The 72,089-nt window shown below is 38.0% G+C and overlaps 1 protein-coding gene across 6 annotated transcripts; it reads left to right on the top strand.

Moving 5' to 3' along the window:
- The first annotated feature begins 12,371 nt into the window (after nucleotides 1-12,371).
- Nucleotides 12,372-69,704, top strand: rasa1.L (RAS p21 protein activator (GTPase activating protein) 1 L homeolog). Of its 6 annotated transcripts, XM_041568560.1 has the most exons (26): nucleotides 12,374-13,222; nucleotides 20,995-21,147; nucleotides 22,433-22,568; nucleotides 25,161-25,231; nucleotides 29,840-29,957; nucleotides 30,656-30,687; nucleotides 34,193-34,245; nucleotides 34,704-34,854; nucleotides 36,404-36,482; nucleotides 36,586-36,706; nucleotides 37,730-37,886; nucleotides 39,406-39,493; nucleotides 41,583-41,660; nucleotides 41,945-42,102; nucleotides 43,435-43,511; nucleotides 44,490-44,662; nucleotides 44,858-45,017; nucleotides 46,997-47,139; nucleotides 47,992-48,107; nucleotides 51,119-51,205; nucleotides 53,127-53,194; nucleotides 54,280-54,368; nucleotides 62,013-62,069; nucleotides 64,150-64,227; nucleotides 67,187-67,321; nucleotides 68,936-69,704. In XM_041568560.1, exons 1-26 carry the CDS (start codon nucleotides 12,993-12,995, stop codon nucleotides 69,017-69,019), a joined length of 2,892 nt encoding a protein of 963 aa, XP_041424494.1. In that variant the 5' UTR covers nucleotides 12,374-12,992; the 3' UTR covers nucleotides 69,020-69,704. The 6 variants fall into 6 exon arrangements, with proteins under 6 accessions (XP_041424499.1, XP_041424490.1, XP_041424494.1 ...); XM_041568556.1 differs by lacking the exon at nucleotides 68,936-69,704 and having other exon boundaries at nucleotides 12,373-13,222; nucleotides 67,187-68,026; XM_018264760.2 differs by lacking the exon at nucleotides 62,013-62,069 and having other exon boundaries at nucleotides 12,375-13,222.
- The last annotated feature ends 2,385 nt before the right edge of the window (nucleotides 69,705-72,089 follow it).

Here is a 72,089-nt window from a genome sequence, read left to right as displayed (position 1 = left end):
CTCTGATTGATTCCCTGGTTTGACCCTTGCCTGTCTGATTACGTTTGTTCTCTGCCTGCCTCGACCCGGCCTGTTCTGACTACTCCTTTGCCTAACGCTTTGTACTGCGATCTTCTGTCCAAAGACTTTGTTTACTACAGTCGTGCCCCTTTGCTTGCCAGAACTCCTCGCCTTGCTCCTCTCGAAAAGTCCAGGTGGCATCTGAGTACGCTGAGGGCTCCTCCCGAAGCCAAAGGCGGTCACACTACTGGTGAAGCCGAGCCGAGAACAGGGAGCTTGGCATTAGTTCTGGTTTAGGGTGCCGACCGTGACAAAGATCCAGCAAGAAGATAATTGTGTAGTATGCTTTGTAGGTTATTGCGACTTAGCAAATGCCAGCTTTTACCATAGGGTGAGCAATTAGCTTCATATGGATCACCTTAGAAGTGCTTATAGATGGGTACTCACAAGCGTTTAACTTTAATGTGTGCTTATTTGTAGAGTAGAGTTGTAATTTTTACGGCTGTCTTGTGCTAGTGGAGAAGTAGAGTGCAGAGAAATAGTATAATACCCTTTTATTACTATTAAAATCAATTAGACAATTACACTCACATTTGTCTAGTAAAAATATGGGCACATCAGATTCCCTATCCTTTGTTTTTGTATTTTCGACGATTCTTTTGCGGTTGGGCTCCGGCCAGCGTTGCCTCCGCTTTTGATGTAACACTTCTGGGTCGCATAGGGATGACGTCCACTGCTGCTTGCCTAATAAGCACTTCTAAGGTGATCCATATGAAGCTAATTGCACACCCTATGGTAATAGCGGGCATTTCCTAAGTCGCAATAGCCTACAAAGCATACTACACTCAAATTATCTTCTTGCTGCATCTTATTCCCTAAACTTTCATTAGCGCTGACTCATACGGAACATTAATAAAGGAACTTCTACCCAAGGAGAAACAGGTTTTCGAGTCGGAAAAAAGGGGAAGTATACCAGACACTGTGGTTACCTGCATTAAGCCCAATTAAAGAAAAGTTTTGGCCATGCCCATTTTGTGACCACACCCCCTAAATACCATGTCTATGGTAGGGCCATGTATTATGTGTTAATACAGTTTTATGATGAAGGTGAATTACCCTTTAGGGTAAGGCCACACAAGGAGATTCGGGGAGACTTTGTCGCCTGGCGACTAATCAGCTCATCTTTTGAGTGACTATCTCCCCGAACTGCCTCAGAGTTTTCCCCCATAGGCTGCAATGAAAAGTCGCCTGTGCTAATGCACATGCGGCGATGCGTTTTCTATAGTCGCCCGAAGTTGCCTCACTGAGACCGAATCTCCTCGTGTGGACTAGCCCTTAAGCTGCAAGTCTCATTTCTCCCAAAAGACATCTTAAATAGTTACAATTGTATCTAAGTGCAGATGTGCTGAGTATTCTAGGCTCAAACAAGTCTCTTATTTAATTACGTCTTAGAAACTTTGTATCTTTTTCTGGTGTTAGTGCAGGAGATCAAAGACAAACTTAGGACATTTCAGTAACAATCTGGGACAGCAGGCTGAGCTGTCAAAATTAGGACAGTCCGCCAAAAACGGGACAGTTGGGAGGTATGTGCTAATAATAATACAGTATAATCATCGATAACATGTCTACTGGACAACAATTAAAATGAAATATATACAGGCCATTTTGGCATGGGGCGCTGAATTTTCATGCCACACTGTTCAATTCCCACAGATTTAAGGGTGAAATAAGCAGTGTGGTACAACCAGATGGGGGTTAATATGGATCAGTTCCAGAGCTGAACATAATTCCCAGTGGGTAGTCATCATTGATTTCTTACAGTGAAGAATGAGATGTTGCTGTATTTGAATAGCAAATGTTCAGCGTGCCACAAATGCAATTTTGAAAATAATTAAAACTGTCATAGTCCTGAAAACCGAAGCGTAAAAATACTACGGTTCAGCAACTTGTACATAACATAATCAGTGCCTGGGAATGTTTATTGCATTAAGCAAGGTTTAATACACCTTATAATGGAAAACAGTGGTAAACGGCTGAGTTATGACCACAAGTTCAATTGCAGCATGGTTCCAAAACCATCATAAATAATAGCTTTCCATGATGTATCATTTTCAGGAAATAATTGCATTTCACTCCAGAGCATTGGAAATGTGCATAGAAATACTATGCATATCCGCTAACTCACCTATAATTACACATTTGAGCAAATCTACTAATAAATATATTTTATGGCTGGGCAAACAGCTCATGTAGCAGAAGCACAAAAATAAGATAATTTATAATCTATTAAAATGTATAAATCTCACAGAACATTAAGGGGTCAAACTTGGATTCCCTGTAGATATGAGATTCGTCTTTTCAATCTTATTTCTAGAAGGCCGCTATGAGGTGTAAAACATTTAGTATATTCTGTATTGTTTTCATAAAGTATCATAAACAAAAATGTTTAGCTCAATCTCAACTTTCCCTTTGGCTATTAGTTTATAAAGGAGCAGTGGCTATCTTCTTGTTGTAGTTCCCAGCTTCTGTCAGGTGGTCCCCCTGGTGTCTTATAATAAGGGCAAACATTTGTGAGCTGTAACTCTGGAAAAGCAAGTTGCTGGTGAAACTGTTCCAATAAACTTTATAAAGAAATATTAGAATTTATAATTAATCAGATGTAAGTGAGTAAATGATTGGCCAGAAACATTTTTTTTTTTTAAAACTTCCATTTTTATTCAATTAAGAGCATATCAAGTTAAGTTATTTCAGTGTTAAACATTTGGGGGCAAATGTACTAAAGGGTGAAGTGACTAACGCGGGCGAAAATTCGCCAGCGTGACGTAATTTCGGTACTTTGCTGAATTACTAGCGGTCGCCGGCGTAACTTCGCTAGCGAAGGAGATGGTCTCTAGTGGTACTTCGGTCCCTAATACCTGGTGAATTTGCGCTCTGGCGAATGGACGTAACTGCGCAAATTCACTAAAATGCGCATTTTACTGAACTTTACCTCTTGCGCCAGACTTGTAAACTATACACTGGGCTCATGTGTAGGGCAATATAACAACGTTATTTTATTTTATTAAGGTTTCCCGGGCTTGTGTAGTGTAATATTTTTGCTGCAACATATATGTCCATTTAACTTTAACTTCCCGCCATATGCAAATTAGGCAAACGCTAGCTCAACTTCGCTTCGCTTGGCACAGTAACGCTAGTGCAACTTCGCCAGCGTTGGCCACCCTGGACACAACTTCGGATTTTAGTGAATTAGCGTTGTCCTGGCGAATCTTTGCTGGTAAAGTGTTGCGCTGTGAGCAAAGCCGTCGCTGGCAAATTTTCGGAGGTTAGTGAATTTGCCCCTTGGATTGACTGTGGTAGCGATCCATAGTGTGATCTCGTTCTGCTGTGATTGGTTCCATGGCTTCTCTGTTTTTAAGCTGTGTTATATGTTCCTAAATCGTTCGTTTGGAAGCTGTTTTCCAGTACTTAGCTATTAGTGTGATGATTGTGTTGAACATGTGAAATAAAAGTTTCTCAGTGGCTTTGGTGAATTGGATGGTGTAGATTTATAGTTTTCTGGTTGCATGGGTAGGTCCTGTTGTATTAGCTGTGTGATCTTGTGGAAGACTTGGTACCACAGGGGTGCTATTATTGGCCATTGCCACCACATGTGAAGAGATCCTTGGTTGGTGCAACCCCGCCAGCATAGTGTGTGGTACGTGGGATTTATTTTGGCAATGCATTGTGATGTCACAGGATGGGACATCCCACCACCCTCCAAAGAACAACGACACGCACAACTCCTCACTATCCGCACAACTCCTCACTATCCTCAACCCATAAATTCAGCTAGGCATGGCAAACACTGGGCAAAGATTAAAGTTACAGAGAAAACTGCCTGTTCAATGGTAAACTAAATAATATGCAAATACCTCACAAGGACCCTGAGGTCATGGTAAATCAATATTTACTACTACCACCCCGCTGACTCCACCGGATTCACAATTGTGGTCCCTCATTTAGATACCACATAATACCAGTAAATGTTCACTAATAATCACTCTGATGTTTTAAACCAACTTACCAGAAACAGTGTTGAAACAGGAACAGTTTGCAAAAAGAATATACAGTAAATGCAATTCTAATTAGCTTTCTAATCAATGTCGGACTGGACCCGTGCGTTACCGGGACAAAACCTGGTGGGCCCCACCGACCCAGGTCCGCTTCATCTTCTGGCTCCTGCCTGCTTGCTATAATTATGAATTCCCAGACTGAAGGAAACAAGATTCAAATAATTTATACAGTGTAATTTAAGTTTATTTTACTTGAATAATGTGATAAAATAGGATTTTGAACAATTTTTTTGGGTGATGGCTTTAAGTAACTGACTGCAACAAACCAGCAAGTAACATTTACGTGCATGTTGTTATGGGTAACTAGAACTGGAATATTAGAAGTTAAAAATCAAGCAAGTCAACCCCAAAACAACGGTTTGCCCAATAAAAGAAAAAGTAATCCTAAATATCTCTACAATATACATTTATCTCAAAATTTTTAATGCTTTTAAAGTTATTTGTAAAAACAATTGCTATTGAAAGCAGCATTTGCCTCCTGGGGGCAAATTCACTAAAGGGCAAATTTTCACCTGCAAAGGCTTCGCCACACTCCACTCCACTTTGCCAGACGCAAATTCGCTACCATTAAGCTAATTCACTAACATGACAAAGTTTTGCTAGCAATAATTTGTCAGCGTTAGCATTTTATAGCAACCTTTCAAAAACGTTCGTTTCTGCCTAGTGAAACTTTGTAAGTATTCTTATGCTTAGGTCAATTTGATTAGCGCAGGTACATATAGGTCTTATATACTGTATGTCTTATATATGTTGGTGCAAATGCTTGAAGTGGCCGCTTATTTGTGAATGAATGTTCAAGGAAGCAAAATAAAGGCAAAAGAATGCCCTAGACATAAGCCCACCCTAAAACAAATGTGGCATGCCCCTCAAATGGTAAAAAAAAGTTACAACAAAAATTTGTAATAGTTACTACTTTTAAAGACAATCCCGCTTTAAAATATATAAAAAAACAGTGTTTTTTTAAAATTCGTATGACTTTTCGGTATACATGATATGTTGTCACTGACATAAGATTGAGGAGGATGTAGCTTCATCTTATCAGTTAGAATGGTCTAAGCTGGCGAAGGAAACTCTGAGAAAGAAGTAACGTTCTGTACAATTCGCACTTTAGTAAATTTGCGGAGTAACGATCGTTCACTTGAGTGAAAATTCCCCTGGTGATAGGGAAAGAAACTGTGCTAGCAATAGTCTCTTTTGCTGGCGAATTGACCGCTACGCCTGTTAGTAAATTGGCGATGTCCCTGCGGATGGAATTTCTGACTAATTATCGCTAGCGACGGCCATTTCTCCCTTTAGTAAATCCAGCCACTGGTTGTTACTTTTTAAACAATGTTGCAAAAGTCTTAAGCTAGCCATGTAGGCAAAGATAGTCCTATAAAACAAAGGTTCTACAATTTTCGGACCGTGTGGAGTCAGAATAATCACCCCGACAGTTTTCTCACCGTGGCAATCGGTTAAGTTGATCAGACAGGTTAGAAGATTCCTGTTGGCTAAGGATAATATCTTTGCATTTATTCCCAATCTGATGATATCAGTGGAAGATTGTCACTACTATTTCAGGGACTTTCGTATGATTGTTGTCTGTCAATTAATGGCCAGAACATTGTCTGATTTGTTATTTTTCCTATTTCATTTAATCTGAATGGTTGGTTGTAGATCGTTACATTGAAACTAATGATTGTACAAAGAATAAAATCTACAAGTCTTTGGCTAGCTTTAGTTCCCCTAGACAGTCAGGTCTGTTAATCAGCTGCCTTGTCTTACATTGCATCGACAGTCTGTGCCACCAGGGCAAAGAATAGAACGGGAAAATGTTTTTTTTTTGGGAATTTTGGGTGGTTGACATTGCCTTTAGATAACCTTACCTAAATCATGCAGCTAATGTCACACTGTTGTGATGAAACTCAGCCAGCTTAAAAAACACAGGCCAAGAATCAGCTCCTGTGCTGGAATCAGCCCTTACCTTGTCTACTCCTGGATCCATTGCCTTGGCCCAGGCACACATGGCAGATTTTGGTGCCAAATACAAACTAACATTTTGACACCAAAATACACCACACCTGCCTACAGTTGATCTGGTTTCAAGTGAGGGGTTGATTCCAATGCAGGGGCTGATTCTTGGCCTGTGGTTTTCAGCAGGTTGAGTTTCAGCCCTGTGTGACATTAGCCTTAGCTGTAAGTAGGCCCCGAAAACTAGACATCTCCTCACTGTGAAATGCTGACTTGTAAGACAGCAGGTCATGTTTTGGGGTTTTTGGATGCAGTATAATTGTATTAGTTTTAACCCTGACTTAACTTACTATTTCTTTACTCTATTTCTTCATATAATGCTTAATTTTCTTATCTAAGCTGGATACTGATGGTATTATTACATTCTTTTAACAATTAAGCAGTTCTTTACATTACTGTATATCTAATAAGGCCTATGGGATGTGCTTGCCACCAAAGTAAGACCTGGTATCCAGGCCCGGACTGGCAATCTGTATGTTCGGGCAAATTCCCGAGGGGCTGCTTTATTTTTAGCTCAAGTGGGCCGCTCGCAAGATTTTTAAGAAGTAGAACATACCCAAGAGCGCGACTGCTCCTTTAAATGCGCAAAGCAGGGCAGAGTGGGCGGTGATTCTTCAGTCATGAAACCGGAAGCAGAAGCAGTGGCAGCGCCGGACTGCTCCTCAGTCCCCCGCACGGCAGACTCCTGAGCTGCCTGTCTGCTTATTTATTGCCTTCTGCAGACAGCGGTGGGGAGAAGCAGCAGACGCAGCACAGAACTGTGCTCCTACTTTGTTATGCTTTCAGTAGATTGACTTCAACTACTGGGGGAGGTGCACCTTTCATCTTAAACTGTATACTGAATTAAGCAAGTGAGTGGTTACTGTAATCTAATTTTTTTTTATCGTGATCCTCATCAACTGTGAGCTGATTGTAATATTTAGCAGCTTTTATCACTAGATTATAGGTGAAACTATTCTATTCTATGTATTGGCTCTGGACAAGAAATAAATGTTTTGAATGATATAACCCTATCCAAGTTGTGACAAAATAAACGACAGGAAACATAAGTTAACCCCTCACTTCCTTCACCTTCTAAGCTTTCATGTCTTCTTTTTCTTCTACAAAAAGAAAAGTACCATCTAAAAATAAAAGGTCCCAGTAACAAATAAAAAAATAAATTGACAAAGCAACAGTAACAGCCCCAGCTGGAAAGTGACTTACTTACTTATACTACCCATTATAGGCTCATTATAACATCTATAACTAAGCAGCAACTAAAACTGATGTTGATGTATGACCTTAAAAATATACACATATTTAAAGTGATAAACATATTACTAAAAATATAATCATTCAAGTACTCTCTACCAAGAGTTAGTTTGTGTGTTGAGATCTCCCAATTAAAACAGCAAACAGCAAGTATTCCTACGAGTTACATTATTTTCAATGCCCACGCACTATGTGAGCAATGATGCCCTGTGTGACATAGGTTGGACTGATGTAAATGACAAATAACCTGGGTGCCCCTGCCCTACTGTAAATGATAAGGATATTAGAAGTCACTGAGGGGTTTTTCTGTGACCATATAAAGGCACAAGGCTGCAGGCTGAATTATACAGGGAACTCTGAGCATCACTCATGTATTATAAGGGATAATGTACCCCCTACTGTAAATGATAAGGATATTAGAAGTCACTGAGGGGTTGTTCTGTGACCATGTAAAGGCACAAGGCTGCAGGCTGAGTTATACAGGGAACTCTGAGCATCACTCGTGTATTATAAGGGATAATGTACCCCCTACTGTAAATGATAAGGATATTAGAAGTCACTGAGGGGTTGTTCTGTGACCATATAAAGGCACAAGGCTGCAGAATCTTTCACATATTTTACATTAATTACACTTAAGTGAGAAAAGCAGCTCTTTATGCACATACTTTTTTGCAGTTTTACCCCAATATATGAGTGGATGAGTTACATGTGGGCTGCTTTGATCTTTTTGCCCGGGCTGCTTTTTACTCCCAGTCCGGCCCTGCTGGTATCCACTGAGAATATGGATGAGAACAGTTGTAGTAGTTGACAGAAAAGCAAAGAAAAAGAGGTACCGCACAGACAAAAAATATTTTAGTTATATATTTCTGTGGACCCCAATGGCTGCTGGACTGCTCAAGAGCTCCATTTACATCTATGACTGACATTTTCATTTTATTATAATCTGGCCCTTGAATGTGCAGCATGGTGAATAATTGGTCAATTATATGGAAACAATTGGGCACCACTGCAGGATAGCATTCAAACACTATTCTTTGAGTTGATGCACATTCATTGAAGTCACTGTCACAAGGATCAGTCCTGAATGTAGCCTTTTCAACGGCCTTCTACTTGTGAAAGATGAACTTACTTGTAGAAGAAAACAATCAATATAAAAGCATACTCTTGAGGCTGCTTAGTTATAGTTATTGACTGCAATGATACAGGGCTCGGAGATGGCATCGCTGAGCTATGCGGAGAGAAGGCAATGTGTTGGAAATGAGCAGTGCTGACATATGATAAAGCTGAGCTAGCAATGACACAAATTACATTAGACTGGCTAAGCTGAGCTGCAGTTGCTATAAATGACTTGTGAATTACATGTATCAAGGACCAGAAAGCAGTGACTCAGAAACTTAGCATAAAAATTCCAACAGAACAAGCTAGTCAGTTGCATTTACTGTTCACACATGCATTGTGCTAGGGTGAAAAAAGGATATATTTTGAGCCTTCTCCACTCGTCATGCAGTTCAGCAAAGCAGATGTCACTGTATCCAATGTATTTTAATGACATATTCTCAGTATTCCCAGGTATTCAGGACAGCATGTGGCATTACACACTTAAATACCCACTTGATATGCACCTAAATGTTACTGCAGGAGAATATTTTGGTGGCTTAGTTTTATTGTATCTGTCAGAACAAGCTAGTAGTAAACTCACATCAAAGTCATTAAATGGGCTGTTCACCTATAAATTAACTTTTCGGGGGATATTCATGAAAGGTCGAGGTTTGTGAGCTTTTTTAAACCTCGAATGAACTCACAACTCAAATGGTTTCTAATTGTCAGGTACTACCTCCGGTGTGAGGATGACAGGTTAGAGCCATTGTGCTGTAAAACCCAGGTAGTGCATGTGTCACGATCGCCGCCCGGAGCAGGACCAGGAGCTCCGGGCGGCGCAGCTATTCCTTCCGACGCCGCTCCCAAAATGGCGGCGCCCATGGCCGCCACGTGGGTAGCGGCGCCGGCGCAGAGACGCCTGCGCGCAAGTGCGCAGGCGCGAAAACGTCACAACGACGCGACGGACGCAGGCGCAGCGCGTCGGTCGCAGACGTGCTGACGCCGACGCAAGGGCGCCAAAAAACCCCTTTAAAAGGACGCCTGAGGCGCCAAGATGGCGCCCGAAAATAGGATCTTGTTCCTGATTAGATTCCTGGGTTCCCTGTTGCTGTTATCCCTGAGTATTCTATTGATTGATCTCTTGTTGTTGACCCCCTGCCTGGACTTTGGACTCTGTTTATATTCTGCCTGCCTTTTGACCTGTTGCCTGAACTTTATTACCCCTTCTGCTGAATCCCTGGATACCACGATCCTGATCCCTCCTGAGGGGCTTCCTCCTATATCCGGACAACTCCCCAGAGGGAACTCCCGGTTCCCTGACAGCATGTAATTGAAATGACGAAAGGCAGCAGTCATGTTGCAATGAAGAAAAGAAGATGGACGAGGATACAACAGAGTCTGAGCAAGCATAAAGAGATAATGAGTCCTAATACCAGTCCAGTGGTCAAAGGCAGGCAGCAAGCAATGGCAGATCCGTAAAACAGGCAGAGGGTCTTGACAGGTGGCCGATGAACAGGCCGAGGTCTGGGGCAGGCTGAAGAAAGAAGCAAAGTTCAATAACAGGCCGATGTCAATACCAGGAAATCATACCAGAATCAGGCAGGGAACTGAAGCAGGGAACAAGGGCACAAAGTGGAGAACCAGGCAGGACACGAGCAGGAACAGAGAACATGTAAGGAGTCAGGAAACAGAGGCAGAAATCAGGAAACTCAGGAACCGCAGACGAGATCAGGCTTGGGAGTTTTGATGATCAAGCACTCACTGTTGTGTGAGACAATCTAATATAGCCCTTTGATTGTGAAATTACATACACATGGGCTTAATGAGGCAGGAGGTGATGAGAGAGAAAATAAAAAAAATGGAGACTTAATATTATGTGAAAAGCTGGGTCCCAAATCTATGAATTCGAGGTGAGAAACCCAAAAACTCAAATTGATCAAGTTTTCGCCGGAAAAAAAACTCGAATCACTCGAATTGATTGAGTTTTTGAGCAAAACCCAGAGAAACCTAATGAAGGCTACAATCATCTTCAAATGGTTCAAGAGACCACTGCCATTGACTTCTACATGACCTCGACAGGTTTCAGATGTTAGTATTTCCAGATTTGGAATATAATAAATCTCGAAAAGTTCTATTTTTTTAAAAAAAATCTCAAAAAATTCTAGTTTTTTTTACCCAAAAATTTACTTTTGACTGAAAAATACCCTTGAAAAACTAGACCTTTGATAAATAACCCCCTTAATATGATGTATAGCGTGGTGTTTGGAGACAATTCACAATTGGTTTTCATTTTTTATTTGTGGTTTTTGAGTTATTTAGCTTTTTATTCAGCAGATCTTCAGTTTGCAGTTTCAGCAATCCAGTTGCTAGGGTTCAAATTACCCTAGCAACCATGCACTGATTTGAATAGAGTGGAATATCAAATGGAGAGGGCCTGAATAGAAAGTTGAGCAATAAAAACTAGAATTAACAATGAATTTGTAGCCCAACAAAGCATTTGTTTCTTTAGATAGGATCAGTGAGCCCCATAAATCTGGAAAGAGTCAGAAAAAGAAGGCAAATAATTCAAAAAGTATAAAAAAATTAAAAAAATAAAGACCAATTGAAAAGTTGCTTGGAACTAGACATTCTATAACATACTAAAGGGCAGATTGATCAAAATGTGAGTTAGATAAAACTCACCCTGTATTCATTCCTATTGGGATTTTTAAAAAAGTAGTTATCAAAAGGTGCATTCTTGCTTTCACCCATTAATAAATACAATTCTAAAAATCACATAGGAATGAATGACATGTGGGTGAGTTTTTATTTATTAAGCTCTAAAAAATACATTTTGGTAAATCTGCCCCTTAAAGTTGAACTACCCCTTTAAACCTTGGTAACTTCCTGGAAAGACAAAGGCCTAAAACATACAGTACATGAAACTATTATTCTGGAAATCTCTTTCAACAAAATTCTTTTTACCTGAAAGAGACAGATTAGCTTAGATATTATCACAAAACAATACCAAAAGCCAAATGATTATGCTTAAAGGAGAAGGAAAGGCATCGTACACTTGGGGGTACCAAATGTTAGGCACCCCCAAGTGACTATATTGACTTACCTGAAACCTTGGGCTGGTGCTCCTATCAGCAGAAAACTGCACCGGCCTGGGTTATAACAGTGAGCACCACAGAGCGATCTTCTTCCATCTTCCTCTGTCTTTGTGAGGCTGCGCATGCGCAGTAGAACAAAAAGCCGAACTTTAACTAAAAAGTCGGCTATTTTGTTCAACTGCGCATGCATTTGCCATGGGAAATTTGAAGAAAGAAGATGCCGGAAGAGGATCTGTGGTGCTCACTGGTATAACCCCGGTGCAGTTCTCTGCTGATAGGAGCATGAGCCCGGGGTTTCAGGTAAGTCAATATAGTCACTTGGGGGTGCCTAACATTTGGCTGGTTTTGAAAATTACACCTGGCAACCCTGGTTAGTAAGATTTTGAGGTGTAGCTCACTGGGCAGGGTTTTCTCTCATGCGCCTTCCTCCCAGGTCCACCATATTTTATGAAATTTATCAGAGCAATTCCATCTCACGTATGTTCATTTATTTTGTCATTTATTATTTGTGGTCTTTGTGTTATTCAGCAGCTCTCCAGTTTGCAATTTCAGCAATGGGGTTGCTAGGGTCCAAATTACCCTAACAACCATGCACTGAACATTTGAACAAGAGACTAGATAGAAATAGGAGTAATAAAATGTAGCAATAACAATACTTTTGCAGCCTTACAGAGAATTTGTTTGTTTTTTTTGGTTTTGTGGATGGGGTCTGGGACCTTCCATTTAAAAGCTGGAAAGAGTCAGAAGAAAAAAACGAAGGCCAGTTGAAAAGTTGCTTAGAACTGGCCATTCTATAACACACTAAAAGTTAACATAAAGGTTTAATCCTTGAATCCAGTGTCGTCCTGCGTTTTCAATGTACAGAGTTGATGACAGTATTGACCGTCCATGAGCTGTAATGTATCTCAGTGGAAATCTATGGAGGCCATTGGCAAGTTCAGAGGACCCACAATTCTGCGTAACTCCAGAGAGAACGTACGTTAACGTGCTCTAGAAGCGTTATGACAGTACCACACCCAGCGTCCCTCAGCTGCCAGGGGTCTGGAGGCCTCGGAGGGCCGGCTGCACATCCCCGCAGTATGATCACATTCATCCGCGTCCCACGCAGACAGGGAGAGCCGAGCGCGCGCTCGTTCTCTGGGAGCCAACCAGCTTGAGCGCGAGCTCTCGCGGAAGCGTCACGTGAGGGGCTGGATGCCTCGCTTGAGCCCACTCCACCCCCCGCCGGAGGCAACTCGGTGGTCTGAGCCCAGTTTAGGTGACAACAGTCGCAAAGCGGTGGGGAAGGTGCCATTAATCTGTGCGCTGGCGGGTGTATAGGCTACCGGGCGGAAGTGGCCCCGCTGCGTTCACTGGATCCCGGGGAAGGCGCACACTAACCTATCGCCTTGCACTTCCGCCAGCAACCCAGTGTGAGCGCGGAGGTATGTCTGCAGCTCCAAGTTCCCTCGGCCCAGTGACAGGAGGCGGCGAGGCGACACTGGCAGCCTGTAGTCCACCCCTGTTGTCCAGAGTGTCTGAGCTGTTCCCCTCTTTGTCGCCGCTCCCTCTCATGTCCGGGATACTGGGCCCAGTAGATGAGGCAGATTCCGTGGACGGACCGGAGTATGAAGAGGAGGAGGTGGAGATCCCACTCAGTGCGCCACCGACCAACCAGTGGGTACCCCAATATTCAGCACTACAATGTGGTGCCTCCTTAAATCGTCTTCTGTGCACTACCTTTCCTCTGCTTGCCCACTCACTTTTCTGTGTAACTTCTCTCCCAGACACCCCTATGAGATAATGCTCCCATATTTCTCTTTCCTTTCTGATGCCCTCTTTTCAAATTTTCCCACTTTATGTTTATCCAGCTACTCCTGCCCACATCCCCATGTACCAATGCCTCACTTTACCCCTCTCTCTCTCCTGTAACACTCTCACTCTCCTGTAATACTCTCTCTCTCCTATAATACTCTCTCTCTCTCTCCTGTAACACTCTCTCTCTCTCCTGTAATACTCTCTCTCTCTCCTGTAATACTCTCTCTCTCTCTCCTGTAATACTCTCTCTCTCTCTCCTGTAATACTCTCTCTCTCTCTCCTGTAATACTCTCTCTCTCTCTCCTGTAATACTCTCTCTCTCTCTCCTGTTATACTCTCTCTCTCTCTCTCTCTCTCCTATAATACTCTCTCCTATAATACTCTCTCCTATAATACTCTCTCCTATAATACTTTCTCCTATAATACTTTCATTCTCCTGTAATACTCTCTCCTATAATACTCTCTCCTATAATACTCTCTCCTATAATACTTTCATTCTCCTGTAATACTCTCTCCTGTAATACTCTCTCCTGTCATACTCTCTCCTGTCATACTCTCTCCTGTCATACTCTCTCCTGTCATACTCTCTCCTGTCATACTCTCACTCTCCTGTCATACTCTCACTCTCCTGTCATACTCTCACTCTCCTGTCATACTCTCACTCTCCTGTCATACTCTCACTCTCCTGTCATACTCTCACTCTCCTGTCATACTCTCACTCTCCTGTCATACTCTCTCTCTCTCCTGTCATACTCTCTCTCTCTCCTGTAATACTCTCTCTCTCTCCTGTAATACTCTCTCTCTCTCTCTCCTGTAATACTCTCTCTCCTGTAATACTCTCTCTCTCCTGTAATACTCTCACTCTCCTGTAATACTCTCACTCTCCTGTAATACTCTCACTCTCCTGTAATACTCTCACTCTCCTGTAATACTCTCTCTCTCCTGTAATACTCTTACTCTCCTGTAATACTCTCTCTCTCCTGTAATACTCTCTCTCTCTCTCCTGTAATACTCTCTCTCTCTCCTGTAATACTCTCTCTCTCTCCTGTAATACTCTCTCTCTCTCTCTCTCTCTCTCTCTCTCTCCTGTAATACTCTCTCTCTCTCCTGTAATACCCTCACTCTCCTGTAATACTCTCTCCTATAATACTCTCTCCTATAATACTCTCTCCTATAATACTCTCTCCTATAATACTCTCTCCTATAATACTTTCATTCTCCTGTAATACTCTCTCCTATAATACTCTCTCCTATAATACTCTCTCCTATAATACTCTCTCCTATAATACTTTCATTCTCCTGTAATACTCTCTCCTGTAATACTTTCACTCTCCTGTAATACTCTCTCCTGTCATACTCTCTCCTGTCATACTCTCTCCTGTCATACTCTCTCCTGTCATACTCTCTCCTGTCATACTCTCACTCTCCTGTAATACTCTCACTCTCCTGTAATACTCTCACTCTCCTGTAATACACTTACTCTCCTGTAATACTCTTACTCTCCTGTAATACTCTTACTCTCCTGTAATACTCTTACTCTCCTGTAATACTCTTACTCTCCTGTAATACTCTTACTCTCCTGTAATACTCTCACTCTCCTGTAATACTCTCACTCTCCTGTAATACTCTCACTCTCCTGTAATACTCTCTCTCTCCTGTAATACTCTCTCTCTCCTGTAATACTCTCTCTCTCCTGTAATACTCTCTCTCTCCTGTAATACTCTCTCTCTCCTGTAATACTCTCTCTCTCCTGTAATACTCTCTCTCTCCTGTAATACTCTCTCTCTCCTGTAATACTCTCTCTCTCCTGTAATACTCTCTCTCTCCTGTAATACTCTCTCTCTCCTGTAATACTCTCTCTCTCCTGTAATACTCTCTCTCTCCTGTAATACTCTCTCTCTCTCTCTCTTGTAATACTCTCACTCTCTTGTAATACTCTCACTCTCTTGTAATACTCTCACTCTCTTGTAATACTCTCACTCGCCTCTAATACTCTCACTCGCCTCTAATACTCTCACTCGCCTCTAATACTCTCACTCGCCTGTAATACTCTCACTCGCCTGTAATACTCTCACTCTCTTGTAAACTCACTCTTCCGGTAACACCACTCTCTCCCTTAAACAGCCTCCCTCCTGTAACACTCTCTCTCTCCTGTAACACTCTCTCTCTCCTGTAACACTCTCTCTCTCCTGTAACACACTCTCTCTCCTGTAACACACACTCTCACCTGTAACACACTCTCTCTCCTGTAACACTCTCTCTCTCCTGTAACACTCTCTCTCTCCTGTAACACTCTCTCTCTCCTGTAACACTCTCTCTCTCCTGTAACACACTCTCTCTCCTGTAACACTCTCTCTCTCCTGTAACACACTCTCTCTCCTGTAACACTCTCTCTTCCTGTACACTCTCTCTCTCCTGTAACACCCTCTCTCTCCTGTAACACTCTCTCTCTCCTGTAACACTCTCTCCTCCTGTAACACTCTCTCGTTAACACTCTCTCTCTCCTGTAACACTCTCTCTCTCCTGTAACACTCTCTCTCTCTCCTGTAACACTCTCTCTCTCTCCTGTAACACTCTCTCTCTCTCTCCTGTAACACTCTCTCTCTCTCTCTCTCTCTCCTGTAACACTCTCTCTCTCTCTCTCTCTCCTGTAACACTCTCTCTCTCTCCTGTAACCATCTCTCTCTCCTGTAACACTCTCTCTCTCTCCTGTAACACTCTCTCTCTCTCCTGTAACACACTCTCACTCTCCTGTTACACTCTCTCTCTCTCCTGTTACACTCTCTCTCTCTCCTGTTACACTCTCTCTCTCTCTCCTGTTACACTCTCTCTCTCTCCTGTTACACTCTCTCTCTCCTGTAACACTCTCTCTCCTATAATATTTCCCTCTCGCTCTCCAGTGATGCTTCCCTCTCGCTCTCCATGATGCTCTCCTCTCACTCTGATGCCTCCCTCTCACTCTCCTATGATGTTCTCGTATGATGCTTCCCTCTCACTCTGATGCCTTGCTCTCACTCTCCTATGATGCTTCCCTCTCACTCTCCTATGATGCTCTCGTTCTCCTATGATGCTTCCCTCTCACTCTGATGCTTCCCTCTCACTCTGATGCTTCCCTCTCACTCTGATGCTTCCCTCTCACTCTGATGCTTCCCTCTCACTCTCCTATGATGCTCTCACTCTCCTATGATGCTCTCACTCTCCTATGATTCTTCCCTCTCACTCTGATGCCTTGCTCTCACTCTCCTATGGTGCTTCCCTCTCACTCTCCTATGTTGCTCTCACTCTCCTATGGTGCTTCCCTCTCACTCTGATGCCTTGCTCTCACTCTCCTATGATGCTTCCCTCTCACTCTCCTATGTTGCTCTCACTCTCCTATGGTGCTTCCCTCTCACTCTCCTATGTTGCTCTCACTCTCCTATGGTGCTTCCCTCTCACTCTACTATGATGCTTTGGCCGCGGATGGGCCAAACAGAGGCTAAAGTTCAGCCTGAACCCGCCCGTGGCCTGAAGACGTCATGCAGAAGCTGGGCCAAACCCGCCTTCCCAGTGGCAAAAACTGCCGGCTTCGGGTCAGCCCGCACATCACTACCAGGCACCTTTTGCCCCGGGCAGTGGCGTTCTTCTGATGCAGAGGGTGGTGCTTCAAGGTGTCCCTTGTGGCACTATGGCTTTCCAAAATGACTATACGCTGAGCATGTGCCCAACCCACACTGGAGGCACCTGTTGTTGCAATCTAATTACAAATGTGTCTCAAGCTTTTCAAGCATCCTTTGCCTAATCTAAACAACCTTTATCATATTTGCCCATAACATTTTTCAAAATCACTCCCAGGCAGTGTACAAGTGTGTTACCAAAACACTTAAAGGAATAGTTCAGTGTGAAAATAAAAACTGGGTAAATAGACAGGCTGTGCAAAATATAAAATGTTTCTAATATAGTTAAGTTATCCAAAAATATAATATATAAAGGCTCTATAACTGAAGGGGGCCACATGGTACATATCTGTTCAGTGAGTTTGTAATTGATCCTCAGCATTCAGCTCAGATTCAAAAGCAACAGGTATGACCCATGTGGCCCCCCCTCAAGTCTCTGATTGGTTACTGCCTGGAAACCAAGAGAGCTTAAAAGTAGTGTTCTGACTGACATGTTATACATCAAATCACTCCAGCCTTTATACATTACATTTTTGACTAACTAACTATATTAGAAACATTTTTTATTTTGCACAGCCTATCTATTTACCCAGTTTTTAAATTTACACTGAACAATTCCTTTAAAACTTTTGCTGCTGGTAAAATGCAGAACATAAGTGCGTACACGTGCGTGTGTGGGTGGCTAAATGCTTATGCAATTCATTTCTCTCATGTTTACAGGCCAAAGTGAAAACGTATTATTCAGAGTACAGCATTTGAACGTGACTGGTCTGCCTTTATTTTAAATGACTCTTGGTTCTTGTAAACACCCACATTCAACTGCCATAATTCTCTTGTCACTCTACATCAGGCACTGAAACACTCTGGACCCTGAAGCACTGTGTCTGGGAAATTGACTGACTCCTGCACATCCATGCAGTAGTCACTCCCAATTTCAACATTGTAGCATATATAGCATTTGGCAAACTGTCTTATAGGCATTACTTCAAGTGTGATGCACATCAGTGGGACACCAACTCAATTGGATTGCAGTTTCGAAGAAGCAGTTTTCTCAACTTGGTCCATCCAAGGTGATCCAAGAGTCGCTGCCTTTCATTCATGGGAAATCACTTCACTTCAGCACACACAGCACTTCTTGAAAAAAGGGTTGTTCATCTTGGTTGAGTTGGCGTCAGATAGTTTACCAGAGATAAAGACCTTTCTTACTTTAGTTGTCATTTTTTTTTTTAAACTTTTTTCCATTTTTAAAGTTTAAAGTCCCTGTCTCTGGTGTTTCAGTCTGGCAGGTCAGTAATTCAGGTGCAGGCTCTAAACTGTTACAATTTAGTATTTGATATTAGCCACTATTGTATCAATTCTGACAGCCGCCTTTAAAGGAAAAGTAACACTAAAAAATGAAAGTGTTTTAAAAGAATGACAATATATTGTACCGGTGCCCTGCACTGGTAAAATGGGTGTGTTTTGCTTCAGGAAGACTACTATACTTTATATAAACAAGCTGCTGTGTAGCCATGGGGCAGCCATTCAAACCTGGAAAAGGAGAAAAGTCACAGGATACACAGAAGATAACAGATACTCTGTATTATACATGGGATTCGTCAGAACTTATCCTAAGTATGCAAATACAATTGCTGCCGTTAGGCAAAATAGTTTGGGCATACAATGGATTTTTGTTAATACAAACACAGAAAATAAGATGGCACACATTGGTAGATAATGTTTTTGTGTGGCTTTTAGAATTACTGAAAGGATGTGGTTTCTACCGCATGTTGCTATTGGGAGACTATGGGGCAGATTTACTAAAGAGTGATGTGAGTAGCGCTGGCGACGATTCGCCAGTGTTAGGTTTTTTAGGCACTTCGCAGATTTACTATTAGGCTAATTTTCGCTCTGGCAAATGGATGTTACTCTTAGATGCACATTTTACTGAAAGTCACCTCTTTCGCCAGACTTGCCTTTGGCAGCTTAGGCCAGACAAGTGCAATGTAGTACCACATACAGTACCACATTTCTCACCCACTTAATTCAATCTTGCCCACTCCCACACCTTGTGTATTACTCCCTTCCCTTTAGAGTGTATGCCTATGCATAGGGCCTTCCTCACCTTTTTGTACTGGTATTGATTGTGATGTATGTAACTCCATATATTCTATGTATATAATTCATGTGATTAAGTTGTATAATCACATTTACTTTATAGTGCTACGTAGGCGCTTTATAAATACAAGTTAATAATAATAATAATAATAATAATAGCAAATAAATCTCCTTTATTAATTCTCCTGTTACTTACATCATATTTTTTAGTGGAAAAAACGCTGGCCTCTTTTCCTTTTTTCAGAGTGATAGCCTGCAAAAGTCTTTAAAAAATGTTTTGGGTAACATATGGAACATAAACTATACAGTGGGCTCATGTGTAGGGCATTATAACAACTCTATTTTCTTTATCAAAGTTCCCTGGACTTGTGTAATGAAATGTATTCGCTGCAACATATACGTCCATTCAGCGTCATCCCGCCGTATGCAAATTAGTCTGAGCGAAGACCTCTAGTGAAGTTGTGCTATGCATAATTGAACGCTATCGCATCTTCGCTTTGATTGCCAAAGTAACGATAGTGAAAATTCGCGAGAGTTCTGCGCCCTGTACTCAATTCCGTATTTTAGTAAATTGTTTTTGTCTGAGCAAATTTTTGCCTGGTTAAGTGTATGATGGGTGCGAAACTGTCGCTGGCGAATTTTCGATGCTTAGTAAATTTACCCCTATATGTGTTTATCCCCCCTATGTTTTAAAGCCGCAAAACCTTCCCCAGTACTACCTGGCAACACAAACCAAAACTTTTTTGCACTTCATTCATTATGACTTTAATCTTTGTACAGCATCCTTCAAGCTTCATGTTTCTTAATGCTGCTTTTCAGCAACGTTCCCATGTACCACAAATACATTTAGCAATGTCATATATATATATATAGATAGATATATAGATATATAGATATATATATATATATATATATATATATATAGTATAAAAAAACACAGAATAACCAGGGGTTTGCATAACCGTTATATAACCAATTTTTTTACAACTCATTATGGGACAGAAAATAGGATCTATTTATTTATGTGGCTGTCACAAGCGATAAAAGATATCACATCAGACGTGAAGATTATCTTTCATTCAATACTAGTAGAAATAAAAAGATAAACAATGTATGTCTTAGAAGCAATCGATTTGGTTATGTTCCATTTAGTCTCTCCATTGGTTCATTCTTGACAATTTAGTACTGGTATGGGGCCTGTTCTCCAGAATGCTCTGGACCTGGGGTTTTCCGGATAAATGGTAATTTGGATCTTTATACCTGAAGTCTACTGGAAAACCATGTAAACCTTAAGTAAACCCAATAGGCTGGTTTTGCTTCCAACAAGGATTAATTATATCTTAGTTTGGATCAAGTACAATGTAGGAAATCATTTTTAGAAATTTGGATTTTTTGGATAACATTGAGTCTATGGGAGATGGCCTTTAAGTCGAAGTTTTTGGATAACAGATCCCATAGCTGTATTTACATTTGCCAATTGATTTTTTTTTTTTTGTTTGCTTTGTGAAGTCGGTGTGATTCTGTTTTGATATTGGATATTAAACACTTATTGGTGATTGGCTGCCTCCTGGACTGGTATTAAAGGAAAGGGAAAGTTTATCAAAATATAACCTGTTAAAAAGTAGCTTGTGAAATATGCATTTTTTTATATGCATTATATTTCAGTGATCATGAATATGAACTTAAAGGGATACTGTCATGGGAAAACATTTTTTTTCAAAATGAATTGGTTAAGCTGGGAAATTGACAATATGTCTAGCCCCATGTCAGATTTCAAAATTGAATATAAAAAAATCTGTTTGTTCTTTTGAGAAATGGATTTCAGTGCAGAAATGTTTGTCTTATATGAAGTAATTGCGTTTTCGACATTATTATTTTCAGGTGGTACCATGGAAAACTGGATAGAACTATTGCAGAGGATCGCCTTTATCAAGCTGGCAGGACTGGAAGCTATCTGATTAGAGAAAGTGATCGAAGACCAGGCTCATTTGTACTTTCCTTTCTTAGTAAAACAAACGTTGTTACACACTTTAGGTAAGTAAGAGGAAGAAGGCATGCCTTGAATTAAGAGTTTGTTTGTGAATGTTATGCTAAGCTATTGCTTTGCTGCTCTTTGTTCTTTCTGTTTTTTAAAATGCTAATAAAAACACTTGAAAAGAAAGAAAGAGTTTGTTTGTGGACAAGTTTGACTTACCTGCTTCTGCTGAGAGCCCTCATAGTTTTATATCAATACATTATGATTTTAAGGCTGTAATGCACTGGGCTCTAAGTGCCCTGACACTCCTCATACAGGTAGCTTCGGCTTTCTGAAGTTGCCTTGCAAGGAAACATTTGGAGTATTTGGAAAGCTAAAGCTGTTTGTATGGATGATTCAACCAGGGATAGGAAGGAGCACCCAAACTGCAGACTCTGCTGCAAAAAACTTTATTTTGTCACAACATGTTTTGGATCACCTGAATCTGAAACAGGTGCTCCTTCTTATCCCTGGTTGTTTTACACATTGATAATGGTCTGCTTGTGTGACCTTTACAAAAAGAGAGCACATTAACAGGAGAAACTTGCTGAACAATATTGAATTTATTCAGTTTGTATGGGTGATTCACTTTATTGCTAGTGGGAAAACATTCAGAGGTGTTTAGTTGTCCATGCTAGAGGAGATTAATTGTGGGGTGACTAAGCTCATCTGTCTGTGACATAAAAACTTTTTGTGTATAAATAGCCTGTAGCCAACTGCAGTATTAAGTTGTTTCAAAACATAATGGTTAATGGAGAGCCTACTGCCAAATGCTTTAAAAACCACAGCAAATGTGTGCAAAATCTAACTGTATGGCTTTCTTCATCTAACATTTATGTTTATGGTGAGCGTCTGCCTGTTTATCTATTTATATACTTTTGTGATCAAATCACTGCACATAAGATCAAAAGCTCCATCTATTTTTTTCTGACTAGATGTTTCCCCTTCATCCAGATTTCAGGCAATAATGTATGCCATTATGCTAAAAATCAGTATTTATTCAATCACAGATCTCATATGCAAATACAAAGCTTTGCAGTAAATATTCTGTGCCATTTGATTTCTTGTATATTGTTGCTCATTATTAGATTACAGGATCTGCCTTTTAGCATAATGTGTCACTCCATCCTTTGTTATATGTCCAGCCTAAAACAGTTGTTTACTCTGGTTACTTCATGGATGTAACTGACTTGAAATAGTCTGCCATTTGAAATTAACCTTTCCTATAGAATAATAAAAACATGAATATATGTGTCATTATATTTTAATTTTATATGAATTAAATATTAAATTTTTTTTTTGCAGGATAATTGCTATGTGTGGTGACTTCTATATTGGTGGAAGAAGATTTTCATCACTATCAGACCTTATCGGATACTATAGTCATGTATCATGTTTGCTGAAAGAAGAAAAGTTACTGTTTCCTGTTGCCCCACCAGAAGTTAGTAGTTCAGAATGTTTTTAAATGTTAAGAGCCTCTGAGACATGTTCTGTAAATTATACACATATATATATATATATATATATATATATATATATATATATATATATATATATATATATATATATATATATATATATATATATATATGGATTGGAAAAACCGCACACACAGGACTTGTATGAATGAAAGAAAAACAAAATTTTATTGCGACGTTTCGGCTCTGATACTAGAGCCTTCCTGAGGAAGGCTCTAGTATCAGAGCCGAAACGTCGCAATAAAATTTTGTTTTTCTTTCATTCATACAAGTCCTGTGTGTGCGGTTTTTCCAATCCTTATACACATTTTTCTTAAACCTGCACCCAGGCAGTTGGCCTCTGTTTGTATGAGTGCTCCAGTCCGAGGACGAATATATATATATATATATATATATATATATTTATATACACACACGAGCCATGAATATCATGTAAATTATATACTTATAATACACAAAAGCCATGAATATCTTGTAAATTATATCCTTATAAACGGTGAGTTCTGATGTCATTTCGGTCACATGACTCACTGAAATTTGTGTATTATAATAAAGTACCCCCAGTTGTAAAATATGAGGATATTAGTAGTTACCTCGGCGTTCCATGACCTGTATAAAAACACTCGGCCTTTGGCCTCGTGTTTTTATATGGTCATGAAACTACTTGGTAACTTATAATATCCTTATATTTTACAAGAGGGGGTACTTTATTCACTATATAATCTGAGCTTAGTGATGGTCATTTCTGTCACATGACTCACTGAAACTTGTGTATTAGAATAAATAAAATGCCCCCATTGCAAAATATGAGAATATTAGAAGTCACCTCGGAGTTCAATAACCTGTATAAAAACACTCGGACTTCGGCCTTGTGCTCTTACATTGTCATGGGACGCCTCGGTAATTTATAATATCCTTGTATTTTACAAGAAGGGTACGTTATTCACTACACTATATAAATCCACTTCTAAAAATCCCAGTGGGTGTTTTTTTTTTCAGTGGTAAATTCTCACATTTTGATACGTATTCCCCTAAGAGTAAAACTATCTGTGTCCTGTAGCTCCACAAAACAAAAGGTGCATCTCAGACATAAGTGGTGTGAGGATGAATCAGTTGCACTGTAAAATTTGAACAAACTTTGAAATTTTAAAAATGTAAGTTCAATAAGTGCTATGCCTGTAGCAGGAGAATAGAATGTAGCTTGAGAGGATATATATTAACCACGTTATCAGACACATACTTCATTAAGTCTTTTCTATATGTAGAGGTGCAGTTCTAGCATCCAATGTACTTGTAGCATTTACTGGACGGCTGTTTGAATGTCTATTGTGTTAATTGCTTCTCGGTTTCTAGACTTTGAACAAATATTTCACTTATTAAGAGATTATCCACACCTCTTAGTTCTATTTATTGTTTTGCCTTCATAGTTAACAGGAGATGCCTCTGCTTTACCTGGAGAATGGGCTAAATAATACTTATGTCCATGCACTTAAACTAAGGTGCAGATATAAGTTTGACTTGCCAGAACAATTTTTAACTAGTTCCACATTAGCTATATCTAAAAACTGTGTTATGTGTCATTGGGATATCAGATTATAATTTTATTTCAGATTATAATTATATTGATTAATCTGAAACACTGCCAAAATAAACCTCTTACTAGTTGATTAGGACATTTTTATTCCTGTTTTGCCCATTTAAAGCCCTAGGCTACAAAGGCTGCTTGGAGTAGAATGGACAACATACAGTTAATAAATAATACTATTCTTATGGGTTGTATTTGTGATCAGCAGGGTCTTTTCAGAATTGTCGTTATCAAAAGGATCTTTCCTGCTTGCAGGCATTTACACATTGTTTTGGTGAATAGGAAGTAGGGATGCACCGAATCCAGGATTCGGTTCGGGATTTGGCCAGGATTCGGCCTTTTTCAGCAGGATTTGGATTCGGCCGAATCCTTCTGCCAGGCCGAACAGAATCCGAACCCTAATTTGCATATGCAAATTAGGGGCGGGGAGAGAAATTGCTTGACTTTTTGTCAGAAAACAAGGAAGTAAAAAATGTTTTCCCCTTCCCACCCCTAATTTGCATATGCAAATTAGGGTTCGGATTCGGTTCGGTATTCGGCCGAATCTTTCGCAAAGGATTCGGGGGTTCGGCCGAATCCAAAATAGTGGATTCGGTGCATCCCTAATAGGAAGCTTGCTGTTAATCAAGCATTATTTTTTATTAAAATGTATTTATAAAGCATTAGATATTTTGCACTGTACAATAGATAGAACAATGTATACACTGGTTGATACAGTGGGTAGATGACCCAGCACAGTAGAGCTTACAAAAAAAACCCCACTGACAACAATACTTATTGGACAAAACCAGTGCGCAACAGAAATTTTAATTTTCATAACGGAGTGTGGCTGTTAAGAGCCTTTCAATTCCATTCTTGAAAGACCATATTGATCAAAATATATTGTGTATTTTGAACACTAACTTTCTACATCTTTACTAACAATGTACATGTTACGCTTCCTGTAAAAGTTTATTTCTTTTTTTTGTAGCCTGTTGAAGACAGGCGGAGAGTACGAGCAATCCTTCCTTACACTAAAGTGCCAGATACAGATGAAATCAGGTAATCTTTGCATAGTTTTGGTTAATTTTAAACAACAGTCTGTGTTTAAAATTCAAATATATTTTCTGAGGGAAAAAAGTAAAAAGACTTATCCACCTTCCATGCTTAACACATCAAAAACTTCCAGACAGCCATTTGGTTGCTTGTGCAATCTCTATATATATATATATATATATATATATATTATATATAATAGCAGAAAGCACTTATGGCAAACAAGCTTGTACAACAGCGTGGCAAAAGGTTTATTCCTCCATTTTCACATCTACACCTTTCGGTCCACAGAGGACCGTCATCAGGTTAGTGTGGAGAAGTGAATCACACCCATTTATATCCCCCATTACCAATCAGTGCAATGAATTAATTATTACATCATAGCCCTCTATTCTAATATTAACCCAGTCACTACCATTAAAGTGCCTATGTGCCATAATAAAAAATATATTCTTGTGACAGATAAAGTTCATATCATAGATTTGCCCTTCAGTTCCAATATAAACCAGCTTGATCCACATTGCTTGATCATCATCAGCAAGAAACGGCAGATACATATTCAGCCATTACATATAGCTTCAGCTAAACCATTATTGTACTAAAAAGGATTGGAATAAATACCATAGGACATCTCCATAAATTACTAACCTAACTCCTTAATATCAACTTATTACCTCATAAAGACTATCGTGCTGCTATTTCTTAATGCTGATGACATGGGTCAAACCCCAAATTAATCTATCTGAATCCATTCACCTAAAAAAACTCATTCATATTATACATCTACATTTCACAAAAATCAAAACCCCAAGTGAATCCAAAGTACAACCCTCTCAATACATATTAATCCCATATCACCTGAGCAGCTAAAAGTAATATCTCATTGGTGAATTAAAGTGTGATATCATAGCTCAAGACAAACTCACAATCCTTGTAAAATCTAATATAATCAACCCCTGTCAGACCAATAGCATAAAGACATATTCAATATGAAAACAATCAGTTTATGTACCCATAAATAGAGAACATAAATACCTTGTATCAGCCCCCAAAATTATTCTGCAACCAATCTTTGAGCAGACACAAAAAGGTCCACTTTTACAGCATATATGTCATTTTCAAAACCATCTAAACAATTGTCCAGGATCATAGAAAACAAGAGAGGGAGCACATCTCATTGAGCCTTATAATGGATATTGTATCCAAAGACCAAATCCATTTGGCTTGTTTTTTTGTAGCAAAATTTTAGCTCTATCCCCACCCCTCGATAGTGGGGGGATTTGATCAATCAAAATCGCTTGCAAAGAAGGGAGAAAATATCTGTGTCAAAAAGTGTCTAGCAAGCGGGATCTCGGATTTCCCAGAGGCCAATGCTAAACAAATTACAGATCTACGGTTATTTATACGGATCCAAAAAGAAGTTACACATTTACCCACGTAATATAGGCCACATGGGCACAAAATGCAGTAAATCACGTGATCTGAAATGCAAGTCAATCTGTAATGGATTTGGATTCTCTTACCTTTGTGAGGGTGAGGAAAAGTTCCACCAATTAATAGGCATCCAAAGGTTTTAAAACTCCCACAATGGAAACATCCTGGTTTGTCCCTTGACAACCAACTTTTGTCATTACCTCTCTTTAGATCATATATATATATATATATTGTAGATGCCCCTGCACATTGCATTCAGCTTTATACTTGTGCTGAACACTCCCTTCTCTATTTCATAGTAGAAGCAGAAAGGATATTTAAGGTAAAAATCAGAAATTTTACTTAAAACTTTGCTTTTGTTTCCATGTGCCTGTACATTTACTACTTGCTTCTCTGTGTGTCTGTGTAACAATGAGCTGTTAAATGAGTTGTGCAAAGTTGGACAGTACAGAATCCGCATCTCCGGAACTAAATGTGATCTTGATAACGAAAACCCAATTAAACAGTAAAAAACATTACACTTACTTATTGAGGAAAATTATCCAAAGCATTGTTTTGTCTACTTTTTTAGTAGGGTTCTCATTCTCTAAAATGAAAGACAGATCACATATTCAATTTTAAGCACCTCTGTACTTCTGAAAAACACGTTAGTTTGCAGAGTGCAGTTCTGATATTTAAAGAAGTAGGAGAATGGAAAGGCAAAATATATGGTTGGGAAATGATAATGGGATTGCTAGTGAAGGGAGAGCACATAGGGGTAATAGGGAAGTAATATTTAGTAGAGCATAAAATAATAATAGGGTAGGAATATTTAATAGAGCATAAAAGGTAAATAAAATATTAAGACATTATCAAAGGAGGGAAATGGACAGTAGAATGGGTAAGTGGGAAAAAGATGAGACACCTGGAAGGGAGAGTGGAAAGGAAAATATAAAAGAGGTAAAAAAAAATATGAATAGGAAAGTACAGTGGAAAGTGAAAGGAGGTGACAAAGCTTGAGACATATGCATGATAAAAGCATAACATGCTTTAAAATGAGGACAGAATGGGGAAAGCCAAGCTGGGACCAGGGTATAAAAGAGAGATCATAATACAGAAACAGAATTAGGAGGGAAGGACCATTTCCACTTGCATCTGCACTCAGGACCATAAGACACACATCTTTTACTGTGTCATTGGTTACTGCATTCTTTTTTTCCCTTATATTCAGAAACATACAGTACATTGGTGTAATGTAATAGATCTGGAGCGTAACTATAGAGGAAGCAGATCCTGCGAAGTATAGGGTCCCCATGATACCCTAATTTATATACAATTTCAGTGAATGTTGGTAAAACAGGTCAACCTCTAGACTTTTTGGTGGTCTGAAAAATAATTTGCTGTGAGGCCCAGTAATGTCTAGTTACACCACTGAAACATAAATTATTAAGTATATTTCCCAATTAAACTAGTGCATGTATTTGGTTTAAAGAGGTTTTTTATCTTCCACAGTTTTCAATTGCAAAAAAAATAATTTCAATTGCTTTCCATTTTTTATTTTTTTACTATTATTCCAAAGTTAAAGGGGTTGTTCACCTTCCAAACACTTTTTTCAGTTCAGTTGTTTTCAGATTGTTCCCCAGAAATAAACTTTTTTCTATTGCTTTCCGTTATTTGTTTTACAGTTTTATCAAAATCTGAGTTTAAAGTTGAATGTTCCTGTCTCTGGTGTTTGAGTCTGGCAGCTCAGTAATTCAGGCGCAGACTAAACGGTTACAATTTTTAGTTGATACATTTCTTAACAGTATCTCTGGCATATTAGCAACTATTGTATCAATTCTAACAGCTGCCTGTAATGAAACTCGGAGAGTCTGCTCAGCAGGGACAAAGATAAGAAATGTATCAACTAAGGGGCACATTTACTAAGCTCAAATGAAGGATTCAAAGTAAAAAAAACTTCGAATTTCTAAGTTTTTTTTGGGGTATTTCGACCATCGAATAGGCTACTACGACTTCGATTCGAATGATTCAAACTAAAAATCGTTGAACTATTCAACCATTCGATAGTCGGAGTACTGTCTCTTTAAAAAAAACTTCACCACTTTAAACCTACCGAGCTTCAATGTTAGCCTATGGGGACCTTCTTACCTTTTTTTAAAAGAAGGGAAATCCTTCGATCTCTGGATTAAAATCCTTCGAATTGTTTGATCGTCGATTTTTCGTTCGATCAAAGTATTTGCGGTAAATCCTTGGACTTCGATATTCGAAGTCGAAGGATTTTACTTCGAGGGTTAATTAATTGCAAATTGCAAAGTCTTTATTTCTGGTGATCTATCTGAAACCAACTAGTTGTTTGAAGGCGAACCACCCCTTTAAAGTTAAATGTTCCTGCCTCTGGTGTTTTAGTCTGGCAGCTCAGCAATCCAGGTGCAGATTCTGAACTGTTACAATTTGCTACATTAGTTGATACATTTCTCAGCAGCATCTGTAACATTAGCAACTATTGTAGCAATTATATCAGCCGCCTTCAATGAGGCCAAAGATAAGAAATGCATCAAGTCACATGTCATTTAGAAGTTTACAGAGTCTAAGACACCCCCCCCAACCAGAACTGCTCCAGAAAGGCATATGAAGATGAAAAGTTAAACTTTAATTATTAGAAAAACAGTCACAAATAGAAGATAGAAAGTAATTTTAAAAAAAAGTTGAAATGATAAAAAAGCTAAAGATGCTACAGTAGATTACTGAAATATCTATTTTAAAGATACTTTTTTCAGTCTTGAAAATATTGATAAACTAGACAAGAACTTTTAAGCTTTTTATGTGGAAACATGCTTACTTTGTGTATTGCTGGTTTATGCTATTGTGTATCTATGGTCAGGTTCTCTGCAATGTCCTGCCCTCCTTTTTTGGAATTGTGTTTTTTGCTGCTCTGCCTGTTTTACTGTTATTCATGAAGGTGTGTATGTATTCGGATATATTAGTGTTATATATCAAACATTTTATTCCTCTTACTGAAGGGAATGAAATGTAAAGCAAGTTTTTTATTTTTATGTTTACAAGCATTCAGTTGTATGTCACGAATGACTAAAGTTCTCCACTGCAAACGCTAAAATGTTCATGTTATGTTTGTTTGTTTTTTTTCAACAGGACATGCTAAATACACAGACGCTAATTTTTTTTTAATTTTCTCTTCTCCAGTTTCTTAAAAGGAGACATGTTTATAGTCCATAATGAATTAGAAGATGGATGGTTGTGGGTTACTAATCTACGGACTAATGAGCAGGGACTTATAGTTGAAGACTTGGTGAAAGAAGTGGTCAGTTTGCACTTTACTTTCATAACATAACATATATAATTTCAAATCATACATCTATTATTGTGCACCCACTATCCGTACAGTATGAACTGCATTAATTCTTGTAATCAGTGGTAACTTGTTAATTGTCTAATTTGTTCATCCAACTTTTAGATGTGCAGCTTGAGGTCTAGGTGTATATATATATATATATTAGACAGTAGTTGAAAAAATAATGTGGCAGTTTTTGCATGTAGTTAGTAAATCAACCAATTACATTGTAAATATTTTTATAAACATAATCAAACCCCTCTTTTGTACAGGTTTTTTTCCATGTTTAAAATTGAGCCTAGAAATTTAGCTAAACAAGTAAGCCATATTGTGCGAGAAATCTGTTTTCTTGAATGTTAACTGAGAAATGTAGATATAATTTCTCAATTCATTGTTCCAATTTACACTCAAGTAAAACCTATTGATAGGAATGTTATTAAAATAAGGCAATGCTTATAACTCTCATTTACCTTTCTGAATTATAATATATTGTACGTGTTATAAATAGAAATGATTGCTATAAGCTTGAATAATAAGCACTAGAATTCACAGTTTTACTAAAGAATGTAAATAAAATTTAAAGCAGTAATTATTTGTCCTATAACAGTCTGCAAACTGATTGTAATTATTACTGACTGTAAATATCTTTCCTTTGGTTTCAATTTTAGGGGAGGGAAGAAGATCCGCATGAAGGCAAAATGTAAGTTTTAATAACTTAGTTATTTTTTTTTTCTCTCTAACAGGGGCTAGACCAGTAACATCAAATTTTTTAAAAAAAATAAAATTAGTTAGTATACTACGAAAAAAAGACCAACACATATCAAACTTTAAAATGCAAAGTCTTTATTAAGAAATAACTTCCTGAAACTCCTCTTGTGTTCCTCTTTAGAAAAGGCGACAGGGCGACGATCCATCGTACGGCGCTCAATTTGTCCTCCCTGGCTATCTCCTATAAGGATGGCAGGGAGGAGAAATCGAGCGCTGCACGATGGGTCACCCGATCGCCTTTTCTATACCAACGATTTTTTGTAACTTTTTTTTGATATTACTGGTCCTTTAACTTGTGTTCCAAATGCTGTTAAGAAGAAAGAAAGACTCAAATAATAGTACTCTGGCCATTCAAATTTAAAGCTAAATGTTAAAATTAGGGATGCACCGAATCCAGGATTCGGTTCGGGATTCGGCCAGGATTCAGGTTCGGCCGAATCCTGCTGCCCAGCCATTTTGAATCCTAATGTGCATATGCAAATTGGGGCCAGTGAAGGAAAATTGTGTGACTTTTTGTCACAAAACAAGGAAGTAAAAAATGCTTTCCACTTCCCACCCCTAATTTGCATATACAAATGAGGGTTCGGTATTAGGCCTAATCTTTAGCGAAGGATTCTGGGGTTCGGCCAAATCCAAAATAGTGGATTTGGTGCATCCCTAGTTACAGTTCCACAGTTCCACAGTTTTATTGGATTCCATACAGAAAATTTTTGGTCTTTGAAATAATATCCCAAGTTCACTAAAAGGCTAGAGTTAAATGACAATTCCAAACATTGGCCATGCTGCTCATTTAATGATAGCAGAGTAGTGCTTCCCGTATCTCTCGAGTCAGGCCCAGACTGGCAATCTGTGGGTTCTGGCGAATGCCAGAGGGGCTGCTATAAGTTGCCATAGACAATTACCATTTATTGGGCTGGTTGGGCCTCTGTGTAACTGAACTGCCAAGGCCTGTTTTGATTCTCAGTCTGGAATATTGTTTAATAAACGGCAGCCCCTGCGGTTGCCAATATATATATCATCATCATCATTGTCTATATGGGGAAAATGGAAGTAGATTGGGCAGGGGGACCATATGACATGGAGAAAAAAAAAGTATCTTCTCCATATGGTCACACCATTGAACAGCTCCAATCAGTAAGCATGTAATTAATTCTAAACATTAAATGAAATACTGAAATACCTCTCATCCTCTGCCGCTTGCCCCTGACTCTACTCTCATCTCAGCAAACTGCACTGTTTAAAGGAGAAGGAAAGCTACAGAGGCATTTTATTGGCAATAGATTAGCTGCAATAGTGCAAGCTAGAATGCTATATTTATTCTGTAGAATGTTTTACCATACCTGAGTAAAAAGCTCTAGAAACTCTGTTTGTTTAGGATAGGAGCTGCAGTATTAACATGGTGTGACATCACTTCCTGCCTGAGTCTCTCCCTGCTCTGGGATCTGATTACAGCAGAGAAGGGGGGGGAGGGGAAGAGGAGCAAACTGAGCATGCTCTTGCCCAGGGCAATGAGGTTTAAGCTGAAAACAGGAAGTCTGATACAGAAGCCCATGTGTACACAATAGAAGGAAAGAAATGCTGTGTTTCTTTTTGACAGGGGACTCAGAGCTGCACTACTTTGGGGGTTTACTGGTATATTTAGATGGACCTTTCTGATAAGGTTTACTTAGTTTTAACCTTTCCCCCAGCCTTGAAAATAGACCACCTGTTGTATCCAGTATTAGTAATAACTTTATTCCAACTAGGGATGCACCGAATCCCCCATGAAAGATTCGGCCGAATATTGAACCGAATCCGAACCCTAATTTGCATATGCAAATCAGGGGTGGGAAGGGGAAAACATTTTTTACTTCATTGTTTTCTGACAAAAAGTCACGTGATTTCTCTCATTGCCACTAATTTGCACATGCAAATTAGGGTTCGGGTTCGGCCGGGCAGAAGAATTAGGCCGAATCCTGCTGAAAAAGGCAGAATCGTGGATTCGGTGCATCCCTAATTCGAACAGAAAATAGTAATGCTTATAAGGTTTAACTTATGTCCCTAAAAAAAAAGGTAAAGAAACTTTAACTAGATGGTGGGATTATTTTTTTAAAACATTTTTCTATATCTTTTAGAGCCATTAGCATTAAAAATTTAAAGCACTTTACATGCATTAAAATATACCTTCACTGGTAAAAGCAATATGCATTTTCTGCAGAAACTCTAATACAGTTGCTTCCTTAGACCTGCTATTGATGTCAAGAGTTCTTGGTAATTTTTATATCTCCCTTAGGTTTAGATGTTCGCAAACATCTTACATCAAGATTGTAGCATAAGCCTGACCCACTGTAGCACCACTCCCAGTACGGCTCAAATGGAATCATTCATCAAAATAGTCATTTTGCAACTCACATACTACGCTATAGGCTAAACTACTTAAGTAATATAGTAGAAAGGTGCAGTGTATTAAAGTAGAAGGAAAGGTTAAAACTAAGTAAGCTTTATCAGAAAGGTCTATATGAATACACTAGTAACCCTCAAAGTAATGATGCTCAGCGTACTCTGTCAAAAGAAACACAGCATTTCATTCATTTTATTGTGTACTACACATGGGCTTCTGTATCACACCTCCAGGGCTTGGGCTTGGGCATGCTCAGTTTGCTCCTCTCCTCCTCCCTGCTGTAATCTGAGCTCAAAACTATGAGCACAGACAGAGACTCAGGCAGGAAGTGATGTCACAGCAAGCTAATATGGCAGTTGCTATCCTAAACAAACATATACAGTGTCTACAGCTGTTTGCCATATGGAAAAGCATTCTAAAGAATAAAAATGGTGTTCTAGCTTGCACTATTGTGGCTAATCTATTGGCAGTATACTGCCTTGGTAGTTTTCCTTCTCATTTAAATAAAGTAATTGTTAAGAAGTACAAGGGGCAAGAAAAAGCCTGATAACCGTTTCATGTGGGGCTCACAATTTGGCTTAGAAGATAAATTATTTTATTTTAAGCCTATATTTCACAAAAAAACGCACTTTGAAACATTTTGATTTTGCATAAGCAGCAACCTGTATTAATATTATGTCAGGAATGATTGGCACTTCTGCAGGCAAAACCCACACAGCTTAGCACATCACAATGGTGAATATATTGCCCCCCCCCCTTTGGATTAAACCAAATATATGTGTATATACAGGTAAGAAATCTTTAAAGTGGTTGAGAAAGCTAATATCAAGCTACAAATATACTGCTACTGTATGTTTTCTTTATTTTTTACTCTCAGCACTTAAACTTGAATGTGATTATATTTAGTATTTACCTTTTATTATTGTATTGACCCCTGTTTGCACTATTAAAGTATTACTCTGCTGTGCACAAGTAGTGATTTAAATATAGAAATGCATAGAGGAGTTCTGAAATTTCCTTTTTTTTTTTTTAATTTCTTTTTGTTGCATGTGAAAAGATGGTTCCATGGAAAAATCACCAAGCAAGAGGGTTATAATCTTCTTATGACAGGTAAAATACATGCAAATGGTAACTAAACATCACAGTGTTTCATGGATTATAGAATGGCATTACATAGGTCAGTTGCAAGGCTTTTTTTACTTTTAGGAAAAAACTTGTCTTCCTAGATCTGTAATTTGTAATGAGCTATGGGGGGGCCTGACCACAATTTGGATCTGAAAGGGATGTGGGCCTAAAACGAAGAAGCTTGAATTAGAGCTTTAACACATCTGTGACTTTCACGTATTTCACCCACTGCTTTTTAAAGTACAGAGCCAGATCGTTGTTATTGGATGAGATTTTTTTGGGTCTTTTAAATATTAAAAAAAATTTGCCCAAATCAACCAGCGTTTCATTGCCCTTAAACATATAGTATGGTAATTATCACTTTCTGTGAATGGCTTTATACATGTCAGTGATCTGTTTAAGCAAGCTAGTTCAACAGTATTTGATTATTTATATATTTTTAGTTGGCGGAATAAGCAGCTTTCTAGTGAGGCCATCGGACAACACACCTGGTGATTACTCACTGTATTTCCGTACCAATGAAAATATACAGAGGTTTAAAATATGTCCAACAGCAAACAATCAGTTCATGATGGGAGGTCGGTACTATAACAGGTAATATGGAATTGTTCTTTATAATGCAAACGGTATTACTAATGACTAATATTATTTAGCTGATTAACACATTTTGCGATATAACTACTGTAAAAGTTTTTGTGAAGCAAAAATAATTGCCCATTATTACTCAAGCCTTTAATTTATACCATCGATATTCAGTAGTAAATGAAGGTTTGTTGACAGAGCAGTAAATCGATTTATTTTCTTGTGTTGCACTTTCTTAAGAAAAAAGTTAATACTGATAAATGGTTTTGTTGTAATTATGTAGTACAGTGCTGTCCAACTGTTTACTTGCAACCCCCCTTGTGTGCCCCCCCACATGAAAGTCTGTCTACTGTTACTGCTTACCTTGTGTAAGATTTAAAAGGCATCGTACTGAGATTAACTGGCCCCTGCATTGTTTACACCTCAAATTTAGAGTGTACACTCTTGCATTGTTAACACCTGTAACCCCCCCTACATTGTTCACACCTGTGGCACCTCTATTATTCACACTCTATAAACCCTATACTCCCTGTGTGTGTCATACTCTGCCTGCCCTATGCTCCCTGTGCTTGCCATACTCTGCCTGCCCTATTTTCTCTGTATGTGTGCTCTGCCTGCCCTATGCTCCCTGTGTGTGCAATACTCTGCCTGCCCTATGCTCCCTGTGTGTGCAATACTCTGCCTGCCCTATGCTCCCTGTGTGTGCACAATACTCTGCCTGCCCTATGCTCCCTGTGTGTGCCCTACTCTGCTTGCCCTATGCTCTCTGTGTGTGCCCTACTCTGCCTATGTGTGCCATACTCTGCCTGCCCTATGCTCCCTGTGTGTGCGCCATACTCTGCCTGCCCTATGCTCCCTGTGTGTGTCATACTCTGCCTGGCATATGCGTTTGGACCGCACTGATGTAGTAATTACATTACTACTTTTACTTCATTACTTTTTATAGTTCAGCAAAATCAGAATTTATCATATTAAGCTAAGGAAGAATATATACAGGAAGGGGGTGCCTGTACAGGTATGGGACCTGTTATCCAGAATGCTAGTGACCTGGGGTTGTCCAGATAATGGATCTTTCCTAAATTTGATCTTCATACCTTAAGTCTACTAGAAAATCATGTAAACATTAAATAAACCCAATAGGTTGGTTTTGCTTTGTTCAAGTACACAGTACTGTTTTGTTGTTACAGAGAAAAAGGAAATACTTTTAAAAAAATTTGCATTATTTGGATAAAATGGAGTCTTTGGGAGACAGCCTTTCTGTAATTTGGAGCTTTTTGGATAACGGGTTTCCGGATAACGGATCCTATACCTGTATTATTTTTGTTTTGTAACCCTTTTCATTGCTACAACTTTGCAAGTACTGTTCTGAAATTTCAGATCTTCACTGAAGGGATTTGTTCTAAAATCCTGATTTCCATTCTAAGTATAATTGGTTTTACTAGTAAGTAATCTGTCTAATTGAAACGGGCTGTCCTGTTGATTTGTTTGTATGTTTATTTTTACAGCAGAAAGTTATTGCAACATAAGGGAATTAAATTGCATGTTTCTTGTTTCTGAACAGCATTGATGACATTATAGATCATTATCGAAAAGAACAAATTGTTGAAGGTTATTATCTTAAGCAGCCTGTTCCAGTGCAGGTAAGATATATTTTTAGGTATGGCATGTAAAGGGAATGCTACTGAAATTAAATGCTAAAACAATATTAACATGAGCTACCTTTTTTTTTTTTATTGCTGTTAGCATCAAGAACAAGTGTTGAATGATTTTCTGGATGGCAAAGAAATCTACAATACAATCAAACGAAGAACAAAGGATGCATTTTATAAAAATATAGTCAAAAAAGGCTATCTACTAAAGAAGAGTGAGTATTTTCACTGTGACTAAGTAGTTATCCATAATAGCCTTTTTAAAGGAACAGTAATACCAAAAAATGAAAGTGTTTTAAAGTAATGTAAATATCACGTAGTGTTGCCCTGCACTGGTAAAAGTGATGTGTTTGCTTCAGAAACACTACTATAGTTCATGTAAACAAGCTGCTGTGTAGCAGTGGCGGAAATTGAAAAAAGTCTGTATGGCACAGGTTAAATAATGGATAACAGATAACACCATTATGTGCTACAGAGCTTATCTGCTTTTCTCCTTTGAATGGCTGCCCCCATTGCTACACAGCAGCTTATTTATATAAACAATAGTAGTGTTTCTGAAGCAAACACAGCAGTTTTACCAGTGCAGGGCAACACTGCATTATAGTTGTATTACTTTAAAACACTTTTATTGTTTGATGTTATTTTTAGTATGTTATAGAATGACTAATTTGAATCAATATTTCAATTGGACCTCACTTTTTCATTTTTATAGTTTTTTAATTATTTGCTATTTTCTTCTGACTCTTTCCGATTGGGGGGTCACTGGCCCCATCTAAAAAACAAATGCTCTGTAAAGCTGCAAATGTGTTGTTCCTACTTTTATTACTTATTTTCTATTCAGACCCTCTTCTATTCATATTCCAGTCTCTTATCGATATCAGTGCATGGTTGCTAGGGTAATTTGGACCCTAGCAACCAAGCAAATTTACTAAAAAGCTAAATTACTCAAAAAACAGAAATAAAAAATGAAAACCAGTTGAAAATTGTCACATATCACTTCCTACATTATATAAAAGTTAATTTGAATTTGAACAACCCCTTTAATTCAGTGATAAATGATCCCATGATGGAGAGAAGTGCTAGAGGGAATATGAAATGTACTTCTAAATGCTGTGAAACGTCACCCACACAATTTCATCTCTGCATGAAATGTGCTATGCACAAATTATAAAATCTTTGCTTGGGAAAAAATATCCATCTGTCATATTCTGTTTCAATTATGCATCTTTTTTTTGCAGGCAAAGGAAAAAGATGGAAAAACTTGTATTTTATCCTAGAGGGCAATGATGCTCAGCTTATTTTTTTTGAAAGTGAAAAGCGTGCCACAAAGCCCAAAGGATTGTTTGATTTGAGTGTCTGTTCTGTCTATATAGTTCACGACAGCCTGTTTGGCAGGTAAGAGGATTTGTTTGGACTCTCACTTAAGTCTGTTCCCATGAAATGTCCTGAATGTTGTGAAGTTAAAATATATTAATCTAACTTTAAGAGGCAGATTTATCAAGGGTCAAGTCAAAAATCAAATTTTTGAGTTTTTTATGCCCAAAACAGTCAAATTTGACTAGAAAATTGTTAAAATTCGATTACAGTTTTTTGTTTTTTTTTAATAAAACAAGTTTTTCAAAATGTATCATACACTGGCCCTTTAAGGTCAAAAAATCTTTGTCGGTCCCAGTGCAATCTATCTATGTTTGCAGGGCCAAGCAGGCAGCTCCCCTTTGTTTTCCTGGTAAATTGGTCTTTTTAGTTGATGGTCAATTCGTACTATCGTTCTGAGAAGATCGTGGTCTCACGATCAGGATCTGATCTTTTAAAAATCTCAACATCTATGGCCAGCTTTAGGCATAGAGGAGGGGCAGACAGTATTTGATTTACAGCTGAGATTTTTTAATGAGCTTATAACAGCTATGAATGCTTTAATAAAAAATAGAAATTGGATTTCATGTTTAATTTAATATACAGATTTTTGTGTTTGGGTGACAGGTCCACTTTAAAATAACTCCCATGAACTTGAAATTCGACCCTTGATAAATCTGCCCCTAAATGTCTGTCTTAATCAGAACATTAATCTTGCATATAAATTAGCATCACTTTGTGCTTATTAGGGATGCACCGAATCCAGGATTCGGTTCGGAAATTCGGCCAGGATTCTGCCTTTTTCATCAGGATTCGGATTCGTCCGAATCCTTCTGCCCGGCTGAAGCGGATCCTAATTTGCATATGCAAATTAGGGACGGGAAGGGAAATTTAGTTACTTTTTATCACAAAACAAGGAAGTAAAAGATGTTTTCCCCTTCCCACCCCTAATTTGCATATACAAATTAGGATTCGGTTCGGTATTCGGCCGAATCGTTCACTAAGGATTCGGGGGTTTGGCCGAATCCAAAATAGTGGATTCGGTGCATCCCTAGTGCTCATCACAAATTATCAGCTATGCCCATGTTACATAATCAAAGGCCAACAGATGTATGATGTAATAATTACATATAAAATGCCCCAAAAATACTAAAAGCCGCTATACACTAGTATTTAAACAGCTGTCAGATGAGTTTATGCTTCTTAGGGTTTTGCCACTTAAAATTACGTTTACCCACAAAGTAAAGTGAAATCACCATTGGAAGACAGAAATAACCATAAGGGGTCACATTTTTCTAACTGGCATCCTGGAAACTAAAGGTTAAGCCACGTAAGCAGGAGTAGCTAAAAAATATCTTCCCCATCTGTGTATTTAAATTATTTATATGCATATTAAAAATGAATTAGCATTTTCTCTGTCATGTTTTCTGTTATTTTTTTTAAATGCATGACTGCAAAGGGCATAACCAGCTTCCACCATAAAATTCAGGAAAATTCAATGTTTCATTGCTAAGTGGAAAATTGTTAAAATACATAACTTTTTTTTTTCTCTCATTTAAAGGCCAAACTGTTTTCAGATTGTTGTTAAGCACTTTAGTGAAGAGCATTACATATTTTATTTTGCTTGCGAGACTCCAGAACAAGCTGAAGTAAGTACAAATTCGCTTTTTTACTGCAGGGACTATTAGTTATAAATAGGGATGCAGCGAATGCAGGATTCGGTTCAGGATTCAGCGTTTTTCTCCATGATTCTGATTCGAACGAACCAAATCCGAATCCTAATTTGCATATGGAAGTAAGGGTCAGGGAGGGACTTTTTGTCACAAAACAAGGAAGTAAAAAATGTTTTTCCCTTCCACCCCTAATTTGCATATGCAACTTTGGATTCGGTTTGGTATTCGGCTGAATCATTCGTGAAGGATTCAGGGGTCTGGCTGAATCCAAAATAGTGGATTCTGTGCATCCCTTGTTCATGCTACCTTTCTGTTAAACAATAACTTTTTATCAGCTTTTTTGTTTATGTGCACTGTAATCAGTTTGTGTATCAGTTTGTATAATGATGGATACACACAGGTATGGGATCCGTTATATAGAAACCTGTTATCTAAAAACTCTGAATTAAGGAAAGGTTGTCTCCCACAGACTCCATTTTATCCAAATAATTCACATTTTTAAAATTGGTTTCCTTTGTAATAATAAAACAGTACCTTGTACTTGACTAAGATATAGTTAAATCTTATTGGAGGCAAACCCAGCCTATTTGGTTTGTTTAATGTTTACATGATTTTCTAGTAGCCGTAAAGAGATAAAGACACTAGAAATGCAATTTTTTCTTACATCTACATCTTACCTCCATGTTGCTCTATGAGGGAGCTGCCATATTTGTGCAGCAGGAGTCTGTTAGCATTAGATACTGTAACTGACAGGCTGAGAAGGGACTGTCAGGTTGGCAAAACAGTCAGGTTTAGGATCTTCAAGTAGCAAATACTTGCAAAAGCAAGTCCATTAGTGAAAAACGATCAACATGATCTATAGGCAACTTTTAATGTTCATTAAGAGCAGTTTTTAGTGTCTGCATCACTTTAAGTTATAAAGATCCATATTATAGAATGATCTGTTATCCAGAAAACCCCAGGTCCCCAACATTCTGGATAACCAGTCCCATACCTGTATATAATGATGCCCATGATGTGGTAGATGTTGGGGCTCATCTGCTGGTAATTTTGGTGCATTAACATCTACATGCAGCTGCCATAACACTGACTTAACAGATGCATCATAACTGAATACTATTACAAATGTGCAGCCAGTCTGGCAGAGGCAGCGGTAATATAAGTGAGCCAATTTGGAACACTATTCCAATGGTTTATTTAAAAATGGATGTAAAAAGATAAATACCTCTTGATAAATTGTTTATATTCGTAAGCAGACTGCATAGAAATTTATTTTTTTTAAAAGGTGAACCAATCCTTTAACATGACTCTATGGGGCAAATTCACTAAAGTGCGAAGCGCCTAACGCAAGCGCGACGTCATTTCATTACTTTGCCGATTTACTAACGGGTGCTGGCGTAAATTCGCTAGCGAAGTGGACGAAGGGACGTAACTACGTTAATTCACTAACTTGCGCATTTTACTGAACATTACCTCTTGCGTCAGACTTGCCTTCGCCACCTCAGACCAGGCGAAGTGCAATAGAGTAGATAGGGATTGATTCAAAAAAATTTACATTTTTTCTAAGTCCCAAAAAACGCTGGCGTCTTTTCCTTTTTTAAGGGTGATAGGCTGAAAAAGATCGTACATTTTTTGGGGGGTACCCTTCTTCCCCCCTACTTTTCCTAAGATATGTGACCTAAACTATACATTGGCCACATGTGTAGGGCAATATAACATCTCTATTTTATTTTTTTAAGCTTTCGCAGGCTTGTGTAGTGTAATGTATTTGCTGCTACATATATGTCCATTGTACTTTAACTTGGTGCCGTATGCAAATTAGACATCGCTAGCGTAACTGCGCTTTCCTTGACGAATTAATGCTAGCTCAAGTTCGCTACCTTTCGCTTCCATTTTGCCTTATCTTCTTAAAAACTTTTTTATGGTGTGCAAATATTATTGACTTTTAATGCAGTTTATTGTACCCAGGTTATACTGTACTATATAATGTATAATTCATTTAAAAATAAATTCAAATTTAGTCTTCTGTGAGGAATATAATAGTTGTTTCTATAATTTGTAATAGGACTGGATGAGAAGTCTTCAGGCATTCTGCTGTTTACGGAAAATAACGCAGTCCCCATCAAATAAGCGTCTGCGCCAGGTTATTATGAGCTGTTTGGTAGACATTCATTGTATGTTTTTATATTTTACATCATTTTTGCCGTAGTCAGGTGTAAATGAAACAATGTTTATTGTAGCTGCAGTATATGCCATGCTAATAGAATTCTGTATTAACTGCATTGATGACATTACGCTACAGTTGGTTGGTTAAGCCCTCAAATAGTCCATTTACAAAATCTGTTTCTTGTATATTCTGTTTTTTTTTTTTAATGATTTTTTAGATATCAAAATATGTCTTTTTTTTTTTTTTTTTTCCCCCCTCAGGTCAGCAGCCTTAATTTGCATGTTGAAGAAGCTCATAAGCTCCCAATGAAACATTTTACTAGTCCCTATTGTAATATCCACCTTAACAGTGTGCAGGTAGCAAAAACACATGCCCGGGAAGGTCAAAATCCTGTTTGGTCGGAAGAGTTTTTCTTTGAGTAAGTTTTTTTTAGTTCTTAGTTTTTTTTTTTCCTTATTTTTGTTGGGTAATTGTGTAAACCGTGTAATGCTCTAATTTTTAGAGTTTGATCAATGTTTTTAACTTTTAGTATGTTTTAGTCAATATCTTAGCAACTTGGTCTGTTTTTTTAAAGTTTTGTAATTAGAGGTCACCTTCTGCCTCTTTCCAGCATTCAGATGGGACCCCCTACTCCATCAGCCAAAAACAAAAACAAAAAAACCTTGCTGTAAGGATACAGTTTTGTTTATTTTATTACTTGTCTTTCTATTTAGACCCTCTCTTCCAGTCTCTCACTCAAACCACTGCCTGGTTGCTGGGATAAATTGGACCCTAGCAACCAAGTAGCAGCAGAAATTAATAACTGGAGAGACGCTGAACAAAAAACAAATAGTTATTTAAAAAAAAAAAGCACACAAAATATAAAGACTAATGATGGGGAAATATTGCAATCTGCATCATGTTAAAAGTTATGTAAAGGTGAATAACCCCTTTAAAGCAAAAATTGCGCATATGTTTTCCTGTAAAATGTGACATGTGGTATGCATGGAATGGTTAAACTTAAAATAACCAAATGTTACCCTAGAAATCATGTGACTGTAGGTGACTGCTGGCAGATTTTTTTTTCAAATGATTCAGCATTTTTTGTTAATTTGCAAATTCTGCTCTCGTTGGTTCAGTAGTTGACCAGATCATCAGTGAGACATTTGGTTTTCAAGCATTATGGATAGCACTTTATTTCCTAAGAAATATTGCATTTGGTTGGTTTGCTCCAATTCATATTTTGGGCTTTAGATTCCATTTAATATGCATTGTGTGGATTCGGCCAGTAAGGGCAAATGAATGCAGTCAACCCTAAGGTATCTGACTTTGAGTTGAGTTAAAAGTCTGGTATTAGAAGCCTGATATCTCAGATGCACCGTGATTATGTTTACATTAATTAGGTTTAAGTCTTTTCACTTCTTACTTGCCCTTTAGAAACAAACCCAAGTAATAAAAAAATAGACTAGATGGATTTTAGCTAGTGCCTGTGATTTAGTCCCTTTTGGTGTGTTTGGACAAGCTGTAAAAGTGGCTGGAAGCTGACCCTTACAGCAGTCCGGACAATTTTTTTTCAACATAACTTAAATTCAGCAAATTTGTCTGCAAATACAGTATTGGTTTATCACAACATGTACCCATTTTAAATGCTGTGTTAAGTACAGTATGCAAAGTTAATTTTTCCTTAAAATAATGTATACACATTTAAATGTAAAACTTTTGGCTCACCCATTTGTAGTTAGAAAACGGTTTGTACGTTTTTTTTTTCTAGTGACCTGTCACCAGATATCAACAGATTTGAGATCATTTTAAGCAACAAGACAAAGAAAAGCAAAGACCCTGACATATGTAAGTTTCCCGTCTTCCAATTTTTTATAGGCTTTATAAAACAGAGCCTAAAGACATGTGCATCTTAAAAATAACATACCTGTTGTGGCAGATTGTGGAAAATGTTGCATTTCTTCTGATTTATTGGTAAATGACTGATACATCCCTTAAATGAATGGATTGCTAAAACCGTTTATCCAGTTTGGAGCAGTGGCTCCCAAAATGTGGGGTTGGACACCTTGGGGGGGCATGGAGTTATGGAATTTTAATTTTAATGTCTGTAATAATAAAACCGCACCTTGTACTTGATCCTAACTAAGCTGCTTGAATCTTTATTGGTGGCAAAACAATCCTATTGTGTTTGTTTTACATTTAAATGATTTTTGTAAACTTACGAAAAGATACATAATCTGGGAAACCCCCGGTCCTAAGCATTCTGGATAATTGATCCTATACCTGTACAATAAATCATTATTACCAATACCTGTACTAACATGATTCCTGTCCTTGATAAGAGGTCAGTTTAACATGAAGGGGCAAATTTCTTATGGGTGGAATTGAAAATGTGAATTTTAAAATTTCTTTATGGTCAAAACTGTCAAATTCGACTAGGGAATTATCCAAACTCGATTTCAAGTTTTTTTTTTTTAAATTTGAATTTGATTTTTAAGATTTATCCAGCTCGGGCCCTTTTAAGAATAAGAATTTGACTATTCACCACCTAAAACCTGCCACATTCATGTATAAGTCAATGGGAGCGGTCCAGTGACCAATTAGAAGATATTTGTAGCCTTCCTGACATTCAAAAAGGTGTAATTCAAACCGAATTCAATTTGAGTTTTCCTGACGGTACAATTTGTCCGAGTTTTTTTTCTTAAATAACCCCCCGTCGAATTTCGAGTATATTCGAATTTAAGGGAGTTTAAAAAACTCATCTTTAATAAAGGTATCTCACTTTAGATATTGCAGATCAATAACATTGTTTTCATTTGTATATAGTGTTTATGCGCTGTCAGCTAAGTCGTTTGCAGAAAGGACACACAACAGATGAATGGTTCCAGCTTAGTTCCCATATACCTCTAAAAGGTATAGAGCCAGGATCCCTGCGTGTCCGGGTACGGTACTCAATGGAGAAAATTATGCCCGAGGAAGAGTACAGTGAGTTTAAAGAGGTATTTACATACTTTTAAAATGTGTATATAATATATATATATATATAATATCAAAACAGGGGGGTTGTGGGAGCACTCTAAAGGCTTTATATATATATAGCCCCTTGACTGAAAAAATGTCCTTTTGCTAATGTTTTGAATTTGAATCCTCTTAAAATGATCTGTTGCTAGTAAAAATACCTAATTCTCTTTCAGTTAATTTTACAAAAAGAATTACATGTCGTCAACGCATTATCACACGTGTGTGGACAGGACCGAACACTATTGGCCAGCATTTTATTACGGATTTTTTTGCATGAAAAAATGGAATCCTTACTTTTGCGAACACTAAATGACAGAGAGATTGGTATGGAAGGTATGTAAGACTGAACAGTTACGCAATCTTTTAAAATAATCGTTAATAAACACTAGTTGCCAAGTACTGGAATGCTTGCCCACAAATACATTTTTTAACATTAAGGTTTCATAATATAGGTATAGGATTCGTTATCCGGAAACCCATTATCCAGAAAGCTCCAAATTACAGAAAGGCCATCTCCTATAGACTCCATTTTGTCCAGATAATCCAATTCCAAAATGATTTCTTTTTTATCTGTAATAATAAAACAGTAGCTTGTACTTGATCCAAACTAAGATATAATTAATCCTTATTGGAAGCAAAACCAGCCTGTTGAGTTTATTTAATGTTTACATGATTTTCTAGTAGACTTAAGGTATGAAGATCCAAATTACTGAAAGAACCATTATCCGGAAAACCCCAGGTCCCGAGCATTCTAGCCAACAGGTCCCATACCTGTATTTCATTGGATTCTAATTACTGGGTTCTTATGACTTTTTTTATTGAAATAAAATAAATAAATGCTTCTTTTCTTAAGAGAGTCTGCTATTTTAAGAGATGTTATTTTAGTTCAAACACTGGCTTATTATTGACAACATTTGACAGAAATAAGTATGGTTTATTGTCCTGGGGTTAAATGTGGCCACTAGAAAAAACTTGGCGTTGTTATAACATACTCAGGGACATCTTATTAGTTAGGAACTGGAGTAAAAGTATGCAGTAAGCAGCTAAAAGATAGTATTTATAGATAAGACTAAGGGGCAGATTTATTAAGGGTCAAATAGCAAATTCGAATTCAAATTTTTGAAATGTTTTTGGTGTCAAAATTCACACATTCAAATTTACATCCCCCAATTCGAATGAAAAAATATAGAATTTTCGTGTTGTTTTCATTCGATCGGATTCAGACGAATTGTGAGTGCATTCGAGTTTATGTTGAATATAGAGTAAAAAAATTCACATACATTCAAAATTCGACCTTTGATAAATCTGCCCATAAAAGAACTGTAGTTAGGTAAGAAAAGAGGAATTAAGTAATAATTGTATGAAGGGAAGTCAGAGGGACTGTAATACCTAAGGACATATTGGGAGCAAGGGGTCATAAAATGGGCCTGTGGAGGTTAGGAATGCAATATGTATTTAATGTATTTCACTTTAAAGAAATTTGAGACTTCCAAGCTGCTGCTTTTAAATAGCCAGAACACAGCACTGGCCAGAACTTGACATTAAAAACTTGATCTATTCCCTTGGCACAGATGGACAGGATTACTAGGCTAAGTTCTTCATAGTGGAAAGGAGGCTGGCACAAACAGGACCACTCTCCGTTAGTTGATGCAGTTAAAAAAAAAAGTATCGAAAAAAATAAACAAAAAATCAGTGATTAGGAATCACTGATTTTTTTGGATTGGCTGTCTGGAGCATGTCTGTGATTGGTCCTTTTTCATTTAAATATGACTGTTTGTTAAAATGATTGTTAGCCTATGACTAAGTGCCCGCAAGGCATGAAACGCATAAGGCTCTCTTGAGATTTGTTTTTGCTAAAATAAAAACTAATGGAGTGTTGTCCTGTTTGTGCTAGCCTATCACTACATATTAGCATATTGTTTACCTCCAAGAGCTGAAGGTCTGGGGCTTGAGCACCCCATCATTTTTGGTAAGTTAACCCCTAAATCTTACCATAATCAACACTGAATGTTTCTTCAGAGAAGTATTTGTTATTGTTGGCTTAACTGTATAAGCAGAGCCTGACCCACACGAGCATTGGGGGGGGGGGGTTCTCCGGTATCTGCTCCAACAGGCTCACTGTACAATGAATGCCACCCTTCGTTTGGTTCTCTAACAACATTATAGACAATGGTTAATTCTATGTGGTTTTGTAAATATCTCTGCATTTCTTATGTATCCATATACTCTAGGATATAAGAATCGGTGTATAAATGTTTTCTAGGATAATGGCTAGCATGCCTTATGTTTGGTAACATAGTGTTTCATTTCAGATGAGGCTACCACACTCTTCCGCGCAACAACATTGGCAAGCACACTTATGGAACAATATATGAAAGCCACCGCTACGCCATTTGTTCATCATGCCCTAAAAGACCCAATTTTAAAGATTCTGGAGAGCAAGCAGTCGTGTGAGGTGAGCATATTGAACCAATTTATAATTACTAATTCATAGAGTAATGTAATAAAAGGCGCAAAGTTTGCCCAGGTCTGGTAACCAATAGTAGCCAATTATGTGTGTGTTCTTAAACAGCTCACCAATAAATGCTACTTGCTGATTTATTTTTGTAGGTTGCTAGACTTAAAGTAACATTCCTAATGTGCCTGACTCTCTCAATCACTCATTTCATCAACTTTCCTACGTGTTTGCATACATTTTTATTAATTAACACAGTTAATGGAATTTTTCATATCAATATTTTGCTGTTTTAAATGAGAAGGAAAGGTTAAAACTAAGTAAGCTTTATCAGAAAGGTCTATATAAACACACCAGTAAACCGTCAAAGTAATGCTGCTCTGAGTCCTCTGTCAAAAACCACATTTCTTTCCTTTTATTGTGTACACATGGGCTTCTGTATCAGACTTCCTGTTTTCAGTGTAAACATCCAGGGCAGGGCTTGATCATGCTCAGTTTGCTCCTCTCCCCCTCCCTCCTCCTATTCCTGCTGTAATCTGAGTTTAGAGCTATGAGTGAGCAGGGAGAGACTCAGGCAGGAAGTGGTTTCACACCAAGCTTATATGGCAGTTGCTATCTTAACAAACAGAGACAGCATCTAGAGCTGTTTACTCAGGTATGGTAAAGCATTCTGCAGAATAAATATAGCATCCTAGCTTTCACTATTGTGGCTAATCTATTGGCAATAAACTGTCTTGGCGCTTTCCTTTTCCTTTAAGAGTGAAGAATACATGTATTTATATTTTGTGTTACGATGCAGTTTAATGATGTGTGTCATTTTGTTTTTGTGCTGTGTTTATTCTATATTTAAAGTTAAACCCCTCAAAGTTGGAAAAAAATGAAGATGTAAACGCTAATTTGCAACACCTATTGAACCTTCTTTCCGAGCTAGTAGAGAAAATCTTTATGGCAGCGGAAATACTCCCTCCGTAAGTAAGAATTTTAACAAGTCCCAAGTACCATAATTCTTTGAACATTTTCATTCTAAAGAGGATATTTAAACTTTGTTATAGTTTGAAAAGTTATTTTCCCACTTTAAAAACTTGGTCTTCGGATGTAAGAGCAGAAAATCCTGTTCTTCCAAGTTAACCACACCCATTACCTTGCCCATGATGCAATGCAGGAAGTGTAAGTTTGTCTGTTCCAAGTGTAAAAGGAGGAACACCGAGTACTAAGCGATCAGCAACATACTATGCAGAATTGACAGACCACCGGCTACCAAAAAAAGGACTATTCTTGGTAGTGGCCAATACCACTGGTCCAAAAATCTATTAAAATTACTGCAACCAAGACTGCAATAAAAAATTAACCCATGAGGGGTTCATAAAGAAGCAACTTTGTTTACTTGCAGTCAGTCTACCAACAACCTTATTCATAACTCGGCATAAGGATTATCTACCTATAAAATATTTCAATTTAAGATAGCACTTTCATCAAAGATTTAACCGGAAAATGTTTTTCCACCTTGCTCTCTCCTGGCAAATCACTATACCCCTCAAACAATGTAGGTCTCTCTAAAAAGATATTACATAAAACAGCTCATATGTAAAACCTTCTTCATGTAAATAAACCATTTTAATAATAATATAATTTTTTAGTAGTATGTGCCATTGGGTAATCATAAATAGAAAATTGCCATTTTAAATTATAAGGGCCGCCCCCTGTGATCGTAGTATTCACAGTGCACACAAACATACCAAACACACCATACATGTTAGGTCACATGAGCCAATTAACAGACAGAGTTGTGTCTTTTGCTTCCACACTTCTTCCTGTTACATTTAGAGTTGTAGTATTTTTGGCAGCACACAGACCATCACAAAATGGTGGATCAAGGCAAGAGATGTAAAAGGGCAATATTTACTTAAATATTAGGGCATAGTTTTCCTTTAAGTAAATAATCAGTGAGGGAGAATCACTCTACAGGCAGTTACAGAGCTTGCAAACTGTCCCCGCAAATTGCAGACTTGGCTGCAAGCAACTTATTATTATTATTATTTTCACAACATGTTTCAGATCACATGGACCCTTTTACAAGGGAAACATATCATGAAAATGTAATGAAAATAATAATAAATAAACACTTTTATTGTGTTTGGTTTATTCCTGTAGCTCTTTTCTTTATATTTTTTATTGTAAACCTGGCTGCACAGGGGAGAGTATATTGACTGCAGACTTTACACTTGATAGCTTATTAGTCAATGTATGGGGACAGAATTATAAACTTCCTAATTTATTACTAATTGAGGCTTGGTCACTTAGGGGCAAGATTCATCAAGGGTCGAATTTCAAGGTGATCAACTTGAAATTTGAATAAAAAAAGACCACCCGAAATGAATTAAAATAAAATCAATTTTTTTAACTTCGAGTGAATAAGCTGTAACATAGTAAGTAAGGTTGAAAAAAGACACATGTCCATCAAGTTCAACCTTTTAGTTTTTTTTTAATCTGTCAGTTGATCCAGAGGAAGGCAAAAAACCCATCTGAAGCCTCTCCAATTCGCCTTAGAGAGGGAAAAAATTCCTTTCTGACTCCAAAATGGCAATCGGACTAGTCCCTGGATCAACTTGTACTATAAGCTATCTCCCATAACCCTGTATTCCTTCACTTGCTAAAAAGCCATCCAACCTCTTCTTAAAGCTATCTAATGTATCAGCCTGTACAACTGATTCAGGGAGAGAATTCCACATCTTCACAGCTCTCACTGTAAAAAAAACCCCTTCCAAATATTTAGGCGGAACCTCTTTTCTTCTAATCGGAATGGGTGACCTTGTGTCAGCTGGAAAGACCTACTGGTAAATAAAGCATTGGAGAGATTATTATATGATCCCCTTATATATTTATACATAGTTATCATATCACCCCTTAAGCGCCTCTTCTCCAGCGTGAACATCCCCAATTTGGCCAGTCTTTCCTCTTAGATCAGATTTTCAATACCTTTTACCAGCTTAGTTTCCCTTCTCTGTACCCTCTCTAATACAATAATGTCCTGTTTGAGTGATGGAGACCAAAACTGTACGGCATATTCTAGATGGGGCCTTACCAATGCTCTATAAAGTGGAAGAATGACCCCCTCCTCCCGTGACTCTATGCCCCTTTTAATTCAGCTCAAGACCTTATTTGCCCTTGATGCTGCTGACTGGCATTGCTTGCTACACCCAAGTTTATTATCTATAAGGACTCCAAGATCCTTTTCCATAATGGATTTGCCTAGTGCAGTCCCATTAAGGGTATAAGTGGCTTGGATATTCTTACATCCCAGGCTGTATTCGATCTTTCGAATCAAATTCAAATCGTATTCGATTGAATTATATTCAAAGTATTTTTTTTTTTTTTTTTTAAAAATGACTCCAAATAGGTCATAGGAGGTCCCCCATAGGCTAATACAGCAGTTCGGCAGGTTTTAGATGACGAATAGTCAAGGTTGAAGTTTTTTAATAGAAAGTACACAATAAATTTAAAACTTTCTATTTTTTTTTTTTTTCAAATCCAATTTGGACTATTCCCTAGTCGAAATACACTAAAATTAGCTCGAAATTTGAATTCATAAATTAGATTTTTCAATTCGACCCTTAATAAATCTGCCCCTTAGTGATGGGTATACATGGTTCCCCCATGTGATATGTTTAACCCAATGGTCAGATTATAATATCTGTACAGTTTGCGCCACTACTTCAGTGACCAATGCAGACAAAGATCTGTTCTTTGGCTACTTCACCCAGGAGGAAATCCTGTGTGTTGCCATCTTAAGAGTGAGTAATACATTTGAAGACAATCACTTCAAAATAACTTGTTAAATCATAAACACAAACAAGCAACTTTCTTTTTACAAATGGCTGCCACACACCAGATCTTGCTAGGCTGAGTGGAGATTGTTACCAAAAAGCCATGTTAAAGCAAAATTGTTATTGAACTACTGTTTTTTTTTTTTTTATGACAGGACACTGAGATACATCTATGGGTGCTTACAGAAATCTGTACAACAAAAGTGGCCTTCTAATGCTACAATGAGAACAAGGGTTGTTAGGTAAGTAAGTAGACATTATTACTAAAACATTTTTTTACAATAATGTGCCTGCGTTAAACTATATGTAAGATGGTTATTTATCAAAGGTTGAGTTTTTTTCTGTTTGCTTATTTATGAAAAAACCTGAATGTAAAAAACTCAATTGAATGCAATCGGGGGTAATACTCGAATACATTGAATTGGTCGAGTTATAGGCTGAAAAAACCTTGAATTGATCGAGTTTTCGAGCGTAAACCACAGTAAAAAATCTGAAAATCCCGAAGGCAAAAAACATCCTCAAATGGTTCAAGGGACTTCTAACATTGACTTCTACATGACCTCGACAAGTTTTAGCTGGAGTATTTTCAGATTCAGGCTTTTAGCAGCTTTTGGGTATAATAAATCTCTATAAAGGGATTTTATTTTTTTTAATCCTTGAAAATTTTTAGTTTTTAGTGAAACAGCCCTTGAAAAACTTGAATTTTTGGGGAAAAAATGCAACTCTACCTTTAATAAATAACCCCCTAAATGTACACAGTGCTTTTAAGAACTAGTGCTCCTATGAGCAGAAAACTTCATAGGCCCGGGGTTATACCGGTGAGCACCACAGGGTGATCCTCTTCCGGCTTCTTCTTTCCTCAAGTTTCCCGGGGCAGGTGCATGTGCAGTAGAGCGAAATAGCCGACTTTTTAGTTAAAGTTTGGGTTTTTGCTCCACTGCGTATGCGCAGCCGCGAGAAGAAAGAAGCTGGAAGTGGAAGTATAACCCCAGACTGGCCCGGGGTTTCAGATAAGTAAATACAATCACTTGGGGTGCCTAACATTTGTCAACCCCAAGTGGAAGAAGACTTTCCTTCTCCAATAATGCGATTCTGCTCAGCAGGAACAAAGATAAGAAATGTATCAACTAATTTATCAATTTAGAACACTTACAGAGTCAGCGACCCCAGAGCTGCTTTAGAAAGACATAAAAAGATGAAAAATTAAAGTTTAAAATTCAATATTAGAAAAAACGGTCACAAATGAAAAGTGATTGAAAAAAGTCTATATTTCTGGAGAGCTATCTGAAAACAACTGAATTGAAGAAAGTGTTTGAAGGTGCACAACCCCATAATGCATTGCATATGGACATGCTCACAATTCTCGGAAAAAAGCTAACATGGCACAGGTAATAGGTGATGCATGTACTATGTACTCTGTGGAAACTAAGAATTGTGCTCATTATTACCTTCTAGACTAGCGCAAACATGTTGTTTATAGGTGCCAGAACACACACTAACGGGGGAATGTAATAAAAATCGCTAACGGAAAAACTATTCGCAATGCGAAAAGTTATGCCTTTGCGCGAACAAATTTTGCTTTGTGCGAATTTAATATAGCTTTTGCGAGCCCGGAAACTGTTTAGCGACCACTTCCGACAGTGAAAGACCGTTTGCGAATTTTATAGTTTGCGCCAATGCGCAGTCAATGTAATAAAACTTCTTACTGAAAAAGTCGTTATGTTTGCTCCAAAAGATTACGACACCTTCAAGCACTTCTTATGAGTGCGCAATTAAAATTCGCAATGCGCAATTAAAATTCGCAATGCAGTAACAGTTTAAGTAACAATATTACATTGCGAGATGTGGATTTTTAGTCTTATTGGTGCGAATTGTTTTGCTCTTTGCGACTTTTATTACATTCCCCTTCATGTATTTTGTTTATATGATTTTTTTTCTGTTATCAGCCATTTAAATTGAAAACCAATGGAAAAGAAACTGCCCAGGATTGTAGACAGTGACTGTTACTGTTGTATGTTCAGTACTGTCAAAGGTGCTTGAGTTAGTAGCAGGATAACAATGTATTAAATTAAATGATCTATATAATAATTATAAATCTATAATTTACTATCATCTTTTGTCTGCTGAACCAGCCAATCACTGTTTTTTTTTCTCTCTCTTAAGTGGCTTTGTTTTTCTGCGATTAATCTGTCCAGCTATCCTTAATCCAAGGATGTTTAATATCATATCTGGTAAGTAGAAATTCCAGTCATTGTAGAATTATTCAATTTGCATATCTTTGATTACACCGTAGAGCTCTTCTGTCTAAAAATTGCACAACCTAAGAACTGTCATAATAATGCCTCCTTCCTAAACCAAGTAGCAAGGCACACAAACTAGTACAGGGACTCCAAGACGGGAACAGCTCCCTGCCTGTAATGTTAGGTCTGCCTCCGGAGAGACAAATACACTGCCTGTCACAAATAACTGGGATTAAGAGTCATTTATATTTATCTATTTAGGATGTGACTGTCCTTGAACCATATTTAGCACTGTATAAAACAAAATTTCACTGTTTTAGGCTATTTTTCTAAAAATATTGTAAAGATTTTAGATTGACTGTTTGTATAATAATTTAAATTGCACAAGGTTAGAGAAGATAACTTGGCGTAATGTAAAAGTCTTGCGTTCCAGCGATATTGTTGCAACAGTTGGTCATTGTATGCCCCAATAGGAATGGTAAACGAGCTTGATTATCTTTAAAAACCATACACAGACATAGCAATGAAAGTGTATATCATTGAATCATTTTGTTAGGCTTCTTTGTATTTTCTATATGATTTTGTTTTATACATTTCTGCATAAATGTTTTGGCACTTAAAGGAGAAAGAAATCTACCGAAGCAGTTTATTGGCAATAGAATAAACACAATAGTGCAAGCTATAACACTATATTTTTTCTACAGAATGTTTTACCATATCCAAGTAAACAGCTATAGAAGCTCTTTGTTTATTTAGGATAGCAGCTGCCATATTAGCTTGCTGTGACATCCCTTGCTTGAGTCTCTCCCTGCTCACTCATAGCTCTGGGCTCAGATTACAGGAGGGGGGGGGAAGAAGAGAGGAGCAAACTGAGCATGCTCAAGCCTTAGCCCTGGAGCTTTATGCTGAAAACAAGAAGTCTGATACAGAAGCCCATGTGTACACAAAAGAAGGAAAGAAATGCTCTTTTTGACAGAGGACTCAGAGCAGCATTACTTTGAGGGTTTACTGGTCTATTTATAAAGACCTTTCTGATAAAGCTTACTTAGTTTTAACCTTTCCTTCTTCTTTAACAGATTCTCCTTCTCCAACTGCTGCAAGAACATTGACGCTGGTCGCCAAATCTCTGCAGAACTTAGCCAACTTGGTTGAGTTTGGAGCTAAAGTAAGCCTTTTATAAAACAGTGAGAGGGTGGGATGTTTGCCTGTAAAAAATCTTTTACTGCTGACAAGTTCAGGAGCCACTACTACTGCTATTATTACTACTACACGGTCATACTATATCCTTCATGCTTTTACTGTCAGTTTATAACCAATTCAATTTGCATTCTTTTCTGATTTAAGAATAACTAAAATTAATCTTTTGAACATATGCTGTAGCATGCTTGTGCCAGTGATTTATAGGAGTACTGCAGCATGTGTTCTTTGGAGTTGTATGTGGGTCCCTGGCAGGGTGACTAGCAACTTGAACCCAACGCTACAACAAGCGGATTGGTATAGTTGAGCATTGCCTGCATTAGGTTGTAAAATGAATCTTTTGGTTCTGCTAGGCATGTATAGGCAGTCTGACCTCAGACTCGTATTAATTATTGCACGTACAGGGTATACATATGCTAGGCATAGTTATGTACTGTCTATGGACAGTCTATAAGCCATTAGCCCTTTACTTGTCTACTTTTCTGCTGTTACCACTTCCTTCAGTTCTGTGCATGCCACCAGTGCTTTTTTATGAGGCGGTAAAATTCATAGTTACACCTAGAACTGACAGAAGGGCTTTGGGCTGACACAAAGGAATGAACAGTGGAACAGATTCTGTATTGTGAATTAAGCCAAACTAATTTCAAGAGAGAGCCCTGGAATTGATACAGATATAGTAAGATAGTTATTTAGATGGAAAAAAGACACACATTCATCACGTTCAACCTTATGGCTAAATGAAACCTATCTAACTGCTAGTTGATCAAGAGGCAAGAAACCCCATATAAAGCTTCTCTAATTTGCCCCAGATGTGGAAAAAATCCAAGATCAGATTTGTCCCTGGTTCAACTGTGTACTAAAAGTTTATTTTAGGAGCCCTGCTTTTTCTCCCATACTATCTAATGTATGTGCCAGTGCAACCACTTCAGAATTCCACACCTTCAACAACTCTTATTGTAAGATACCTTTGCAGTGAAATATATAATCAGAAATGCTTGGGACCGAAGGTTTTCCAGATAAGGAGACTTGCAAACGCTAAAAATTAAAGGATGGTTTTTACCATCAAAATGAGCTGCAAGTTTGGTTAAAGGATATTTAAACGCTTCATAAAGCTGCCCCAGTGAACCCCCTCTTTCCTAAAGTAATTGAGCTAAAACATAGTTACAGATGCAATATTATTCAAAACTGATAAAGGATGTCATCCGTGGTGCTAGGAAAACTCTTTAATGCTTCTAGCTCCAAGTTAAGAGCAGAAAACAAGTAGTCACATGATTAGGTGGAATTCTCATTGGAGGATTGGTTAGTTAGGATTAGCATTTTTTTTTTAAATATGTTTTTATTAATTTTTTTCCATAACAATATATAGAAAGTTATACAAAAAATTATGCAGTTTCTAAAATATTTCTAACCATACTTTCAGATTCATTATCACATAGGAATAATACCATGCAAGACAATATTTCCTTTTCCACATTTTATGGGTACTTAACAGTTTGTATGTAGCATCCAGTTTGTTTGGTGACTAGGATTAGCATTTTAATCTAGCCGCTGGCTCTAGAGGGCTGGGGATACATTTATTGAACCTCATTGGTTTACAATGTAGAACCCTTATGTTGGTGGACTACCATTTATAACCTACTTTGATAATATGTTAATATTTGCTGGGATTTGTAGTCTAGTTGCAGTTAAGTGTGTTACAGTTGCAGTTAAGTGTGACTGAGTAAACCTGTTTAATATCGAGCACAAGGTACGGTCTTATTACATAGCACATGAGTCAGAAATAAAAATCTGTTTAATAAGCCTAAGTTGGAAATGTCATCACAGAGTTCTCTTGTTCACTATTTTCTGGAAATTATGGAATTCCCATATGGAAATTCCATATATTTTCCCAAATTGTGTTTGTATTTTCCCTTGTGTCAAAAACCTTTGATTCTTTATTTATGTGATAGTGTCGATACTATACATTGAATAAAGACGCAAATATTGTGCTGTATTGTTTTAACAATGCGTCTTAGGCCCTAATTTAAATTAGATCTATGCTGCAGAAGGCTACACCGTCACATGGTTGTTTTTTCACAGTATTAGTAGCTTGGGCCTGTTTTACTTGTGTATTGCCCCTTCGTAAAAGATCTGGAAAAAGAAACTGGATTCATGGTCTGTACATTCGGATTGTGGGATCTTGTAGACATTCATCTGAAGTTAGAACTGCTTGCTTTTAGCCATATGTGAATATTGTAAAGTCCCTTAAGTAGTTCTTACCAACTTTTTCTACTCTAGTGTTGCCCATTTCAGCTCTTGTTTAAACAAACCCTCTTTTTGACATGAGCTCATTCATTTGGGTTATGTATAAAAGGTGAGTAAACATTGTCTGACCTGCCAGAAATAAATGGTCTGGAAAATTGGCCAGTTTTGCCTGTACTGCCTGGCCATCTGAGTATGAATGGCAGGTTAGAGAAGTACATAGGTGGCTTGTTATTTGAGGGAAGTCCGAAGCATCATCTCCCCACCACAGACACTGTAATTACCCAAGCAGTTTTTTTTTTTTGAAAGTTCAAAGTTACCCAATAAGTGGCATTTGGGAGCGCATGCCCAAAACTGTCCCTCCAGTTGAAATATCTGCATCACTCTAAGCAGAGATTCTTTCTTCCATTTACCGAATCTTCCCTTACTCCATGGGCACAGTGTTTGGCATGTGAGCACTGGATTTTGATGGATACCGTGATCATGTTGTCCCCACACTTCCTTTTTTCTTAATACAAATAAATTTAAATAGGGCATAAAACATCGCTGTAAATGCTATTGTTGGCATGTAATTTTTTAACATTCCATTATTTTTCTCATGCCCATTTCCCTCTCCATGTGGAGCTAAGGAATCTGTGCATTGCTGACATAAGGGTTTCTTTTCCAGTCACAATAGTCTCCGCAGTACTTTGTACAGAGGAAAACACTGGCATAGTTTAACGGTATATCCCAATATTTTTGCAAGCAGTGTCACAGGTTTAGATGTTAAAGGGGTGGTTCACCTTTCAGTTAACTTTTAGGGTAAGGGCACACGGTCAGATTCGGGGCGATTAGTCGCCCCAGCAACAAATCTCCTCTTCTTCGGGGTGACACCCGAAATGCCTTCCCCTACCTTCCCGCCGACAATAATGAAAAATCGCCAGCGGGATGGCACTCGCGATGCTTCGTTTTCCAGGTCGCCCAAAGTTGCCTCCCGAGGAAACTTTGGGCAACCTTGGAAACTAAGCGTCGCAACTAATCTCCCCGAATCTGCCCATGTGTCCTTACCCTTAGAATGTAATAGAGTGGCAATTTAATTAATTGCCTTTTTCTTCTGCTTTTTCTTTCACAGACCCCATCTAAAAACAAATACTCTGTAAGGCCACGAATGTATTGTTATTGCTACTTTTGATTACTCCTCTTTCTAGTCAGGTCCTTTCCTATTAATATTCCAGTCTCTTATTCAATTCAAGGAATAGTCGCTAGGGTAATTTGGTTGAAATACCCTATTGCTGAAATTGCAAACTGGAGAGCTGCTGAATAAAATGCTAAATAACAATACCACAAATAAAAATGAAAACCAGTTGCAAATTGTCTCAGAATGTCACTCCCTGTAGCATGCTAAAAGTTATCCTAAAGGTGAACAACCTCTTTAAAAACAAAACTGAGCGGGTTCAGTAACTCATTCCAGCAGCTTTTTTTCTTGCTGGGTGTTTCCATCTTGCCACACTCCCAGCAAATGTCAAAGCATGTCCCATAGACTACTAATTAGGCTTTTGGAAGGGGGATTTTCAGCAAAATAATAGCTTAATTGGGTCCCCCTTATGCACCTACTTCCATCACAGCACAACACCCACAGATCTCTTACAGAGGCACTGATTTGGTAGGCTCCCAGTTATTATGTGTCCATAAAGATTTTTTCCCCACTTCTTTTTATAACAAATTAGGCATCAGGGTGACTCGGTAGATAGCACTAGTGCTTAGCAAGCTTAGGGTCCTGAGATCCAATAGTGACTGAGCCAGTATCTATTGGCCATTTAGATATATATTATCCATTAAAGAGCAAGGACTGATGTGAATGATCTATAAGCTCTCTAAAGCATCATATAAAATATGTTGGTGCTATATAAATTAAGGATAATACAATTATTTTCTCTGTCTTTCTTTCTCCGTTTTATATCTTGTTCACTTCTTCCCTCCATCGATGTATTTTTTTATGCTTATTGCATCCCAGAGTAGCATATCAAGCAGTAGTTCATATCAGGTCCCTATACTGACAAGGTGTCAATTCAAAATTCCCTCCTCATGTACCTCTTTGTCAGTCTTCTCTCATCCTTCCTGGTTAGTGGGGGGAGGTCTCCCACTGTTTCATTATTCTTTTTGTATTTTCTTTCTTTTCTCCTAATTCTCCTCCTGGATATGATTGGGGTGGGGCAGGCTAAGAAAAAGTCAGAGTTGATGCCATTGAAAAGGAATTTTGGTCAGGCTGATCCTGACTTCTGTAGATCATAAAATCTTCAGCCCTGGCTGTTGAACAACTGACTTGTCTGACATTTTCAGGTTGCTGTTTGATTTTTTTTATTTGTACAGACAAGGGAGACAAGGTAAGACAAAAGTCTAATTCACTGGGGGTTCTAATATATTTGGCACCCCTAATTTAAATGACATTTTTTTGGCCAGTGCTTTTCTCTCTAAGCATCATTTAACATAATTTACCAGTGAACCCTTGTGATGTAGCCAGACTTGCTAGATTTGCACACAGTACTACACTGCACATGCCTAGGTAGGTACAAGTGTTACGTGATAAATATGGTAAGTTGGTGGAGCAGTGTTAAGTTAGCACGTTGGCACCCCCAGTGCCTTACCACTCTCTAAACATTTTTAATGTTCCCGTTCTATTGTGTAATGTTAATAAGATGGGTGAATGTATAATTTAAAGGAGACAGCTACCGAAGCAGTTTATTGGCAATAGATTAGCCACAATAGACTATATTTATTCTGCAGAATGTATACCTGAGTAAACAACTTTAGAAACTATATGTTTGTTTATGATAGCAGCTGCCATATTTGCTTGGTGTGACATCACTTCCTGCCTGAATCTCTCCCTGCTCACTCATACCAGGTATGGGAGGAGAGAGGGGGAAAAGGGAGGGAGAGAGCAGCAAACTGAGCATGCTTGAGCCCAATCCCTGGAGGTTTACACTGAAAACAGGAAGTCTGATACAGAAGCCCATGTGTACACAATAGAAGGAAAGAAATGCTGTGTTTCTTTTGACAGAGGATTCAGAGCAGCATTATGTTGACGGTTTACTGGTGTATTTATATAGGCCTTTCTGATACAGCTGACTTAATTTTAGCCTTTCCTTCTCCTTTAATGCCCCCCCTCTACCAGGTTCTATGTAGGTGTTATTGGCTTAGACGGGTTGTTCACCTTTGAAATAACTTTTAGTATGATGTAGAGAGTGATATTCTGAGACAATTTGCAGTTTGTTTTCATTATTTATTATTTAAGGTTTTTGAGTTATTTAGCTTTTTATTCAGCAGCACTTCAGTTTGCATTTAAAACAATCTGGTAGCTAGCGTCCAAATTACCCTAGCAACCATGCATTGATTTGAATAAGAGACTGGAATAGGAGTGGGCCTGCATAGAAATATGAGCGATAAAAATTAGCAATAACAATTCATTTGTAGCCTTACAGATCATTTGCTTTTTATAAGGGGTCAGCAACACCCATTTGATAGCTGCAAAGAGTCAGAAGAAAAAGGCAAATAACTAAAAAACAAATAATAAAGACCAATTGAAAAGTTGCTTAGAATTGGCCACTCTATAACATACTAAAATTTACCTTAAAAGGTGAACCACCCCTTTAACATTGCTCATTTCATCAGCTACCAAGCCATGATATTCAACCTCATAAATCTCTTATTGTGTAACATTTCTCTTATAAGAATATAGTAACCTAGTGAGCCATGGGCAGTTATCTGACCTATATTGGGTGTGACCAGCCCAACAATGTCATTCATTCTGTATAGCAAGAAACCCCATTTTTCTATACCCTCTACAAAGAAATACTATTAAACTATGCCAGCATAAGTATTCCCTGTACTAAGCACAAAGCATGAAAGTGTTGGGACTATAATGGTCTTTAAAAAAAAAATGAATGAATGAAAATGAAATTGGTTTTGGTGTCAGAACATGCCTCCAAAAGTGTATAAATGTGTATTATTATATGAAATCAATTTTTCACAAGTTTTTAAAGGGCTGGTAATGCCAGAAATAAAAATGCCATATCTACATTTAAAGATGATCTCTGTTTGTCCATCAGCTACAAATAAAACATTTCTTTGTTTGACCCATGTTTGCAAGTACTTACAGCTGTTGAATCCTATCTGTTATCTGCTATGCCACTGCTCTATGGTCCTATTAGGTTTGTGCCACACATTTAGTATTCTCGGCCTGTGAATAAACACAGGCAGAGTATCCGTCCTACTCTATTAAAAGCTTCTTGATGAGCCATTGCATCCACCCAGCTGCAGGCACACATAGTGAATTTGGTAAGAAAATGGCCAATGCAATGGCTCATTAAGAGGCTTTTAGGAGTGTATGGGTGGATTCTCGTCCTGTGTTTTTCCTCCACATGTGGCAGCACACCACTGATTCTCTCTGGCGAGTGCATTCACCTCCCAGACCACTTCCAGGCCAAATATACCATCCAGGTTATATGTAGGGGAAGAAGCACACCAGCTTGTTCTGGCAATTGTCTTTATCACATTTTATTGCAGAAATTGATGTTCAGCACTAGCCTTAGGGTTTTAGTTGCTGCCCTCATGGCTACATAGGAGCTTGTTCTAAATAACTTAGAGCTTCTAAAGCAAACGCTAGTTGTTAGCAGTACAATATGTTAAAAAAAAAAACTATTAAACTATTAAAAGAATTGTTCAGTATCAAAATAAAAACTGGGTAAATAGATAGGCTGTGCAAAATAAAAAGTGTTTCTAATGTATTTAGAGTGAGTGGATGTCTAACATAATAGCCAGAACACCACTTGGTTAGCAGGCAGTAAACAATCAATGACTGGAGTGGGGGACCACATGGCACATAATTGTTGCTTTTGAATCTGAGCTGAATGCTGAGGATCAATTACAAACTCACTGAACAATTATGTCCCATATGGCCCCCTTTATAGTCACTGACTAACTCAGAGTTAGAGAACTGCAAAGCAGGAAGTAGTGTTCTGGTTATTATGTTAGACATCCAGTCATTCCAGCCTTTATACATTACATTTTTGGCTAACTAACTATATTAGAAACATTTTTTATTTTGCACAGCCTATCTATTTACCAAGTTTTTATTTTTACATTGAACAATTCCTTTAATTTATCTTGTTACCAGTCCATTTGGTTTTGCAAATCATGATAATGATGCAAAATGAAATCATTTATTTTTAAAGATCAATGCAAATTCGTTTTTTTTAAAATCTCATCCATATTAACAATTTATAAGTAAAGACATGTTGCTGAAAGTTGTCGGAGGGACAATTGGAAATCTGTGAGGCTCTTGGATAACATTGTACGTAATACGGTCTAATAACAATTCCTTTCATTCTGGTTGGCACGGGAGGGACAAGCTGCTGCTGTGCCACAAAGCTGCGTTTTTTCTTCCGGAGCTGTAAGAAAATACGTTTATTTTATATCTTAACCAGTAACCGATGTTGCACTTGCCGTTGCACTTGCCGTTGCATGACCTTCATTCCATGTGCGGTTCACACATCATGTTCTTTTGTCGCTCTCATTGTAGCCTTGCACTGTGAACCAAACGCTGTGTCTCAGAGTATGGATGCCAGATGATAACCACATATTCAATCACTATATTGACTTATAGTCAACAGAAGTCTCAAGCAAAATCTATAGAGGACTTAGTCTGAACTTACTGTGAGACTGGGTCTGATAATCTACCAATACCATGTTATTACGTTCTATCATCTTATATGATATTCATAGATACCACACACTGATTCAGGAGATTGCATGCTGTGTTTTTTTTATATTGAATTATGGACCCCACTCCAGTAACAACAACAAAATGAGTGTTTCAAAGTAATTCAAATATAATATACTATTTCCCTGCATTGATAAAAGCTGTTTGTTAGATTCAGAAAGACTAGTATAGTTTATGTAAACAAACTGCTGTGAAGCCAAGGGGGCAGCCATTCAAGGCTCTGATTACATAGCAGATAACAGATGCACTCTGTAGAATCCCATCGTATTCAATTACATAATTTATTGATGATCTGTTAAAGAGCAAGTCAACCCCCAAATAAAAATTTGCCTAATAAAAGAAAACTTAATTTTAAGCAACTTTCCAATATACATTCATTACAAAATTTCACTGCTTTTAAAGTTATTTGTAAAAACAATTGATATTGAAAGCAGCATTGGCTTAACTCCCAGTTTTTACTTTTTAAACAATGTTGCAACAGTCTTTTAATCAGCTGCCTTGTCTTACATTGTATCAACAGTCTGATCCATCAGGGCAGAAAAAAATGCTACTTTCAATAGCAATACATATACAAATAGCTTAAAAAACATAGAACATTTGTAATGAATGTATATTGCAAAGTTGCTTAGAATTGTGTTTTCTTTAATTATGCAAATTTTAACTTTGGGGTGACTTGCCCTTTAAGTATCCTGGGCCTTTTCTCCTTTTTTAGCTTGAATGGCTGCCCCCATGGCTACACAGCAGCTTGTTTATATAAACTATAGCAATGTTTCGGAAGCAAACGCATAACTTGTAGCAGTGCAAGACAACCGTACATTATATTCTAATTATTTTAAAATGCTTTAATTTTTTTTTGGTGTTACTGTTCCTATAATCCTCGATTTCATCCAGTCTATTCAGGTATTACCTTCTCATAGGACCAATGTGGAATTTCTGTTGCAATGATCTGTTTCCCATAATCACTCTGATCATTAACTGTGGAGAAAGAAAATATTGTATTTATTACATATCAGCACCTTTGTGTATCCTGGAAGGCTTTGTGTGTAATATATAATTTTAATTTTGAATAGTCCTGTGGGCACTCCATGTTTGTATGAGTTTAAATCCTGTGGCTCTGTAGTGTATGGCTTGTTATAGTGTCGCTGCAGCTGTTTTTGTTGGTATAATTCTGCTGATGGTCTTGTAGTTTGGGGGGGGGGTATAATAGCCAGCTTTTGTAGCTGTTGGCAAGACTAGCTGTCTGCTTTCTTTATCCAATTTTATGTGATTAGAAAAGGTGGAGTACTTTATATTATATATACTATAGCTTAAAGCAAAATGTGTTTTATTTCATCCATAAAAGCGTGTCAATCAACCTGACTGCCCCCATGTTTCACAACTGCTTTTGAGTTAACAACTAAAAGTCATGTGATGGTGTAAAATGCCATTGAAATGCATGGTTCAGTGCAACAAACAGATGTTTTATTAAAGCAATAGGCTAAATGCATGTCCAACTGAAGCCCTATGTACAGTACTTGGCTTAATGTAAGCTGTACATAAATACTGCTCCTTTAAATCCAGTAGTATTCACTCCATACCATGTAGCTCTGAAGCATCGGTAACTTCAGGAATGCACAATTCTGCATCAACTGCATTGTTAAAAGGACTCCATTCTCCCTGACACCGAGATGCTAATCATATTTTAAGACCACACACCCTAATTAAAGAAATGTTTGACTTTGAATGCAGTAACATAAGTTCTCTTTTTCAGGAGCCCTACATGGAAGGAGTGAATCCGTTTATTAAGCAAAACAAGGAGCGCATGATCATGTTTTTAGATGAACTTGGCGTAAGTAACTTTCACTGGTTGTGGAGTTCATTTTGCTCTATCTACATTAGTGGCAGTCAGTCCTCTACAGTTCAATTCACCCCTCGAAGGATCCCTGAACCTGAAGCTCATAACAAGGCTTCTATTATCCAGAATGTGGAATGCTTAGTGTGGGGGTCCCCAAACTTTTTTTTTTTTTTTACCCCTGAGCCACATTCAAATGTAAAAAAAAGTTGGGCAGCCACATAAGCATGAAAAATGTACCTGATGGGTACAATATAATGACGGTGGTTGGTTATTGTGGCCCCTATGTGGACTGGCAGACTATAGGAGGCTCTGTTTGGCAGTACACCTGTTTTTTATACAACCAAAACTTGCCTCCAAGCCTGGAATTGAAAAATAAGCATCTGCTTTGAGGCCACTGGGAGCAACCGCCAAGGGTTTCCTTATAATCGGCTGGTGGGATATTACGGAGGGGTGTTGCCTTAACTAGGTTTTGTAGAAATAACCATGCAGATGAATTTAACATCTTGTAAAAATGACCAACCTTGCACCTGTTGACCTAATTTGGACAGGGAGCCTAACACTCTGCCCTTAATTTGAAAACAACTGATATAAGCACGGGACCACTGCTGAGAGAACCTTCAAGGAAAACTATACCCCCAAAATGAATACTTGAGCAACAGTTCATACCAAATTATTAGAGAATCTTTACAAACTGGAATATATATTTAAGTAAATTTTGCCCTTTTACATCTCTTGCCTTAAACCCCCATTTTGTGATGGTCTGTGTGCTGCCTCAGAGATCACCTGACCAGAAATACTGCAGCTGTAACAGGAAGAAGTGTGGAAGCAAAAGACAGAACTTTGTCTGTTAATGGGCTCATGTGACCTAACATGTATGGTTTGTTTGTTTGAATCATACAATTCCAGGGGGCTGTCCTTATTTTTTAAAATGGCAATTTTCTATTTATGATTACCCAGTGGCACATACTACTAAAAAAAGTATATTATTATGATAATGGTTTATTTACATGAAGCAGGGTTTACACATGAGCTGTTTTATGCAATATCTTTTTATAGAGACCTACATTGTTTGAGGGGTATAGTTCTCCTTTAGTCATACCTACTTGCGTGCACACAAACATTAGAAATCAATAGGGATCAGAAGGTGACCATACATGGGTAGATTTAAGCCTCTAATTCAGGTCCTTTAAGGTGGCCATACACACACAAAAATCTGTCCAATGTCGGTCAGGCCATCTGCATTATTGGTCATGTTATCCGATTGTTGGGCCCTAGGGCCCACGATCGGATCAGCCCAATATCGCTCACTCAAGGTGGGCAGATCGGCCCATGTATGGGTAGCTTTAGACTGATCAGGTTTGATTTTCCCCTCAGATCGAGGACGAATTGGCTAGTTGGTGGGGTTCACAGTTCCTGTGATTGTAATCCGACCGTTTGGCCCCAGGGCCTACAATCACATTAAGCCCAATATCTGTCACCTTAGGCGGACATATCAGTGCTAAAGGTTTGCTCATTTGGTGACCTCACCAAACGAGCGGATCTTATAGTGTGTTTCCAGCTTTGCACAAAGGCATTTTAGTCTGCAATCCTGTGCAGGCTTTTTTGTCTACTACATTGCAGCGAGTTCAAGGGGAAATGTATTTCTTTTTTTACATGAGCTTATTCTCTTGGGTTTATCTAGAAAAGTGCATAAACACCATCTTTACTGCCAAAAATCAATATAAATAAATTTTCTGTTATTACACAGACATACCGATTCCACTGATTGAAAGGAAACCATGATAGTCTGCTTTTGACTCATAGGAACAACTTCCAACACCACCTTGGAACATTGTAAGGGGAGAAGTTCAGATGCTCAGTCCCTATGAACTGACTGAGTCTTAAAGGAGAACTAACCCCTATAAATAAATATGGCTAAAACTGCAATGTTTTATATACTGAACTTATTGCACCAGCCTAACGTTTCAGCTTGTCAATAGCAGCAATGATCCAGGACTTATAACTTGTCACAGGGGGTCACCATCTTGGAAGTGGGCTCTGAGCAGCTGTTGAGAAGCTAAGCTTAGGGGTTGTCACTAATTATCCAGCAGAAAATGAAGTTTGTCTATAATATAAGCTGATGCTACAGGGCTGATTATTAAATTCTGATGCTAATTGCACTGGTGTCTGTGCTGCCATGTAGTAATTATCTGTATTAATCACTAATCAGCCTTATATTGTGACATTTCTATTCTATGTGTACTGTATATTGTGAGTGGGTCCCTAAGCTCAGTAAGTGACAGCAGCACAGAGCATGGGCAGTGAATCAGCAGAAAAGAAGATGGGGAGCTACTGGGGCATCTTTGGAGACACAGATCTTCCCTGCTAAAAGGCTGTGGTTGCCTTGGGCTGGTACAGAAACTGAAAACATAATGTACAACATTTCTAGCTTACTTCTTTAGTTTAACTTTCCTTGTCCTTTAAACCCTGAATGCAGATATAGTCAGACATGCACAAATGTAGCAGCCATGGCATTTACATGTTCTCTCATGGGTACAGTCCCCATTGGGGAAACTCTGGTCTGTTACCTCCTGTGTACACAAAAACAACTACATTATATATCCACTTGTAATTGAGCTACCCATGAACACTTCTGAAACAAAATCTTCTGACTTGCACTGCTATTTAGTAGTTGGGTTTCTGCTGCAGTTTACATATATCTTTAGCATCCGTGCAGGACACTTCTATATTAACTGCGGAGTTGCCATGCAGAATGGGGATTTTTCTTGTTGCGTTTGTGTATAGATTAGCTGACCCACCGACTCACATGTGCATTGGTCTCTCCTAGTAATTGTCGTAACTTCATCATGTTACAAAGTATAGCGTTCACATTGCACGGCTGGTTATTTGCGGTTATGTATAAAGTGTGTTATTTTTCACTTCTTTCTCCCTCTTCCTAAACATTTTTTTTCAGAATGTGCCTGAACTCCCGGAAACTACTGAACATTCTAGAACTGACCTGTCCCGCAATTTGGCAGCTTTGCATGAAATGTGTGTGGCCCACTCTGACGAACTTAGAACCATTAGCAATGAGCGAGGGGCCCAACAGGTAATTCCTTGTTGTCATTGTTTGAAGTGTACTACGCAGAGCGGCAGAAACTCGTGCATTCCCCGCAACGGTGTTTTTATGGGAACATTATATTAAACAAAAAAAAGAGCCGAACCAAGCTACGATCTAACGTTATAAAGAGTAAATCCCTCAGTGTACAGATATTGGTGAGACGGGAGGACTTTCTTTATTCACTAATGATTTTCGAATGATGGCGGCCCTGAGTGTGCTCATTGAAGTTTCTCACAATGCAGCATTTTTTCAGTATCATTGTATTATTATTATTATTATTATTATTATTAACATGTATTTATATAGCGCCAACATATTGCGTAGCGCTGTATCTGCCGTATTTGCTTGTGGGCAGTTTTGTGAATTACATGCGAGTTGCGTTATCAGAGCAGGGATTTCTCTTCTGGTTCTCTAGTGTTAATATCAGCGTTAGAGAGCAGTTTGCTTGGTCCCAGTCTATTGGGCCGGTCACACGACCCACTGTGGGAATGTTCTGGAGCTACTGCCACATCCAGAGTGATTGTAATTACAGGGTTATTAGTGTCAGTAGCCACACAACACACTATTCATGAGGTTGGGCAGATTCAGCACAAATGCCTTCAAAGGGGTTGTTTAATTTTAATTCAACTTTTAGTACAGGTATGTGGTCTGTTATCCAGAAACCCATTATCCATAAAGCTCCAAATTATGGAAAGGCCGTCTTCTATATCGTCTCCCAAATTTTTAAAACCAATTTCCCTTTTTTTCTGTAATATAAAACAGTACCTTGTACTTGATCCAAACTAATGTATAATTAACCCTTATTGCAAGCAGAACAGTACTATTGGGTTTAATGTTTAAACAATGTTTTAGCAGATTTAGAGTATGGAGATCCGAATTCTGAAAAGATACATTATCCGGAAAACCAGAGCATTGGATAACAGGTTCCAGAACTGTATGGTGTAGAGAGTGATATTCTGCGACAATTTGCAATTGTTTCCATTTTTTTATTATTTGTGTTTTTTGAGTTATTTAGCTTTTTATTCAGCAGCTCTTCCGTTTGTAATTTCAGCAATCGGGTTGCTAGGGCCCAAATTACTAAATTATTAATTTATGTGGTCGCATGGAGCGCTTTAAAGACACATGTTTTTCAAAGTCATTCCAAATCAAAGCTTATCCACAACCTCATTGCTATTAATAGTGTCCTCAGAATCTTGACCCATGGATTCTGTTTCATTGTACTAGGGATGCACTGAATCCAGGAATCGCTTCAGAATTCTGGTAAGATTCTGCCTTTTTTTCAGCAGGATTTGCCCAAATCCAGGCACCTGGCCAAACTGAATAAAAAATCATGTGACTTTTCATCACACAAACAAGGAATTCAATTTTTATTTCTTTACTCTCTTCCCCCCTTGTCTCCCTAATCTTCATATGCAAATTAGGGTTCAGCTTTGGTTCAGTATTCGGCGGAATCCTAAAACAGTGGATCCAGTGCGTCCCGATTGTGAACCATTTCTAAGTTACTTGATTTGGGGAACAAGTCCTTTTATAATGTTTTTTTCTTGACCGTAGTAGAAGCTGTCTTTAACTATTATATATATAATGTTTTTGGTTTTTTTTCAGCATGTTCTAAAGAAACTTCTGGCAATTACAGAGCTTCTTCAGCAGAAACAAAACCAGTATTGTGTATGTAACAACAGCAGGTAGCGGCTGCAGCTCTTGGATACAGCACACGTACACCTGGAGTAACTTCCTTCTGCTCTTTCCAAAAATTGCAAATACTATAGGCAGATCTTCAGCGATGTGTTGGACTGTGCGCCAGAGATCCTTCTGCTGCTGAATAGCTGTCGGCAGATTGTTCAGCTTTCTGTGCAACCCGATTGCACTCTCCACCCTTTCAACTGACGACCCCCGACTCTGAGCCTTCGTCTGCTAAATCGTCTTTCAAGATGAACGATCTGATCGCACATTCCCTTGTATTACGCCAAAGCCAGTCCAAAACCTGCCCACGTAGTCGCCTGCTTCAGGGGCGGTCGTTTCTAACTGGATTACAAACTATTTTTATACCATTCTTTCTAACTGGTTTCTTTTACGACTCTTCAGACGCCATGATTTATACATTACTCTTAAACTGACAAAGAACAAAATGTTTTTGTTTTTTTTTATACCTTGTTTGTCTTTTCTGGGATCATATTACGTTTATGGAAAACAAGTTTATTATATTTGTGCCACGTTGTTATGGTAACATTTCTCCAAAAAAAAAAAAACCTAACCAGGAAAAAAAAATGTAAAAGCTTTTTTGTAAAAATGTTTACACCGGTAAATAATTTGATTTGAAAATAAATTTATTAATGAATGTCTCTCCTGTGCATGTATTAAACATTTTGTTATACACGTCGTCTTTTTTTTTTTTTTTTTTTTTTTTGCTTGGTCCATTGAAAACTGAAAATATTTAAAATCCTTAAAAGGGTTGTTCACCTTTGAGTTAACTTTTAATATGACATAGAGAGGAATATTCGGAGACAATTTGCAATTGGTTTATATTATTTGTGGTTTTTGAGTTATTTAGCTTTTTATTCAGCAGCTCTCCAGTGCGCAATAGCTGCAATCCGGTTGCTAAGGTCCAAATTCCCCTAGCAACCATGCATTGCTTTGAATAAGAGACTGGAATATGAATAGGAGAGGCCTGAATAGAATGACGAGGAATTAAAACTAGTAATAACAATAAATTTGTATCCTTACAGAGCATTTGTTTTTTAGATGGAGTCAGTGACCCCCCATTTGAAAGCTGGAAAGAGCCATATGAAGAAAGCAAATAATGCAAAAACGATAGAAAATAAATAATGAACACCAATTGAAAAGTTGCTTAGAATTAACCATTCTATGACATACTAAAAGTTCACTTAAAGTAGAACCACCCCTTTAAAAGGTCTGCCTTTTTTTTTTATCTGCCAAATGGAAAAACAGCAGAACCCTGATTTTTAACGTTACCCAGGCAACAGCATCAATTCTGGGAACATATAAAATATCGGGGGGGGGGGGGGGAAGAAGATGCCAGTTGCCTGCATGGGACCATGATAAAAAAACGGCCTCCATTCCATGGAAATTCCTCCTTCAGCGCTACTCAAACTGTGAGGATTTGATAAGGGGCATCAGCCTGAAGGGCACTTAGTGTGAGATTGTGGCAGTTTGCTCTTTTAGATTCACCTGCTAAAAGTTCTGCTTTAAAGATCAGTTGGGGTGAAAATGTATTTGCTTTCTAAGATATGCTTAGAACTATGGCTGAATGTCAATACATTGATGTTCTCCTGTATTTGTAACTTTATAAATTAAAGGGGAACTATTGCTAAAATGAAAATTTAACATAAGCTTCAGCATACTGAAATAAGGAACTTTCTAAATATAATCAATTAAAAATCCTGTATTGTTTCTGAAATAATCAAGTTTACCTTCACTATTCTCCTCTCGGCATCTGTTTCTCTTCATTCTGTCTTCATGCAGCAGTTGGGTGTCAGATATTCATTGACAGTTAGATCCAATATATCTTATTGGGGGGGGGGGGCTCCTTTTGCCTAGAAGATTTACTGTATTAGAGATCACTCTATTAAAATCACCAGACATCATGTCTCTCTACATGCACAATTTGTGCAAAAAGGTGGTTATTTTGTTAGATTTTGTTTTTACTGGAATCAGTTATTTGAGTGAGCACTAATTCATGTGCTAGGAAAGGAATCCCCCCCCTTAAAGGACAAGGAAAGGCATAACAATATCCCACTTTTACTTTCTTTAATGAAAAAGAAACCTATCTCAAATATACTTTAATTAAAAAATGTGTACAATTTTTATAAGAAACCTGTCTGTATGCAGTGAAATTCTCCCTTCATTTGCTGCTGTGGATTGGAATTGTCAGATGGTCCCTAACTGCTGAGCAGGGAAACAATCATACTTATGAACAGCAGGGGGAGCTCCCGCCTTACTTCCCAGCCATGCAGAACTCAAGCAACTTTGTTTATGACGATCCCTAAGCAGCCCAGACCACACTGAGCATGTGCAGGGTCAGGCAAAGATGTATAACAAAGTTAAAAGATGACAGGACCCTGTGGCCAACTTTGAAAGCATAAATCATTTGTTTGATTAGGCTTGTGGTGCAGTAAGTTCATGTTTATGTTTAGTATACAAAATACAGCATTTCTAGCCTTATTCTATTTTACACTTTCCTTGTCCTTTAAGATATATTGGATCATTCATCTATGGTAACGCCCAACTGCTGCATGGAGACAGAATAAAGAGAGACAGATGCTGAGAGAGGGATAGTGAACATAAACTAGATTATTTCAGAAACAATGCAGAATATTTAATTGATTATATTTAGCAAGTTTCTTATTTTAGTGTGAAGAAGCTTATTTTTTAATTTTCGTGATAGTTCCCCTTTAAGGTGAGGCTTGAAATGACAACTACTCCTGTCCAAGAAGCAAATCACAGGGGGTGTAGACATTCAAAAATAAACAGCCACCGGGCTTGAGAAACAGAATGAAATGCAGCTCAATGTAACTCTATTCTGTGGGCGCTGCGTCTCTGAATTATAAGATGTTGATGTGCTAATTGCACGGTAAGAATCCTTGCCAGAGCTTGATAAATGTAGTCCATAGAACACTGAAATACCTTGTCTTTCAAACTGTTGTTTACCCTTAATTAAATTGTTTCTTTTACTGCAATCTGTGATGTCTGCTCAGAGCTTGTTCATTTCAGAAATGTTCTTCAGTTTAGTCAGGAATTA

Source organism: Xenopus laevis, chromosome 1L (genome assembly GCF_017654675.1).
Source record: "Xenopus laevis strain J_2021 chromosome 1L, Xenopus_laevis_v10.1, whole genome shotgun sequence".
Lineage (NCBI taxonomy): Eukaryota > Metazoa > Chordata > Amphibia > Anura > Pipidae > Xenopus > Xenopus laevis.
Note: the sequence above shows the minus strand (reverse complement) of the source record. Positions and strands in the feature narration are given on the sequence as shown.

Excerpts from the sequence above, each read along its gene's own strand:
- rasa1.L (XM_041568556.1), top strand. The coding sequence starts at position 12,993 with ATGTCTGCAGCTCCAAGTTCCCTCGGCCCAGTGACAGGAGGCGGCGAG. Across the intron at positions 30,688-34,192 it reads GATCCGCATGAAGGCAAAAT|ATGGTTCCATGGAAAAATCA; the intron begins GTAAGTTTTAAT and ends GCATGTGAAAAG. Across the intron at positions 37,887-39,405 it reads CACGACAGCCTGTTTGGCAG|GCCAAACTGTTTTCAGATTG; the intron begins GTAAGAGGATTT and ends TCTCATTTAAAG.